Source organism: Phyllostomus discolor, chromosome 2, assembly GCF_004126475.2.
Source record: "Phyllostomus discolor isolate MPI-MPIP mPhyDis1 chromosome 2, mPhyDis1.pri.v3, whole genome shotgun sequence".
Taxonomy (NCBI): Eukaryota; Metazoa; Chordata; class Mammalia; order Chiroptera; family Phyllostomidae; genus Phyllostomus; species Phyllostomus discolor.
The window spans coordinates 111813495-111881936 of NC_040904.2; the positions used below are offsets into that span (position 1 = coordinate 111813495).

At 42.0% G+C, this 68442-nt stretch overlaps 1 protein-coding gene across 1 annotated transcript; it reads left to right on the top strand.

Moving 5' to 3' along the window:
- Positions 1-50400: 50400 nt before the first annotated feature.
- On the top strand, positions 50401-54884 carry PDX1 (pancreatic and duodenal homeobox 1). The gene is made up of 2 exons (XM_028505306.2): positions 50401-50852; positions 54439-54884. The coding sequence occupies exons 1-2, from the start codon at positions 50450-50452 to the stop codon at positions 54882-54884; spliced, it is 849 nt and encodes a 282-aa protein (XP_028361107.1). The 5' UTR covers positions 50401-50449.
- Positions 54885-68442: the final 13558 nt, after the last annotated feature.

Below are 68442 nucleotides of genomic sequence, written 5' to 3' on the forward strand. Positions count from 1 at the left end.
GCATGTACCCTGACTGGGAATCGAACCTGCGACACTTTGGTTTGCAGCCCGCGCTCAATCCACTGAGCTACACCAGCCAGAGCTGATTTCTCTTTTTTTTTTTAAGAAGGGAAGGAAAGAGGGAGAGAAACATGCATGTGAGAGAGCATCATCCATTGGTTGTCTTTTGTACACACCCAAGTTAGGAACCGAACCTGTAATCCAGGCATGTGCTCTGACTGGGAATAGAACCTGCAATCTTTCAGTTTGCAGGATGATGCCCAACCAACTGAGCCACACTATCCAGGGTTCTTTTGAATTTCTTCTGATAAATACCCAGAAGTGGAATCACTGGGTCATATGGTAGTTCTGTCTTTAATTTTTTGAGGAACTTTCATACTGTTTTCCACAGTGGCTGCAACAATTTACAATCCTATCAACAGAACATGAGGGTCCCCTTTTCTCCACATGTTCATCAACTCTTGTTGTTTGTTGATTTCTTAATGACAGCCATTCCATCAGGTATGAGGTAGCTATTCCATTGTTGATAGAATCTTGGATAGTTTCCATTTTGTGGCTGTCACAAATGGTATAGCTTGTTCATCTTTGCTGAAGGAGGCACATGTATCCATTATTATGTGCCCCAGACTGGGATCGCTGAGTTACAGAGCAGGCATGTGTTTGCTTTAGTGGATACTGCCAATGCATTTTTCAAACTGGTTCTATGATTTATATCTCCATCTCACAACACTGGGTACTATTTGTCTTCCTCTATCATCCCAATGGATAATAGGTGTGTAGTGGTCTTCATTTGTGTTTCTCTGAAGATAATTATGTTGAACATCTTCTCATAACTCTAACAGTTATTTGGGCTTTTCTGAACTTTTTAAATTGAATTTATTGGGGTGACACTGGTTAATAAAGTGATATAGATTTCAGGTACACAATTCTATAATACATATTCTTTATATTGTACTGTGTGTTCACCACCCCAAGTCAAGTCTCCTCTCACTACCATTTACCCTCGCTTTACCCTCTTGTACCCAACCCCAGGCCCCTTCCCCTCTTATAATCACTATATTGCTGTCTGTGTCTATGAAGGTTTTTTTCTTTGCTTAATCCCTTCACAGTTTTCACCCACACTCCAACCCCCAATGGCCATTTAAATATCCTCTCTTATTCAGAGTTTTGCATAATTTCCTTCTTTAAAGTATATGTTATTGATTATGCTATTACAGTTGTCCCATTTTTTCTCCCCTTTACCCCTTTCCACCCTGCAACACCTCCCACCAGCATTCCCCACACTTAGTTCATGTCCATAGATTGTACATATAAGTTCCTTGGCCTCTCCATTTCCTATACTATTCTTAACCTCTCCCAGTATATTTTGTACCTACCATTTATGCTTCTTACTCCCTGTACCTTTTCCCCCATTCTCCCTCCTCTCCCTCCCCATTGACAACCCTCCATGTGATCTCCATTTCTGTCGTTCTGTTCCTATTCTGGTTGCTTGCTTAGTTTGTTTTTGTTTTTTTAGGTTCAGTTATTGACAGTTGTTTGTTGTCATTTTACCATTCATAGTTTTGAACTTCTTATTTTTCTTAGATAAACCCCTTTAATATTTCATATAATAAGATCCTGGTGATGATGAACTCCTTTAACTTGACCTTATCTGGGAAGCACTTTATCTGCCCTTCAATTCTAGATGATAGCTTTGCTGGATAGAGTAATCTTGGATGTAGGTCCTTGACTTTCATGACTTGGAACATTCCAGTCCCTTCTTGCCTGCAAGGTTTCTTTTGAGAAATCAGCTGATAGTCTTGTGGGAACTCCTTGGTAGATAACTGTCTCCTTTTCTCTTGCTGCTTTTAGGATTCTCTCCTTACCTTTAATCTTGAGTAATGTAATCATGGTGTGCCTTGGTGTGTTCCTCTGTGGGTCCAACTTCTTTAGGACTCTCTGGGCTTCCTGGACTTCTTGGAAGTCTATTTCCTTTGCCAGAGTGGGGAAGTTCTCCTTCATTATTTTTTCAAAGCAAGTTTTCCATTTCTTGCTCTCCTTCTTCTCCTCCTGGCACCCCTATGATTCAAATGCTGGAATGGCTAAAGTTGTCCCAGAGGTTAAGCCTCTCTTCACATTTTTGAATTCTTGTTTCTTCTTTCTGTTCTGTTTGAATGTTTATTTCTTCCTTCTGTTCCAAATAGTTGATTTGAGTCCCAGTTTCCTTCCCTTCACTGTTGGTTCCCTGTGTATATTTCTTTATTTCACTTTTCATAGCCTTCACTTCTTCCTCTATTTTGCATCTGTACTCAATCAGTTCTGTGATCATTCTGATAGCCAGTGTTTTGAACTCTGCATCTCATAGTTTGGCCTAACTCCTTGTCACTTAGTTGTTTTTCTGGGGTTTTGATCCATTCTTTCATTTGGGTGATATTTCTTTGTCTTGGCACACCTGTTACACTGTAAGGAGTGGAATCTTAGGTATTCACCAGGGTGGGGCAACCCATGTCCCTGAATTGTGGTTCTGTCTGTGGGGGAAGGGTCAGACAGAGAACAATGCTGTTTACTCAGCTATCCCCCTGCTTTTAGCTACTTCCTCCACTACCCACAAGCAAATTGGGCCCTTCTGGTGCTGACTCCTGGGTAAATGGGTTTGTGTACATTATAGGACCCTGATGAACTCTCCAACAAACTCTCCTGTGAAGCTGGGAGTTTCTCCTGCCACCACAACCCCTACAGATTTTTACAGCCAGAGGTTTTGAGGCTTTTGTTTTCCCATGCTGGGAATGTGGGTTGAACAATCTGTCTCACTCCCCAGTTGTTCCTCCTTGCTCAGTCGGCCAGCTGTTACCTCTCCCGCCTCATCTGTAGCCTTGCTACATGTCCTCTCTGTCCCCGCTACTCTTCTCTGTCCCCCCTACCAGTCTGGATGAATATTTCTTCTTTAACTCCTTGGTTGTCAGATGTCCATACAGTTTGATTTTCTGCAGTTCTGTTTTTTTGTTGTTATTGTTTTTAAATTTGTTCTTATCCTTTTGGTTGTGTGACAAAGGGAATTGTACCTACCTATGCCTTCATCTTAGCCAGAAGTTCTTTTCCCTAATTTTTTGATTCTGGAAGAACTTTCCTTTATTATTTATTTGCTCCATTTTTTTGTCATCATGAGTGAAAATTAGTGTTTATTTAATATATATCTGGCTCATATTCACATTCATGGTCAACTGTCAGAGAAAATAATAACTATACATATAACTATAAGAGATAGTATTTTTAAAAAAAAATTTATTTTAATCATTGTTCAAATACAGTTTTCTCCTTTTTACTCCCAATCCAGCCCCCCACCCCTCCCCACAAGAGATAGTATTTTTGAATGCTTACTGTGTTTTATCTCATTTCATCTTCACAAAGACCCTAAGATACAAGATGCTATCATCCCCTATTTACAGAAGAGTAAACTGAGGCACAGAGAGGTTAAGTAATTTACACAATATCACACAGCTAAGTATCTGCATGCATTGGGATTTAAAACCAAGTGATCAGTCTCACTATGGGGTTTTCAGGCACCGACACCCACAACATACTTTACACATACAAGAAAGTTTGTGTATCTCTATCACCTGGCTAGATGGAACTCTGAGGCTGGTGACTCCTTCCATTTTGCCACCTTTTTCCCCCTGTGCCATATATGTCCCTCTGTTTCCTGTGCTAATTCACAGCTCCTTTATGGGTAAGGGGCTCTTGGTTATACATTTTGATATCACTCTTATTAAAGGAATGGAGGGAAGGAAATTAATTGTCTCATAAAGAGTTTAATTACTACCAAAATAAAAACCATTTACCACTAAGGTATTTCATAATTGCCATCAAGAGTCAGCATCTACAACAGGAGGAAAACTGACTGAAAATGTTGGAAAATGCTGGCCCCACTCTGGTCCTTAATCCCCTACTTTTAGTCTAAAACTGTGATTAAAATAATAATAATAATAACAACAATAATAAGTGTAGAATATCTCTTGCCCTGGCTGGTGTGGCTCAGTGGTTGAGCATCAGCCTGCAAATCAAAGGGTCACCGGTTTGATTCCCAGTCTAGGGCACATGTCTGGGTTGCCAGCCAGGTCCTCAGTGGGAGGTGCATGAGAGGCAACCACACATTGATGTTTCCCTCCCTCTCCTTCCCTCTCCCTTCCCCTCTCTAAAAAAAGTAAAATAAAATCTTAAAAAAAAATAGGGTGTCTCTGATAAGCTCATAATCAGCCACCATTTCAGTAAACAAAGAGGCTTTGTATCTTGGTCCAAAGACCAATGAACTTGAACTCTACTGAAAGAAAAGGAAAAAACTACAGCCAAGGGCTAACCAATGTTAGCATATACTCCTCCTGTGACTCTAATCACCCCCTACCTCTGTAGAGCAGGGTGTAGGGCTTTATCAAAGGTGGCCCTTAGGGGATGGGCTTCTTGTCACACCCTTTAGGACACTAAAGGTGTCTAGCCCTTCACATACAATGGAAAACTAAGTGTTTCCAACTTGACTTTGCCTTCTCTGCTACTTCTTCCCCACTTCAGGCCCCTGAACCATTACAGTAGCTTCACCTCCATCTGGTCACTTCTTTTTTTCTTTTCTTTTTAAATATATTTTATTGATTATGCTGTTATTGTTGTCCCATTTTCCCCCTTCACTCCCCTCCACCCTGCACTCCCCCTCCCACCCACATTCCCCCCTTTTAGTTCATGTCCATGTGTCATACATATAAGTTCTTTAGCTTCTACATTTCCCATACAATTCTTGCCCTCCCCCTGTCTATTTTCTACCTACCATCTATGCTACTTATTCTCTGTACCTTTTCCCCCCTCTCCCCCTCCTATTCCCTTGTTGATAACCCATGTGATCTACATTTCTGTGGTTCCTTTCCTGTTCTAGTTGTTTGCTTAGTTTGTTTTTGTTTTTGTTTTAGGTGTGGTTGTTAATAACTGTGAGTTTGCTGTCATTTTACTATACATGTTTTTTTATCTTCTTTTTCTTAGATAAGTCCCTTTAACATTTCATAAAATAAGGGCTTGGTGATGATGAACTCCTTTAACTTGATCTTATCTGAGAAGCACTTTGTCTGCCCTTCCATTGTAAATGAAAGCTTTGCTGGATAGAGCAATCTTGGATGTAGGTCTTTGCCTTTCATGACTTGGAATATTTCTTTCCAGCCCCTTCTTCCCTGTAAGGTTTCTTTTAAGAAATCAGCTGATAGTCTTATGAGAACTCCTTTGTAGATAAATGCCTCCTTATCTCTTACTGCTTCTAGGATTCTCTCCTTAATTTTAATCTTGGGTAATATGATTATGATGTGCCTTGATGTGTTCCTTCTTGGGTCCAACTTCTTTGGGACTCTGAGTTTCCTGGACTTCCTGGAAGTCCATTTCCTTTGTCAGAATGGGGAAGTTCTCCTTTATTATTTGTTCAAATAACTCTTCCTCTTCTCCTTCTGGTACCCCTATAATTTGGATGTTGGAATGTTTAAAGATGTCCTGAAGGTTCCTAAGCCTTTCCTCATTTTTTTTTGAATTCTTATTTCTTCATTCTTTTCTGATCGGATGTTTCTTTCTTCCTTCTGTTCCAAATAGTTGATTTGAGTTCCAGTTTCCTTCCCATCACTATTGGTTCCCTGTATATTTTTCTTTATTTCACTTAGCATAGCCTTCATTTTTTCAGCTAATTTGTGACCAAATTCAACTAATTCTGTGAGTATCCTGATCGCCAGTGCTTTGAACTGTGAATCTGATAGGTTGGCTACCTCTTTGTCACTTAGTTGTATTTTTTCTGGAGCTTTGATCTGTTCTTTCATTTGGGCCATTTTTTTTCTGTCTTGACACACCTGTTACATAGGAGGGGCAGAGCCTTAGGTGTTCACCAGGGCAGGGCAACCCACGTTGATGGGTTGTGACATGGTCTAGATGAATGTGTCTTCTTTAACTCCTTGGTTGTCGGACTTCCATACAGTTCAATTTTTTTCTGTTTGTTTTTTGTTTTTAAATTGTTGTTGTCCTTCTTTTAGTTATGTGAGGAGGCACAGTGTGTCTACCTATGCCTCCATCTTGGCCAGTCCATCTGGTCACTTCTGTCCTTCCTGCTGCATCCCTAAGCCTCTGCTTCTCCCACTGCTACCAGAGGATAAAATCTAAGGCAAACCTGACCATGGCACTTTTTGGCTGCCTGTCAGCAACAAGTGGCACCAAAAAGTGTTGGCTTCTATGCCAACTCCAGCTCCTTGGCCATGTGCAGCTCACAGAACACCCCATTCGGTTGCACACCTCTGTGTCTGGTCCCTCCAGCTCCCCTTTCTCCCTATATTTGCCTCACCAACTCATAGACTGTCTTCTTGGCTCTGATGGAAGCTTCCTGGTGCTGTGCCAGGGTGGGCAGAGCCACCCCTGGTTTCCCATCCTTCTACTCTTATCTACATGGAGCACACTTGATAGTATGAGAAACCATCTCCCACTGTGGTGTAGATGCCCCAAGAGCCCACACTGTGGCCTGTTACTCACCTGCAACTCCGCGGCACCCAACCCAGTGTTTGGCTTATGATAGGTGCCCAGGAAGCTAAACTTCACTGTTAGAAGCTTCCTCCCCATTAGGGCCCCTGAGAGCCTCACTCCTATAGCCAGCTCTAAGGAATCAGGCCCGAAAATAAACCCAACCACTCCTTATGGCTATGGTGCACCAGGGTTCTTATGCATGTAAGAAAGAATGTCACTAATATGGTGCTTTCCTGACTAACCTGATGAGATGAATGACAGAGCACAGCTGCTTCTTTTCCATCTGGCTGAGTGATTTTTATAACAAAGACTCAGCCAACTTTCATGCTACACCTCCTTCTTTCCCAGACCCAGTGGGAAAGAGAAACACTGTTAACCCAACCACACAGCAGAAAGAGGAGTAGTGACTTCTTGCAGAGATCCACACTGCCAGTTGTGGACAAGGAACGAGTATAAGCTGGTTAGACAGAGGTCTATTCTGGCCAGGTGAGAGGAGGAGCAGCCCCTGCTGGCACAAGTGGCCACCTCCACACAGTTGAGCACACCTGGCACTCAGGCCTTTTGTGTGGAAAGGCCACTGACCCTCCCCACTTGGGTGAAGACTCAGCTGGTGTGGGCTGCCCATTAACAGAAAACTTGGGAAAGGGCTTGGCAGCTTAAACACAGAGGGGATGACCAGGCATTCAGGGACTGAATCCTTGAAAACACATTGCTTAAAGGCAGCCACCCACTTACACACATTTCAGACATAGTACTGTGGCCTCAATTCAAATGTCAGCATTTCAAGCAGGTGGCCAGCATTGTATGAAGCCAACAGGTCTCATTGCTTCAGAAGACATCCTGGGGTCCAAGAGGAATCTCATTACCAAATGATTTTTCCCTGCAAAGGTTCAGGCTTTGTTTAGAATGGGTTTTCTCTCACTCTAGGACCCTGGCTCTTTGTACCTCATTCACTATTGGCCCCTCAGCATTCTTTTGGAGTGCTGGCAATGGCCCTGGATTGAACACCTGGATTCTAGCCTGATGCTTGCATTACCCTGAGTCAGCCTCAGCACAACCCAGCCCACCAGGGTAAAATCCAGAGGACTTGCCCACTGTTTGGGCATTCATTAGTGAGTGTAAGTACATCCACAGCATGGAACACTACACAGTTGTTAAAAAGCATGAATACAGAATCATCTCCAAAATACATGAAGAAAGCAAGATTACAGAATAATGTGATTTATATAGTACTATTAATGTGAAAAGAAGAAAAAGAATATCTGTATGTATTTTCATATTATCTCTGAAAGACTTTACAAGAAACTGATAATATTGGCTGTCTCTTAGGTAGGGATCTAGATGGACAGAAACAGAGCAGGAAGAAACATTTTTTCAATCTTTACTCTTCCAAATTTCAACTATGTGAATATATTAGCTACTCATTAAAAAGTTTAAAATTAAAAATGTCAGATAACACCAAAAAAATTTAGTGATTGACAGGATGCAGGTAGGCAGGAGGAAAAGGAAAGGCAGAGGTCAAAGATAATTCTAAGACCTCTAGTCTGACTGAATTAGTTATAACATGGACTTGAGGGAGAAAAGGAAGGTTGGAGGGAAGGAAAACAAATTCAAACTTAGAATTCTTAAAAAGAGTTTATTTATTTATTTTTAGAGAGAGGGGAAGGGAAGGAGAAAGAGAGGGAGAGAAACATCAGTGTGTGGTTGCCTCTCGTGTGCCCCTACTGGGGACCTGGCTTGCATCCTAGGCATGTGCCCTGACCAGGAATCTGAACCGGCAACCCTTTGGTTCACAGGTCAGCACTCAATTCACTGAGCCACACTAGCCAGGACCAAACTTAGAATGTTGAGGTGGGAATGCAAGAAATACCCAAATAGAGATGGTTAGCAGGAAACTGAAACATGTCAAGACAGCTTAGGATCAAGGTAGCATTTAAAATGTGGACTTAATACCTGATTAGATAAAGAAGATGTGGTACATATATACAATGAATTACTACTTAGCCATAAGAAAAGATGAAATACTGCCACTTGCTACAACATGGATGGACCTTCAGAATACTGTGCTAAGTGAAAGAAGTTGGACAGAAAAAGTTAAGAGACATAATTTCACTCACATGTGGGATATAAAACTGAAAACAACAAATGAACAACAAACAAAAACAAAAACTGATAGACACAGACAACAGTAGGGTGGTTACTGGAGGGAAGAGGGCTGAGGGGTGGGTAATAAAGGATAAAGGGGGTCAAATATAATATAACAGAAGAAGATTTGACTTTTGGGGGGTGGGCACATAGCACAATATAGTGATGATGTATCATAGAATTGTACACTTGAAACCTACATAGTTTTATTAACCAGTGCCACTCCAATACATTTAATTAAAAAATAAAATGCAGATTTGGAGTCATCATTTCAGGACTGTTTAAAGCATTGGGAATGCGTGACTGGTCAGTCTTCCAGTTAAAAGGGCAGAAACCTAACTTAACCTGCTTTAAAAATAAAAGGGAAACTTATTAGAATAAATTACTATGAAACCCAAGGAGTGGCACAGATACAGCTGAATCAAAGAATTCTGTTTCTTTCTCAAACCTACAGAATAGGAACTTTTTTCCTTCAAACCCTGATGATGTTTTCTGAGGCAAATTGAGAGATTCAGCATGTGAGGAAAGAACAATATGAGGTAGTGGGCAAGCAGGCATAAGGGGAAGTTTCTGCCTATGATGGGAGACCTGAACCAATGGGAATAAAGAGAATGAGGATGGAAGAGCCAGCTGAGCTTAGAGAAACTGGCATTATGAGCTCAGGTGTACAGAACCCTGGGTGGAAGCAGAGATTTCTGCCCTGATACTAGAGGGAAGGAGGGACAGATGTTTGGCTGTGAAGAGGACAGAAGATTGCCACAGAAGTCAGTATATTACTTACTCAAAAAAAAAAGAAAGAAAGAAAATCAAACTATCATGTCAAGATGGACAATAGTATCATGCTTAAAACAATCAAACAAAAATAACCAACTCTCTGCTCCAACAATATCACAATATATAAGAAGAAAAAGAAAACAAACCCTGGCTAGGTATTTCAGTTGGTTAGAGTGTCATCTCCATATGCTAAAGTTACAGCTTTTGATCCCTGGTCAGGGCACATACAAGAAGCAGACAATGAATGCATAAATGAGTAGAACAACAAATCAATGTTTCCCTCTCTTTCTCTTCTCCTCTCTAAAATCAATTTTTTAAAAAGAGTGCTAATTCTAAAAAATAAAATAAAAAGTAAACAAGTCACAGCTGGGTTCAAAATCAAGACAAACATTTTTTTTTCAATAGAATCTCTGAGTACCATGTGGAAATGGCAGTGGAAGTGGGGGAGAAGTGAAAATAAAGATAATTGAGACTTTCCGGCCAAGATGGAGGCATAGGTAGATATACTGTGCCTCTCACACGACCAAAAGAGGGACAACAGAGTTAAGAACAAAACAACAACCAGAACTGACAGAAAATCAAACTGTATGGAAGTCTGATTATCAAGGAGTTGAAGAAACATTCATCCAGACTGGTAGGAGGGGTGGAGATGGGGAGCTAGGGTGGAGAGGATGTACAGCAAGGTAGCAGTTGGAGGACCAAGTGAGCAAGGCAGCAGCTGGCAGTCCCACATTTGCATGCGGATAAACTGGGATGAACAACTGAGGAGAGAGACATCATGGAACCCAGGATTCCAGAATAGGAAAAGAAAACCTCAAAACCTCTGGCTATAAAATCTATGGGGATTGTGGCAGCTGAAGAAACTCCCAGCCTCATAGGAGAGTTTGTTGAAGAGACCCACAGAGTCCCAGATTGTACACAAAATAACCCACCCAGGAATCAGCACCAGAAAGGCCCAATTTGCTTGTGGGTAGCAGGGGAAGTGACTGACAACCAGCCAAGAGCTAAGCAAGCAGCATTATTCCCTCTCTGACCCCTCCACCACAGATAGAGCCACAACACAGTGGCATGGGTTGCCGTGCCCTGGTGAATACCTAAGACTCCACCTGTTACAATACAACCGGTACACCAAGACAAAGAAATATCACCCAAATGAAAGAACAGATCAAAACCCCAGAAAAACAACTAAGTGACAAGGAGTTAGGCCAAACTATGAGATGCAGAGTTCAAAACACTGGCTATCAGGATGATCACAGAACTGATTGAGTACAGATGCAAAATAGAGGAAGAAGTGAAGGCTATGAAAAGTGAAATAAAGAAATATACACAGGGAACCAACAGTGAAGGGAAGGAAACTGGGACTCAAATCAACTATTTGGAACAGAAGGAAGAAATAAACATTCAAACAGAACAGAAAGAAGAAACAAGAATTCAAAAATGTGAAGAGAGGCTTAACCTCTGGGACAACTTTAGCCATTCCAGCATTTGAATCATAGGGGTGCCAGGAGGAGAAGAAGGAGAGCAAGAAATGGAAAACTTGCTTTGAAAAAATAATGAAGGAGAACTTCCCCACTCTGGCAAAGGAAATAGACTTCCAAGAAGTCCAGGAAGCCCAGAGAGTCCTAAAGAAGTTGGACCCACAGAGGAACACACCAAGGCACACCATGATTACATTACTCAAGATTAAAGGTAAGGAGAGAATCCTAAAAGCAGCAAGAGAAAAGGAGACAGTTATCTACCAAGGAGTTCCCACAAGACTATCAGCTGATTTCTCAAAAGAAACCTTGCAGGCAAGAAGGGACTGGAATGTTCCAAGTCATGAAAGTCAAGGACCTACATCCAAGATTACTCTATCCAGCAAAGCTATCATCTAGAATTGAAGGGCAGATAAAGTGCTTCCCAGATAAGGTCAAGTTAAAGGAGTTCATCATCACCAGGATCTTATTATATGAAATATTAAAGGGGTTTATCTAAGAAAAATAAGAAGCTCAAAACTATGAATGGTAAAATGACAACAAACAACTGTCAATTACTGAACCTAAAAAAACAAAAACAAACTAAGCAAGCAACCAGAATAGGAACAGAATCACAGAAATGGAGATCACATGGAGGGTTGTCAATGGGGAGGGAGAGGAGGGAGAATGGGGGAAAAGGTACAGGGAGTAAGAAGCATAAATGGTAGGTACAAAATATACTGGGAGAGGTTAAGAATAGTATAGGAAATGGAGAGGCCAAAGAACTTATATGTACTACCCATGGACATGAGCTAAGGTAGGAGAATTCTGGTGGGAGGCAGGGTACAGGGTAGAGGGGAATAAAGGGGAGAAAAAATGAGACAACTGTAATAGCATAATCAATAAAATATATGTTTAAAGAAAAGATAGTTGTGCCCTCGTGGTGTGGTTAAGTGGATTGAGTGCTGGCCTGCCAACCAAAGCATTGCTGGTTTGATTCCCAGTCAGGGCATATGCCTAGGTTTTGGGCCAGGTCCCCAGTAGGGCATGCTCAAGAGGCAACCACACACTGATGTTATTCTTTCTCCCTCCCTTCCCCTCTTCAAAAATAAATAAATAAAATCTTAATAAAAAGGTGTAACTTAAAAAAAAATTTGAAGAGACAATTGAAACTGTTTAAGAAGAATCTGGTGCCCCCAGATTCACTCCTCCTGGCCTTGACTTCAAAAACAGTGAAGGAGGCTGAAGCTACTGGGTTCTAGGCATGGAAGCAAGAAGAGACAGCACTTGGCAGTTCCAAGCCTGCAGAATAATATGAACTTAAAATGTTACACATCAGACAGAGGACAGAAGCTAGTACCATCATGTGGGATAGGTCCCACTCTGCTATCCAGTGCTACCTGAGATGCTCCAGTTCACAAAGAACTGCAGGCTTTGAACAGGAGGCCTACATACCCAGCCTGGTAGCCAAAAACTGAACCAAACAGCTCACTGGATCTACACAAAGAATGTTATGTAGGGTGCCTCTGGGTTGAGGGCTAGATGATCAGGGAGTGGCAGTCACAAAACTTCTGGGCACCAGGTTTGAGGTTTCCAGTCAGTTAGTGCTCTGTAACAATCTACCTTAAACTGCAGTGGCTTTAAACAATACCAATAAATATTTTTTCTTCATAAATCTGTAACTAAGCATGCTTCATTGAGGACTTCTGATAGTGTCAGCAGGGGTGGCTCAACTGGGGCAAAGGGACTCACTTCCAAGAAGGGTCGTTACAAGGACAGTAAATGTCCTTTGCTTTGGGTTCTTTTCTGTGTAGTCTCTTGATGGACTGGTTTCCTTGCAGCATAGTGGTTGAGTTCTGAAAACAACTATCTTAAGAAATCAGAGTAAAAGAGAAACAAAAACTTTTATTCCAAATGAGTCTGAAAAATACCAATCAGAATGCATGGAGAAAAAGAATGCTGTATTTTAAAAAATGCATGAAGAAATTGAAGACAAAGAAATAGCCAAGAGTTTAAGGTTCGGAGTTAAAATGGAGGGTGGAATGTAACAGCAGCTTCTCTCCTTCCAAACATCATTAAAATAATATGTTTTTATATTACATTTTTAATTGAATTTATTGGGATGACATTGGTTTGCAAAACCATACAGGCTTCAAGTGTACAACTCAATAAAACATCATCGGCACACTATAACGTGTACCCATCGCCCCAGGCCAAGCAGTCTCTTTCTATCTCCATTCTCCCCCAGTTTTGCCCGCCTCCACCTGCACCTCAGCCCCCCTGGCCATCACCACACTGTTGTCTGTGTCTACATGTTATGTAAATGTGATTTTTAGCTAATCCCTTCACCTTCTTTCATCTAGTCACCTCACCCCCCTAAAATAATATTTTAAGAACCAATAAATCTAAAATAATGAAGAGAATAGAATAAACAAAGATCAAAATTTCAGTATTTTTAAACTAGAGAGATGAATGATAGACTTTAAAAAAACTAAGTCCTGAGCCGATACTGGGAAAACCCCCAAACCAACATGATTTACACTACATATATTTTTTAAATATCATGTAATGACTATATCAGTGACTAGTGAAAGCAGGAGTGGGCATGGGGGAGTACTTTAAATACAGTGGATTTGTTGAAAGTCTGTTAAAAGAGAAGCAGTCATCAAAATCCTCTTTCTCTCCCTACAGAACTATTAGACTGCCGTTCCCACATCCCACTCAAAACTAGAGGTTTATTCTCTGGAAAAGATAAAACAGACTGTCTTGGACTGAAAAGCACTAGGCAGAATTGAGGGTGGGGAGAATGTATTGAAAAGAGGTAGATTAGTGCATATTAGATGCTGAGACCATAGATTATTCTCCTTGCATTGGGTGCAAGGAGAATATAGATATCTATATAGATGTATATAGATATATAGATATAGATATCCATAGAGTATATAAAACAAAAATTCATCTCTTCCCCTTTTTTTACCCAGCCCTTCAACTCAAATCTACAGATACTGACATTAAATATTCCACAAATAAATCACCCGGGCAGATCACCCAATGGTGAACAATGGTGAACACACTGCACTGAAGTGCTTGAAGTTTCCCATTGTTACTAGTTCTTCACTATTCAATATGAGTAGACAACCAAGATTGCCAGTCACCTGAGGAAATTTTCTAACCTGAAATATAGAGGCCAAAACAAATAAACAGAAAAAAGCCAACTTGAAGGAAACAGAATTTGTGCAGGAGCAGAAGCTTTTAAAAGCTATCATGAATACCCTTAGAAAAATGAGAAAGGCTTTTATATCCAGGAACCAAGAACAGAATGCTATTTCTAAAGGAAAATTCAGAGAACAATGTGAACTACTAGAAATTATTAAAAATATGACAGAAGAAATAGATATAAAACTGAGGAAATCTCCCTTAAAAATTGACCAAAAAAATCAAAGATATAAAAATAAAAGGATTTTTTAAAAATTAGAGCACCAGTTCAGGAGGTAGCATGTCTCACTAATAGGTTTTGGTAGAGGAGGGGTGGGAACGAAGAGGAAATACTCAGCAACGAAGTAAACCAACAAAAAAAAACCTTCCCAAAGCTAAAGAATATGCGTTTCTTGATTGAACATGCTTGCTGACTGCCTGGCACAATAGCAGAAAATAGGTCCATACCAGGTCACATCAACTGTAAAATTTCAGAGCAGTAGGGACAATAGGCAGATTTCCTAAGAAAAATAAATATGTCAAATGTAAAGTATCAGAAATCAGAATGGCTTTGGATTTCTCAAATACTGATAAAAAGCAAGGAAACAATGCTTTCAAATTCTGAAATGTACCCCCAAATGAGACTAATTATCAATAAAGGATCAGGGTAGAATGAAATCATTTTAGAATCTTATCTCAGCCAGTTTTGCTGCATAGTGAAAACCACAAGTTCTCAAAGGCAGACACAATATGCAATTTATTCTCTTGTTCACATGTCTGTGGACCAGCAGAGATGTCCCTCCATCAGGTTCTGAAGGCTGCAGGCCCCTGGGGAGGTTCTGATCCCTGTGTAAATACTGACTATTGAATCTAAGCAAAATTGCAATATACTGTGACTATAATCTGAAGAAGGAGGGGATGGAAGGGGTGGATATGTGTGGTAGGGCAGGAAAGGAAACAAAGCTAAATCCTTAAACTCTGGAAACAGAATAGCAAAGTAGGTAAGAGTATATGCTTAGAGCTAAATGACTTGGGTTTGAATAGCAAGTGAGTCACTTATGAGATGTATGACCTTGGACAAGTTACTGACTATCTCTGTCCCTCAGTTTCCTCATCTGGAAGGTGCTATTAATAATAATACCCACTTTTATAGCTGTTACAACCATTAAATAAGTTAATAGAGGGAATTACCCAGGGAAGTGCCTTGCACATGCTAAGTGCTATATAAATGATTGCTTTTATTATTTATCATGGTGGAAAACCAGTAGAAAAAGCCTAAACTGAAAAAGTCAAGAAATAACCACTCAATTTTATTATTTATAAGCATGGATATAAATACCAATAATTAATTAGGTAAGAGGAAAAGGAAGAAAGGAAAGGAATGGTGGCTGCTGTTTTTCACCAAAATTATAGAAGCAATTGATTCTTCTGTGCACTATAACTTTGAGAAAAATAAAAACTAAGAATAAAAAAAGATGAAAAGTGGGAAAATGCCAAGCCGTGGATGAAGAAAACAACCATTATATTTCTTTGATGGTGGAAGACCAAAGCGGTTATAAGATGTTAGAAATGGAAGGTAGGAATCAAATTAGTGAACTCCGGAAGCACACGGAAAGAAAAGCTTGCCAATTTTCACCTAACACAAGAGACAATAATGTATTTGTAATTAGTGAAAACATCTGGACTCAGTAATGTTCTAACTGCTGCATTACAATAGCACTATTATTGGATACATTGCTCTAGTCCTCTCTCCCTTCTTCTATTCATTTGTGGTACATTAGGTAATCTGTGAGTACTCATAGGCACAATGTACTTTTCTGTTGTTTTTTCCAAGTTAAACCATTAGGTATTAAAATCAAATAAGTTTCAGGGCTTAAAGCAAATTTATTCTATTAAAATTTTCTCTTTATTCAATAGCACTCTTCTCCTACAACTTTTATTTTCTGGGTAGTTTTGTTCTCACCTATTAAAATAAACAAATAAACAAATGACCAATCCAACCATCCTTGAAAACTTCTCTTAAACAAAAAGAAAATAAGTCAACAAAATCAGAATATGAAATCACTCCATATAAAATTAATGTTATAGAATACTCTGACAAACACACACAAATAAATATATTCAGAATTTTTATAGAGGGAAATGAAGGAATAACTTCAACTGAAAATGAAGAAGAAAACTGCAAAGGCAAAACCAAGTAGAAATAAAAGCAAGATAGGTCAATTTTTAAAGAAAACCACTGGAAATCTTAAAAATGAAAAATACAGCCATTGAAATAAAAATGCAATAGATGGGATTAAACTCTGGACATGACATAGCAAAGATAAATCAGAGCACTAAAAAAGAGTAGTGAGAAATTAACTCAGGATGCAGTACAGAAGGACAATCAAAAAATCAGTGTGAACTAAAGAGACTTAGAGATGAGACTGAGAGGTTCCATGTAGTATCTAACAGGAGTGCCAAAATAAGATACTGAAGGACATGACAGAGAAGAAGAAACATTTTAAAAAGAAGTGCAGATAATTTTTCAGAACTACAGAAAAACATACTTTCATGTACATTAGATACTAAGTAGGAAATTTTTAAAAATAAATTCCCCACACAGATGCAGTACAGGGAAATTTGAGAAGACTAAGAATAAAGGAACAATCCTAAAAGCCCTGATAGAAAAAAAGATGTGTTATCTACCAAGGAATTTCAGCAGATTTCATATCGGAACAGCAAATGCCAGAGGGTAATGAGGTCATCTCTTCTAGAGTGCTGAGGGAAATGTCTGTGCAGGTCCTAGTAACGTCTGCGGAGGAACAAACTAAGAGGCCGGTGGGTTCAGTAGTTTGGAGACTCCACAGGTGGGATTCCAACCCAGCCAGTTTTAGCTCCACCACCCAGATTCTTAGGTAGGAACTTGTCCTGCATTGATAAGAATTATAAAACACATTATGACTAAGCACCACATGCCCCAGACAATGTCTGCGTTCTTAGCTGGACTGAAAATTTGGTCTTGGCAGGGACTGCCTTATTTCTCTTCAGAGCTCTAATGTTTATGCCTGACTATATTGGAGATCAAAGAGTGTTTGCTAAATTTAAAACAAACAAGAAAACCTCAGACTTGGTCATAATGTAATACTAGAGAATGCTAGTAGGTGGCGCCCTGTTTTCTTTTTGAGCTGAGGGAAAAATATCTGGGTATTTGGGAAAAGACACCTAACAGCACAGAGGTTTTTAGACCAAGAAAGCAACCTTACTGATACACTCCCCTGGGTACCTGGGGAAAGATACACTTGTACACCTGTTAATAAAAATTCCCTTTCTGAGAGTTTTTAGGGCCCAAACTTTAATTTATGCCATTGTGTGGGGTTAGTAACTCTTGCTATGGTTAATTTAAAAAAAGTAAACTTGCCCTTTATAAAAATCTGTCTCTAAATTGCCACCTAGTGCAATTACAGTTAAACTATGCACAGACCTGAAATAATCTGAGTATGAAAATTCCTTACAGTTTAATGCAAGAAAAACGTAATTTTCTAAATTAAAGAACCTAAGTAGAAGTGCTTTGGAAATATACCCAAATATATGAAAGTTTTAAAATTTGATATTGGTGCCAAGAAGACTTCTACCTACACTGATATCTAAATTCTCTATTTCCTGGAAAATCTAAAGCCTGGATAATTAATGAATTACTCAACTCATATGTACCCAGGGATTAAGTGTTAAGTGGACCAGTTTTTAAATCCCTTCCTGAAAGAGAGAATTCTAAATGTTTAAAAAAAATGTGGATGGACTTAGTAGCCAGGCAACAATTCAATGTAACAAACATTTATTGAATGCCCCCTCTAGACCAAGCACAGGATTAGTTATTAAGCAGCCTCTATTAAAATATAATATTTTATTTTTTTAGCTATAATAGCCCTCTTTCAGCTCTTGGAAAATTAAGTAAAGAGAATAGGGCACTTATAATACAATCACTACTATTAACACTGTGGTATATTCCAATCTAAATTTCTTCCCTAAAACTTTTTAAAGCCTAAATTTATAAATTTCATTATATCCAACTTTTTTCCACCCAGAATTTTAACAAAATTATTTCACATATTACTAAAAAAACACTTCCTAAACAAAATTTAATCTCGTGTATGAATGTACAGATTGTCAAACTGATCTATAGAAAGAGGGCACAAATAAAATATTTAAAATGCCCACTTTTACACATCTTTATTACTGGATATAAAGATTCCTTTCAATATTTGCCAAAAATGTCATGCCAGGCTTATTATCTTGAGTTTTTCTCTACTTTCTATCTTACATCACATCACAAGTTAGAGTTAACGTTTTTTCATGTGCTTAATGACCATCTGCATGACTCCTTTTATGAATATCCTATTTGTTTTTTACACTAAGTTTTCTATTAAGATGAAAATTCAGTATAAAAAAGAATTTGTCCCTTTTCTTGATTTTTTAGAACTCTGTATTTTGAGAATGTTAATTCTTATCTCATGTTTTGAGATTTTTTATTTTTTTCAGTGTATAAAAATTTGATTTTTACATAGTTGATCATTTTATTTATTGTTTCTATTTGTGGTGTGATGCTTAGAAAAGAATTCTCAACTTCAATAATATATTTTATTCTAATTTAATGTTACGTCTTTTAAAATCTTTAATACTTCTGGAATTTATTTGGTACAAGAAATGCAGGAGTATCTTTTATTTTCTTAAATTCTTACCTACCTACACAATACCTTTTATTAAATAGAAATCCTCCATAAAAATAATAATTAAAGTGCCACCTTCATCATATAATAAATTCTAATACATACTTTAATATATATCTGAAATCTTTTTTATCCCACTTACTGGTTTATGTACTTTAGCCCCAGAATCATACTGTTTGATTATAACTATATAGATTTAACACATATTAGAGCAAATTTCTCCTGATTACATTCTTTTTCATTCAAAAATTTTAAAAGTAGTCTCATATTTATTCATCTAGATAAATTTTAGAAACATTCAGCCATGTTCCCAAGAAAGCATCCCACCGAAATTTTTTTTTAATACAGAGAGGAAAGGAGGAAGGAAGAGAGCGAAGGAGACATCAATGTGAGGGAGAAACAATCGATTGACTGCCTCTCACATGTGCTCCAACTGGGGATGGGGATAACCCACAACCCACAACCCAGGCATATTCCCTGACTGGGAATCAAATTGGCAATCTTTTTCTTTGTGAGTCAATGCCCAACCAACTGAGCCTCACCTGTCAGGGCCCCACTAATATTTTAATTGAGCGTCATTATGTGTACATATTAACTTGGAAAAAATTGGCAGCTTTACAATATTGAGTCTTCTCAACCAGAAATTTTATTCACACCTGCTTTTTAAGTCTTTCAACATCCAGGAGTTTTGTCATTTTCTTCATATGGGTCCTGAATATTTCTTGTAAAATTTATCCCTTGATTTTTTGTAATAATCTATTGAATCATTTTAAATTATATTTCTAATCATTTATTGTTGGTAATGACACTTTGTGCATAAGTTTCTTTTTCTGTATTTGCAAATTGTCTCTATAGGATAAACCCCAAGAAATAGGATAACTTGGTACAAGACTATTGATACATTGAAAGTTTCTTTTTTAAAATTTTTGTTGAATTTATTGGGGTGACATTGGTTAACAAAATTAATAGGCTTCAGTTGTACAATTCTATGACACATCATCTATATATTGTATTGTGTGTTCACCACCCAAAGTCAAGTCTCCTTCCATCACCACTTGTTCTTTTTTTATCCTCTTCTACCTCCCTCCACCCCCTCCCCCCTCTGGTAATCACCATACTCCATACTGTTGTCTGTGTCCATGAGGTTTGTTTTTTGTTTTGTTCAATCCCTTCACCCAGCCCCCAAACTCCCTCACCTCTCACACCTGTCAGTCTGTTCTCTGTATCTATGAGTCTGTTTCAATTTTATTTGTTAGTTTATTTTGTTCATTGGTTTCCACATATAAATGAAATCATATAGTATTTGTCTTTCTCTGACTGGCTTATTTCACTTAGTATACTACTCTCAAGGTCTATCCATGCTGTCACAAAATGTAGGATTTTCTTGTTTTGGTGGCCAAGTACTATTCCTCTGTGTAAATGTACCACAGCTTCTTTATCCATTTTACATTGAAGGACTCTTGCCAAAATGCTTTAATTTTTCACACCACAATTAAAATATTCAAGAGCACTTGTTTCATACCACCCTGAGTTATTCAATGTTATTTTTTAAAGTATTTTATTTATTTATTTTTTAGAGAGGGGGGAGGGAAGGAAAAAGAGAGGGAGAGAAACATGGATGTGAGAGAGAAACATTGATCACTTGCCTCTAGTACACATCCTGAGTGGGGCCAGGGACCTGACTAGCAACCCAGGCATGTGCCCTGACCAGGAATGATCTAGAGACCTTTTGCTTTGTGGAACGACACCCAACCAACTGAGACACATTGTTGGTCGGGGCTATTCAATGTTATTTTTGTAAATCAATAATTAATTTCAGAGAAATGCTATATCCTTGATTTCTAATGTTCATTTTTTACTATTTATGGAGATAAATTTTTCCCATTAAGTTTCAGCTATTTTTCAGTCTGCATAAAAACATAGACATGGGTTTCACTAAGATGGAAGCATAGGTAGAAACCCTTCCCTTCCTCGCACAACCTAAAAGAGGATAACATCCAATCTAAAATCAATAAACAACCAAAAGTTCCAGAAAATCAAACTGCATGGAACTCCAACAACTACAGAATTAAAGAAAGAGTCAAACATAACAACGAGATGGGTAAGGAGGCAGAGAGAACCCTGGGCGAGGCAGCAGGCTGTGTGGGTGGTACTGACATAAGGAGAAACTGAGACTCAGAGCTGGCTGTGGACCTTGGTGGTTACCGAGGTGGGAGAAACTCCCAGTTTCACAAAAGAGTTCATTGGAAAGTGGGCTAGGGAGGAGCAGGTGAGCTGCATTGTTCCCTCTCTGGCCCCTCCCCGACAAGCAGTGCTGCAGCACAGCAAGGAGGGTTGCCCTGCCCTGGTGAATACCTAAGGCCCCACCCCCTTGCAACTTAACAGCTGCCACAACAAAGAAATAGGGCCAAAATGAAAGAACAGAGCAAAACTTCAAAAAGAGAGCTAAGAGATGAGGAGATAGCCAATCTATCTGATGGACAGTTTAAAGCCCTGGTAATCAAAATGCTCACAGAACTGATTAAGCTTGGTCAAAAAATGAAAAAAACAAATGAAACGTGTCCAAAATGAAATAAAGCAAAATATTCAGGGAACCAATAGTGACAGGAAGGGAACCAGGACTCAAAGCAAAAATTTGGAACAAAAGGAAGAACTAAAATTCCAACAGGAATGGAATGAAGAAATTAGAATTCCAAAAAATGAAGAGAGGCATTGGAACCTCTGGGACAACCTGAAATGTTCCAATACCCAAATCATAGGGGTGCCAGAAGGAGAAGAACAACAGCAAGAAATTGAAAACTTATTTGAACAAATAATGAAGGTAATCTTCCCCAATCTGTCAAAAGAAACAGATTTCCAGGAAGTCCAGGAAGCCCAGAGAGTCCCAAAGAAATTGGACCCAAAGAGGAATACACCAAGGTACATCATAATTAAGTTACCTGTGATAAAGATAAAGAGAGAATCTTAAAAGCAGCAAGAGAAAAGGAAATAGTTACCTATAAAGGAGTTCCCATCAGACTGTCAGCTGATTTCTCAAAAGAAACCTTGCAGGCAAGAAGGGGCTGGAAAGAAGTATTCCAAGTCATGAAAGTCAAGGACCTACATCCAAGCTTATTCTGTCCAGCAAAGCTTTCATTTAGAATGGAAGGGCAGATAAAGTGCTTCCCAGATAAGGTCAAGTTAAAGGAGTTCATCTTCACCAAGCCCTTATTATATGAAATGTTAAAGACTCTTTACTGAGAAAAAGAAGATAAAAAATATGAACAGTAAAATGACAACAAAGCCACAACTATCAACAACCAAACCTAAAAGAGAAACAAACTAAGCAAGCAACTAGAACAGGAACAGAATCACAGAAATGGAGATCACATGGAGAGTTATCATCAGAGAAAGGGGAGGGAGAGAATGGGGGAAAAGGTATAGGAAATAAGAAGCATAAGTTGTAGGTACAAAATAGACAGGGGGAGGTTAAGAATAGTATAGGAACTGTAGAAGCCAAAGAACTTACATGTACAACCCATGGACATGAACTAAAGGGGGCAGGGGATGCAGGTGGGAGGGGGTTTGCAGGGCAGAGGGGAATATAGGGGGGAAATGGGACAACTGTAACAGCATAATCAATAAATATATTAAAATTTAAAAAACAAAAGAAAGTGATGGATGCGTGTCATAAAAAACAAATTAAAGGGGCTCCTACTGGCCAATGAATATGGCACAATTTTTTAGCACCAAACAATAAGTTTAGTAATTAATTATAAGCCATTCAAAAATAGGACTGCCTAAGTCTATAATAATAATAAATAGATAAATGAATGAGAAAATGCAAAGACTCTTTATAGCAGAGTACTAAGGGCTAACTGATAAATGTGGAGGGAGTTCCAGAGTTGCAAAATTGTCATTTTGAAACCATAAGGGTAGAGATTGGATCAGTCAAGAATCATCAATGGATGAATGGATAAAGAAATGTGGTATATACATATAATGGACACTTAATCAGCTTTAAAATGGGAGGAAATTCTGACACATATTACAACATGGATGAATCTTGAAGACAATGTGTTAAGCAAAATAAGAGTCACTGTATGACAAATATTTTAAGATTCTGCTTATATGAGGCGAATAAAGTAGTCAAATTCATAGTAACAGAAAGTAGAATGGTGGTTGCCAGGACCTGGGGAGGAGGGGGAAATGGGGATTTATTGTTTAATGTGCATAGAGTTTCAGTTTTACAATATGAAAAGAGTTCTGTGGGTGGGTAATGGTGATGCTTGCACAGCAGTGGGAATGTACTTAATGCCACTGAACTGTACACTTAAAATGGGTAAGACATAAACTTTATGTGATATATGTGATTTTTCAAAAGCATCATCACTGTATGCCAACCTCAGAGGGAAATTTTGATGAGGAGCAGGATTTTGCATTGTTCTAAAATGTGTCCCCATAGACTGACTGGCTGCAGTGAATAAACCTGGCTACAACTTGATTAGGGGATCCAAGTTACCACTGCCAATAAGAGATAACTGGCCATCACATGTCTTCAGGTGTGACGCCCTGAGAGGAACACAAGAAACATAAGACAGGAAACAAAATGAAGAGTGTTATATTAGGAAAATAAGATGGAGAAAGACTGTATTCTTTAAAACATCACATTGTAAAAGACAAATAAGTCAGGTTAAAGGAGCCTAAAGAAACATGCAATGCCTAACCCTAAATTGGGTCTGTACTGGAGAGGAGAAATGCCATCAAGAGCATTGTTAGTTCAACTGAAAAAATTAGAATATTAGCAGTAGACTAAAGTGTTATATCAATTTTTTTAAAATGATAACAGTACTGTGGTTATGTAAGAGCCTATTCTTATTCTTAAGAAATAAAAACTGGACTTCCGGCCAAGGTGAAGGTGTAGGTAGACACACTGTGCCTTCTTGCACAAACAAAAGAAGGACATCAACAATTTAAAAACAAAAAAACAACCAGAACTGACAGAAAATTGAACTCTATGGAAGTCCAACAACCAAGGAGTTAAAGAAGACATATTCATCCAGACCAGGAGAAGGGGCAGAGACAGGCAGACAGGTGGAGAGGACTCAGTGAGGATGGATTGCAGACTGGGTAATCCCACATTCTCTCGCAGATAAACCAGGAGAAACAACTGGGGAGTGGGACTGACTGTGCAACCCAGGGCCCCAGCACAGGGAAATAAAGACTCAAATCTCTGATTGAAAACACCTGTGGGAGTTGAGGCAGCAGCAAGAGAAACTCCCAGCCTCATAGGAGAGTTCGATGGAGAGACCCACAGGGTCTAGAATGTACACAAACCCACCCACCTGGGAATCAGCACCAGAAGAGGCCAATTTGCTTGTGGGAAGCGGGGGAAGTGACTGAAATCTGGCAGAGAGCAGAGCAAGCACCATTGTTCCCTCTCAGACCCCTTCCCCATATACAGTGTCACAACCCAGCGATAAAGTGCTTCTCAGATAAGGTCAAGATAAAGGAGTTCATCATCGCCAAACCTTTATTATATGAAATGTTAAAGAGATTTATCTAAGAAAAATAAAATTTAAAAATATGAACAGTAAAATGACAGCAAACTCACAAATATTAACAACCGCACCTAAAACAAAAACAAAAGCAAACTAAGCAAACAACTAGAACAAGAACACAACCACAGAAATGGAGATCATATGGAGGGTTATCAACAGGGGAGCGGAAGGAGGAGAGAGGGGCAAAGGTACAGAAATTAAGTAGCATAGATAGTAAGTAGAAAATAGACAAGGGGAGTTTAAGGATAGTATAGGAAATTTAGAAACCAAAGAACTTATATGTATGACACATGGACATCATCATGTCCCAATTTTCCCCCTTTTGCTTCCATCCATCTTGTACCCCCCTTTCCCCTAGCAATTCTCCCCCACATTAGTTCATGTCTATGGGTCATGCATGTAAGTTCTTTGGCTTCTCCATTTTCTATGCTATTCTTAACTTCCCCCTGTCTATTTTTTTCTACCAATTATGTTTCTTAATCCCTGCACCATTTCTCCATTCTCCCCCTTCCCCCTCTCAGCTGATAAGCCTCCAAATGACCTCCATATCTATGATTCTGTTCCTGTTCTGGTTGTTTGCTTAATTTTTTTGTTTGTTTGTTTTTTGTTTTTAGATTCAGTTCATAGTTGTGAAATTGTTGCCTTTTTAATGTTCATGGTTTTTATCTTCTTCTTTTCCTTAAATAGGCCCCTCTAACATTTCCTGTAATAATGGCTTGGTGATAATGAACTCCTCTAGCTATATGTTGTCTGGGAGGCACTTTATCTGCCCTTCCATTCTAAAAGATAGTTTTGCTGGATAGAGTAATCTAGGTTATAGGTCCTTGCTTTTCATCACTTTGAATACTCTCACCAGTCCCTTCTTGCCTGCAAAGTTTCTTTTGAGATATCATCTGATAGTCTTATGGGAATTCCTTTGTAGGTAACTCTCTGCTTTTCTCTTGCTGCTTTTAAGATTCTCTTTTTATCTTTAACCTTTGGCATTTTTATTATGATGTGTCTTGGTGTGTTTCTCTTTGGGTCCAACTTGTTTGGGACTCTCTGTGCTTTCTGTACTTGTGTGTCTATTTCCCACACCAAATCAGGGAAGTTTTCTTTCTTTATTTTTTCAAATAAGTTTTCAATTTCTTGCTCTTCCTCTTCTCCTTCTGGCACCCCTATGATTCAGATGTTGGCATGTTTGGAGATGTCCTAGATGTTCCTAAGCCTATCTTCATTTTTTTTATTCTTGTTTCTTCTTTTCATTCTTGTTGAATGTTTATCTCTTCCTTATCTTCCAAATTGTTGGTTTGAATCCCAGCTTCCTTCCCTTTTCTGTTGGTTTCCTGTGGATTATTCTTTAGTTCACTTAATGTAACCTTCATTTCTTCCTTTATTTTTTGCCATACTTAAGGAGTTCTCTGAGCATTCTGATAACCAGTGTTTTGAACTCTGCATCTGATAAGTTCACTATCTCTGTTTCATTTAGTTATTTTTCTGGGTTTTTTTCCCTGTTCTTTCATTTGGGCCATATTTCTTTGTCTCCTCAATTTAGCAGCCTTCCTGTGTTTCTTTCTGTGTATTAGGCAGAGCTGATTTTACTCTCTGTCTTTGTTGAAAGGCACTTATATATTGTGTAGGGTGGAATCTTAGGTAATTGCCAGGTTGAGGCACCTGCTTCACCACTTTGTGGCTATGTGGGGAGGGCTTGGAGAGGGGGAAGCTTGCCACATGGCTTCCGGTAGTTCTGAAGTTTCCAGTCACTTCACCCCTTCCTGTGAGCAACTGGCACCCTTCCAGCTGCTGCCCTGGTGGTGAATCCTGGAGTGAGTGGGTTTCCATATGTTCTAAGGCTGTGCTGGCCGTTTAAGCAGTAAAAATTTGGCAGTTTCTTTCACCACACTAACCCCCACTAGTTTTTACAACTAGAGGTAATGGGAGTCTATCTTCCTGGTGCTGGAACCCTGGGCTGTGCAGCCTGGGGCTGGGATCACTTGCTCTGAATGTATCCTCCCATCAGTTTCATCACCACTGCTGCTGCCACCTTTCCATACCACCCCAGCTGTCCACCTGTGTCCGTGACTCCCCCACTCCTACCCCTCTGGATAGTGTGTCCTCTTTAAATCCTTGGTTGTTGGACTTCCATACAGGTCAATTTTCTGACAGTTCTGGGTATTACTAGTTTTGAGATCTGGTTGTAATTCTTTCTATGGTGGTGCGAGGAGGCGAAGCATGTCTACCTATGCCTCCATCTGCTTCATGTATTTTGAGGGTCTGTTGTGTGCTCAGTAGATGTTTAGGATTGTTATGACTTCCTTGTGGATTGAGGTTTTATCACTATATTATATCTGTCTTTATCTCTAATAATTGTCTTTACTATGAAATCTAACTTATCCGATATTGATAGAGCCACTCTTTTGTATTAATGTGCACATAGTCAATGTTCTTCCATCCTTTGCTTTTGACCTACCTAGGTTGATAAATTTGCAGTGAGTTTCTCATGAATATGTACTTTTTCTTTTTAGAGAGAGGAGAAGGGAAGGATAAAGAGAGAGAGAAATATCAATGTGCGGTTGCCTCTCCTAACCCCTTACTGAAGACCTGACCTGCAACCCAGGCATGTGTCCTTACTGGGAATCAAACTGGCAGCCCTTTGGTTCACAGGCCCATGCCCAATCCACTGAGCTACATTAGCCAGGGCCAATCTGTACCTTTTAATTGTTGTATTTTGATAATTTACATTTAAGGTAATTATTAGTGTAGGTTTGCCATTTTATTCTTTTCTGTTTGTTTTCCCTGCTCTTCTTTTCTTGAGTTAGTTCCCTTGGGTTACTAGTATTTTTCAGGATTCTATCTTGGCTTATTTATAGTGTTTCTGAGTGTTTCTCCTTGACTATAGTTACCTTAGCAGCTTCTCTGAAAATTATAATATACATAGGAGGTAGGACCAAAAAACACTAGAATTTATTTATTAAAAAATGTATATTTCTTCTTACATGTTTAAATTTCAGTCACCTTGAAAGTACTCTCTGTTTAATATAACACACCTATGGAGATGTGTTTTCCACTGCTCAAAACAGTTTTTGAACTCATTGATTTTGATGCCTTTTAGTGCTTCTGCCATTTTTTGTTTTACTTATTCCACATCAGCAAAATGTTTCACTTTGAGGACTTTTTTCATTTGTGGAAACAGAAAAAGGAGCTTGGGGCAAGATCAGATTAATAGGGAGGATGGGGCATGGGGGTCATGCCATTTTTGGTCAAAAACTGCTGAACACTCAGTGCAGTATGGACAGGTGCACTTGTAAATCACCCATCATGAAATGGACAAACACTCTGAAAAAGTCTTCAGAAAAATTCACTGAAGCTGACCACAGCCTCTCACAATAATGCCAGCTGGTACACTGATACATATGGGTTCCTAGAACACTCAATACCAGGAGAAACCTGTACTACAAAGTACCCATCCTCCAGAAGATAATTCCATTTGAGGGGGGGGTCCCCCTTCGTATATGGTTTATCATCATCTACTGCCACCAATGTTTTACCATTTTGTGCAAGGTGAGGAAACCACTCTTCCATTTAAAACCCTTTATCTCCCCACTTTTAAATATCTTCATTTCCACATATTGTTAGTTTGTTTCAATCACCAAATATGATTTCTAAACCTCATAAGATTAGTCCATTGTATGTACCCATGTTCTGCTCTTTTTGCTGCCCTTCCTTCCTAATGATTCAAGATTCCTTCTTTTATCATTTTGTTTCTGGTTAAAGAACTTCCTTTAGTTATTCCTTTAGAGTTAGCCTGCTAGCAGTAAAGTGGGGTTTTGTTTTGTTTTGTTCTGTTTTGTTTTCCTTTTAGTTTTCCTTCATCAGCATATTTCCCCTTCATTCCTGCAGGGTAGTCCCACAAGATATAGTATTCATAATTAACAGTTCTTGGCTTTCAGCACTTGAAAAATGTTGTGCCAATTCCTTCTGGCCTCCATAATTTCAGATAAGAACTCTGTTGTCATTCAAGTCAGCATTTTCCTATAGTCGACATGTCTTTTCTCTCTGGCTGCTTTCAAGATATTTGTCTTCAGAAGTGTGATTATATGTTTTGGCATGAACTTCCTTAGGTTTGTTCTATTTGGGATTCACTTAACTTTTTAAATGTGTGGGTTTGTATCTTTCACCAAATTTGGGACATTTCCAGTCACTATTTCTTTAAATACTTTCTCAATCCCACTTTTTTTCTCCTTTCCTTCTAGGATTCTGATGATACAAATGTTGGATCTTGTATTATTGTCCCACAGGTCTCTGAGGCCCTTTTTTTTCAGTCTATTCTGTTTTTTTTTTTCAGATTGTGTAAATTCTACTGACCTCTCCTCAACTTCACTGATTCCATCTTCTGTCATTAACACTCTACTATTACACCAAGCTAGTAAGATTTTATTTTAATTATTTTGTTTTTTAGTTTTTAATTTTCATTTGCTTCTTTTTTATTACTTCTTACTGAGATTTTTGTTTCTATTTTTTTCAAGATATTCTGTAATTACTTGTTGAGTATTGTTATGATGGCTGCTTTAAAAAAAAATGCCAGACTGAATGAAAAAAGGTAACCACAGTGTGGTGATGGCCAGAAGGAAGGAGGAGTTGGGTGGAGGTGGGCAAAAAGATAGGGACATCTGTAATAGTGTCAACAATAAAAATAAAGTAAAAAAACTTGTTGGATAATTCGAACATCTGATTCATCATGTTGTTGGTCCCAATTGATTGCTGGTTGTCTTTTCTTGTTCAAGTTGTGATTTTCCTGGTTCTTGGTATTATAGGTTATCTTTTATTATAGGCTTGACATTGGTTAATATGCTAGAAGTCTCTGAGTCCTATTTAAATATTTTATTTTAGCAAGTGGTCGCTCTGTTTAGATTTAGCACACAGATTTTGCCTAATTGTGTGGGCTATGGTTCCCATGACAAATTAACTTTCAGAGCCTTGAAGTGTATTTTTTGTTTGCTTGGTTTATCTTGTGCAACTGGAGCTTCTACTTGTCCCTGAATGTGCTGCCTAATGGGGCAGAAGAAGCTTTTGTAGTTCAGGCCACCTGGCACCTCTGGTGGGGGGAGGGAGGCTCAGGTCCATCAGAAATATAAGCCTTTCCAAGCTGTTCGTGTTTTGTGGTAGGAGCCCCCTGGCCAGTGCCATCCTGCCTGCTGGTATCTCTCAGTGGGGGAGTGGCTCTCTGGCCTGACAGGGAAGGAGAGCATTATCCCTTAGTCACTTATTATCAGTGGGTTTTCTGATTTATCCCACTTACTGATGCTACTCGGTTCACCTGGTATTATTGGTAAATCTTCTGTTTAATCCAGAGGAGAGGAATGAGTCTCCCTCACTACCTTCTGTTGCTAGACTTTTAGTCAGGAAACACCAGGCCTGGGTCATGATTTTCTATTGTTTGGGTGGTTGTAAGATGCCCTAGAACTATATTGTCCTCCTCTGTCCTGGAGTCCTCAACCAGTCCACCTTCTTTCCACCTTTCAGAACCATCCTTTGGTATCTCTTGTGTTATTTCCAGAGTTCAGAGTTGTACTCAAGAGGGCAAAAAAAACAAAGAGAAATGAGCTTACACTATCTCATCTAGACTATAAGTCTGATTTCATTTTAGTGATTCTAATTGACTCAACCCCACTGACAGTGAGAGAGTAAAAGAGTATGTCGACGCAATTCATACAGTCATCCTTCCTGGACACAGGGAAGACTGGAGAAGGGTGAAAAGTAACCTGGAGAGGCAAACAAAAATTACCAAATACAACCACCAATTTTTGTGAAGAAAAAATTTTTAAAAATGTAAAGATTTTATTTATTTATTTTTAGAGAGAAGGGAAGGGAAGGAGGAAGAGAGGGAGAGAAACATCAATGTGTGGTTGCCTCTTGAGCACCCCCTACTGGGGATCTGGATCACAACCCAGGCATGTGCCCTGACTGGGAATCAAACCCGTGACCCTTTGGTTCGCAAGCCACCACTCAATCCACTAAGCCACACCAGCCAGGGCTTATTTTATTTTTTAAACCTCACCCAAGGATATGTTTATTAATTTTAGAGACAGGAGAAAGAGAGAGAGAGAGAGAGACAGAGAGATGAGTTACTTCCTATACATGTCCTGACCAAGAATTGAAAGAATTGAACTCACAACCTTTCTTTTGGTATACAGGACAACACTCCAACCAACTGAACCACCTAGCCAGGAAAAAATATTTTTAAATATACGAAGACAAAGATTATTTACCTACTTCATACCATAATTTTAAAAATATCATCTGGGCCCTGGCCAGATAACTCAGTTGGTTAGAGCATTGTCCCAATATACCAAGGTTGCAAGGTTTGATCCCCAGTCAGGGCACATACAAGAATCAACCAATGAATGCATAAATAAGTGGAACAACAAATCAGCATTTCTCTCTCTCTCTCTAGTCAATAAATAAAAAATAATTTAAAAAATAATATTATCTGAAAAAGAAAAATAACTTCAGAGGAAAGGGCAGAGACTCAAGAAAGTGAGTCTGGCCCTGGTTGGTGTGGTTCAGTGGATTGAGTGCCGGCATCAAAACAAAAGGGTCGCAGGTTCTATTCCCAGCCAAGGAACATGCCTGGATTGTTGGCCAGGTCCCTAGTGAGGGGTGCATGAGAGGCAACCACACATTGATGTTTCTCTCCCTTTCTTTCTCCCACCCTTCCTCTCTCTCTAAAAATAAATTTTAAAAATATTTTTAAAAAGGGGAAAAAAAAGAAAGTGAGTCTGGAAATGAATATATTCAGTTAATATATGCTGATATATTACTATATTACTATATACTGATATATTATTATATAATAATAATACTGATTTATTCAATTAAACATTTATCAACTACCAACAAACCTAAATCTGGGATTTTAAAAAGATGATACTAAATCCTTAGATAAAAATAATACAGGATACAATGGGTGGTTTAATAAGTAGTTAAAATGTAATACCATCCCTGTCTGATCAGAGGAAGACAGTAATCTTAGATAACTTTAGACTCTGTTGGAAAATTTGCAATCGTAATGGGTGTTTAAAATGTTAAGGGAATTACTAAAACAATAGCTGTTAAACTGTATTTTCCTATCATATGTGTGAGGGCAATGGGAAATATAGCACCTTTTAAAAACTTTTTTAAAAGGCAGGGGGGAAAAGAGAGGGAAAAAAACAAGGCTAAAAATGTGGTAAAGGAAAAACACAAAATAGATTGCTTGCACTATTCTCAGGTACACAGAGTGTGCAGAAGTCATGAACAAACCATTCCATTCAGCAAAAGGCATATTTTGTATAGCCTGCTTTGGGCTCAAGGGCTCTGAAAAGAGTAAGGCAGCTTTGCTTTCTCATGGAAATTGATAATTAACCAGCTCTGTGAATGATGTATTGATGTGGGTTGGGGGGGATTAAAAAATCAATCCCTGGAAAAACTGTTTCCTGCTTCTCTTTCCTGTTTCCCCAGCCAGCCTCCCCACCCATCTGCAACCTGGACCTTCAAATTCCAACCCATTCCTTCACTTGCTTTGCCTTCCTCTCAGGACTCTGAGGCTAGCCCCTGTTCTACTTCAGAAAAAAATGAAACATATGTGGGAAAGTAACAATCAGCAAGCAAATCTGTTTTACAAGAATTTTCCAAAACAATGAAACAACCAATAGCAGTCACTGTGTCTAATTCATCTTTAAATCCCTAGTACTCTACCCAAAGGCAACTGACACACCGAAGTTATGAATATAAGAAGGAAGGAAGAAAAGGAGGAGAGTGGACAGGTGCTAGGGAGGCAGAGAGGGAGAATCAAACATTTACTGGGCACTTGCTGTGTGCTAAACATTGAGAAATAGAATTGCAAAGACATGGGATCCATTTCTGACGGTGCTTAGATTCCTGCCTCGGCTCCCTTTGCAGGAATCTAAGGTTTCATGGATAAAAGCACTGAGTCATTGTAAGTCATGTGTTCCTCCTGTTTGTCTTCACTACTCTTTCCCCAGCCCCACCTCCCCACAGTGAGTGCTGTGGGCTGATTGCCTCATCCCGTGTCTTAGTCCATTCAGACTGCTCTCACAGAATACCACAGACTGGGTGGATCATAAACAACAGAAATCTACTTCTCACAGTTCTGGAGGCTGGAAAATCAAAGATCTAAGAACAGGCAGATTCCACGTCTAGTGAGAGCCTGCTCTCTGGTTCACAGACAGCTATCTTGTTGCTATGACCTCACATGGTAGAAGAGTCAAGGAAGCTCTCTGAGGACTCTTTCATAAAGGCACTGGTCCCATCATCAGGGCTCCACCCTGTGGCCTAAGCACTTCCCAAAGGTCCTACCTTCAAATACCCTCATATTAGTGGTTAGGATTTCAACATGCAAATGTTGAGGGAACACCGACATTCAGTCTCTAGCATCTTGCACTTGGCCCTCCCTCTTCCCACTAAGGCAGAGCAAATTAGGTTTCCCGTGAGGTTAAAGTCATGTGACTGAATAACGTTGGTAGAATTCTTTAATTGCTCTTTACTCCTCGTCCCTGCAGGGTGCGAGATAGTTTATATGTGGAACTTGCTTGTGTGTGGCCTGTGTTATCCCTGCTGAGTCTAAGCAACCACATCTGACCATGTGTTGGTCCTTCTAAAACCTGAGCTGATGACGTGCCCATCGTTGCCCAATGATCAGTGTCCAACCATAGCTGCACATATTTTCATGAAATGAGCAGGAGGGTCCAGTCATAAACCAAGGAATGCTTGTTAATATCTGACACCAAATCATATCAAAGACCTAAAATCCTTGGCAATTTCAAAACTACAAAATAAACTTTAGGAAAAAGAAGAATTTAAAAATCTATGTAATATTAAATATGACATGTACATTCAGAACACCAAAAGATAATCTCTTGAGATAGTTCTATAGCCCTAGAAAACCCATAAAAATTTTCTGGGTGTCATTTTTCAGCATTTACAGGTTTAAAAACTAAGATTCTTTGAATGTCCCTTCCAAGTGTGAGAAACGGCTCCCTAGTATATCGAAGGACACACCTGCATCACAGGAATGGGGCCACTGTGCTGTGAAAACGAGTATTGGACTGTGAATAACACCTGGGCAGCCACTTTATGCAACTATCACAGGGATTTATTCATACACCTTGAGGTGGACTAGAATTTTTCAGCTTATAGAGCTTCGAAAACACCTCACTCGTGGTCCAAAACTCACCCAACTACCTCTGCCTTGGCAGCGTTTTTTCCTCATCTTTGAAGCTAATGGTGAAGTACAGAAGACTGCTGAGACAAGTCAACTGATTTTGAAAACAAAATTTACTCAAAAGTGAACCAAAAAATGGAGAGACAGTATGGAAATTATATCAAGGTGCCTCCATAAACAGTTTCTTTTTTAATCCTCACAACAACTCCATGCAGTATTATTATCATTGTCATTTCATGGGTAAGAAAAATAAGATTTGTCTCTCTTCATTTCCTAGGCTGTCTCTACAAGTCACCACAGACTGGATAGCTTAAAACAATAGAAATTTATTCTCCCACAGTTTAAGAGTGTCAGCAAGGGGTCAGCAGAGTTGGCTTCTTCTGGAGGCTCTGATGGAGAAACCGTGTTATGCTTCTCCTGGCTTCTGGTGGTTGTCTGAACAAAATCCGTTATGTTCAGACAACTTGACCAAAAGTTGGAAACATAGCTTCAGTCCATATGAGCTTTTTTTTTTTAAAGCAAATCTGCTTCAGCAACGTGTCCATGGGCCTTAACTAACTCTTCATGAAGTTCACAAGATTCTTGAGTTTCAAACAGTACTTTCTTCAGTTGTTGGGAGAGCCTTTCACATGGTGTCTTGCTCACAGCTGACCCTGCAGGTGCCACAGTGGAAACTCCTGCTAGATTCTATGGCCCGGACACTTGCACCCACTTTCACCTTTAAATCACTGTCTGTTTAGATCCCAGCCACCAAGTATTAGGGACAAATCTGAAATGCAAATCTTCTGGCTCTAAGTGCAAGCCCCATTTCAGCTTTTCTCTTCTCTCAAGTTTTTCAAGTTCAGCTCCAGTGGCATAGCATGTGTGCTGGTCATCCATGGTACCCATCTTGGGCTCTGGGAAACAGTCAAGTATGAAATCTCTCTGTTCACCATCCAGGCCTTCAGGACTTATTCTAAGGGTCAGAGAATAATGAGGGCACCCACCATGCAAACAAAGCCTGAGACCAGGATGAGGAAGACAACTACTTATGACAATACGTTATTTTTCTCAGGTGAGGGGACAGTGGAAACAAAAGGAAAACCTCTTTTGCAGATATCAACATCCCAGCAGTGAATACAACCTGAGGAATCTAACAAGAAAGTAGAAAAATATTGTGGATCTGCCCTGGCTGGTGTAGCTCAGTGGATTGAGTGCAGGTCTGCGAACCAAAGGGTCTCCAGTTTAATTCCCTTTCAGGGCACATGTCTGGGTTGTGGGTCAGGTCTCCAGCAGGGAGCACAAGAAAGGTGATCACACATTGATATTTCTCTCCCTCTCTTTCTCCTTCCCTTCCCCTCTCTCTAAAAATAAATAAGTAAAATATTTTTTTAAAAAATCTCATTATCTTTAAAAAATATACAGTGGATCTTGATATGTATTTCTCTTACAGTAATCATACTAGCATGGGTCACAGGTGCCTTCTGCCATGGTTTTTAATTTTAATTTATACTATTTTCTGCTTCATCCTAGTATACTTCTTGTGATCCTTTCCATTTTGTTGGCCTTCCAAGGATAAACAGAAGTTTGACAGGAATAAGCATGGAAGAATGCTAATCCAGGCAGTAGCTGTGGGGCTATGAAGCAGGATGCCAGCAGACGCTAGGCCACTTGACTGAAGTATTGGGTGTTTTGTTAAAAAGACAGCTTGAAGACAGGGTTGGTGCCAAATTGAAGGACTCACTGGGTTTCATTAAGGAGTTTGTCTTTATAAGCAATAGAGAAAATAGATTTTTAGACTGAGAAAATTATAAACTTCACAGAACAAGGAAAATAATTCTAGTGGTAAAGTACACATCTAGTGAAGAAACAGGCAACTGGGAGCCTCAGTGGACACCTGTCACAACAGCCCAGATGGACTCAATCTTCGTTAGGGCACTGGCCAAGGATACTAAAGAAAGACCAATTCAAGAGCTACTTAAGAGGAAGACTGGGCAGAAAATGGGAACCTAGTGGACATGGATATACAGCAGAAGTCAAGGACGTTAGCCAAATCATGGCACTTACACTGAGATTAGGTAGGGCGCTATTCTCTATTCTACACAGAATGACACTTCTGAGTTGTAACTGACAGCCTGGAACCCACTGTCTTGTCTCACTTTTCCATACTGAAGCATAAATACTGTTCTTCTACCAAATTACAGTCCTGTGAACTTTCCTTTACTGACTTTGTTGATCCCCTTTCTCTTTTCTGCCCCTGTTCTCTTTCCCTTTTGCACTAGATCTTTCAGTAAACCATCAGAACTGAGGTCTCTAGCTATCCACATCTCCAAATGTCAGTAAGCCCCTTGAATTTAGGTTCCCCACCTTCATTCCAAATTCAGCATATTCAAATAGGACTAATCATTACTATTTCCTAAAAACTTTTCCTGAAAACTGGCCCCTCTGTCAATACCCTCTTTTCAATTTTTTCAGTCTCCCAAACTATGAGCCTTGAAGTCATCTTAATAAGAAGAAAGCTAGGTTTTGTAGTCAGATTCTGAGTGAATGACTCAACCAACTGCTAGTCACATGACTTTGGGCAAGCTAATCAGCCTTTCTGAAACTCTGCTTCTTCTTACAAGAAAATGAAGGTAATAGAACTTAAGTCAGAGGAATGTCATAAAATGTAAATGAGATCCTATGGGCAAAGGGCCCAGCCCAGGACCTGGCACAAAGCCAGCTCTCAACAAATATTGGTTTCCACCTCCTACACCTTTACCTTTACTTCTTATACAGCAGGTCACAAGTCCTAGAGTCACATCATGTGAAATTCTGGATTTTTCCCTTTTTCCCCATTTCCTACACTACATGTTCTCATTTCTCAGCTACTCTTTAACAGCCTCTGAATGGTCTAACTACTTTAGTCTCTTGTATTCTTCTTCATACTCCATGTTGTAAGATTTGCATTCTTAAAACATTGATTTCATCCTGTTAGACATACCTGGTATGCGCAAGCTGGGTATTCAAATAAGTATGTCTAAGACATGTGTACATGGGTGTATTTCCTCACAAGCTTGTTTTCTTGTAATTTATATGAAACAGATCTTGTCTGTTGCCTTCCACTCCCTTCATACCTTCCAACAGAGGCGAGCTCAGAAATCAGCAAACAGTGGGCACTCAGTCAACTACCATCAGCCCAGTACTTAACAAGCCTGTTCCTAGATCATTGCTCAATTTATAGCAATTCGTTTTTCAGAAGACACAAAGTTCGTGAGTTCATAGAATTCCAGAAAGCAATAGAAAGGGAAAAGGCAAAATGATTTTAAAGAAAAGTCTCAAACCAGGTAGAATCCATGAGGAAAGATGATATTTCATTGACATTAACTATGACAAAATGTTGGAAAATTAACATGATGAAGAACATGCATGAAAGTTATAAAACCTTGTGAGGTAGTTGCCAGGGGCTAGGGAGAGGGTGCAGTAAGGGATTGTTTAATCTCTATAGAGCTTCAGTTTTGCAACTGTACACTTAGAAAGGGTTACAACAGTAAATTTTATGTTGCTTTTTTAACATAATTAAGTCTTTTAATTTCTAAAAAAACTCATCTATGACAAAAATCCTCAAGTTGTTAAAAGTGTGTGCCTTAGCTAGGGGATTAATAAAGCAAGAAGGAAAGCACCCCTAGATTGGGGAAATGTGCCTACATTTTGGACTATCACAGATATTATCTCACTGCATTTAAATTTCCTCTCTAGTTGCCTGACTCCCTTACTAGACTAGAGAGTCTTTTAAAGCAGAGATTACCTCTTACCATGGAATCCCTTATACTTAGTATAGTGTGGGGCACAGAGTACACACTCCATAGATATTTGTTGAATATGAATGAGTGAATGAATGAAATACCTAGGCACTCTATATGTGTGTTATTTTTGGAGTGCTTTTCACATATTTGACTCATAGGGCATAACTCTATGTGGTGTAATCATCATCCCCTTTTTACAGAAAAGGGAACTGAGAGGTACAGAGAGGTTAAAGAATGTACTCATGGTTACCCAACTCTTAAGCAGTGATGCTGGGATTTGATAAGGAGAGTCTAGCTCCAGAGTCTATGCTTTAATAATTCAAAGAGCCGCCATTTGGTACATTAGACATTTCAAACACTGGTCACCTAAAAGTCCAAAGTCAAACTACTAGTAAGTGATGAGGCCAGACCAGACCCTATCTACTTTCATGAAATGACTGAAAACTGAGCCTCAAGGAAAAGTCAGATGATCTCAGTATGAGCAATGTGTTCACCAGCTTCCATGAGAAGATGTAAGAGCCACACCTTCAGGACATCTGGAGTTCTATGCTGTGGCTGTGCTTATATGCCTGCTTTCTTCTCACTTCTAGAATATAAGACCTCCAGGGTAAAGATCACATCTTATTCCATTATAGTCCCAAAGCCTGCCATGGTGCCTGGCACAGAATAGATAATTGGACAAAAATTTATTGAAAGGAGGAAGAAAAGAACAATTTTAAGCCAAACTACCATTGTGACAATAGATCAGTGCCTTGGTTCAATGTACCTGTAAGTCTATGAATTTCTAATAAATCTTAGAATTATAATTTCACCTCTTCCAAACTCACCATTTGATCTCACTATGCTTATTATCCTGGCAGAGTAAGTGCCTAGAATCAGAAATTTGAGTAATAATTACCCAATGTACAAGTCCTCTGTAAACATGAGTATTCAATCAAATAAACAAACAATGATCCTTGTGAATATTTACAAGGAAGCAACTTTTGTAAATTTCCAGGGAGTGCAAAGTACCATTAACCAAAGCTACAGAAGTAGAGATGCAAAGCACAAGTTGAACATAGATTGGATCCAGGGAAACTTGGCTGTGTGAGGAATGCCATGGGTGGACTGGAGAGCCAGAGGACTATGAATTTCCTGAAATCTCATGTAGAACTTTGTGTGCTGACACACAGATGTGTGTTTCTATGGAGATGATTCATAACATTGATGACAATCTCAAAGAGCTATTTGACTAAAACCACAAAGTCAAAACTATGGCTTTAGTATCACTGCTTACCTATTGTAGTACAATGTTTTCTTCCCAGGCATCAGATAAGGAAAAACTATAAGGACTCCTGGTATAAAGTAAAGCCCTGTGGTTCAGGGCCCCTGAGGGATGGAGAAGGTGAGAGAAAGGAGGTGAAATTTGTGAAACATCCATGTAACATCATAGACACAAGGATTGTGTGCAAAATTTGGTGTTGAGTTGCTAGTTGCTTCTATTGCCCCAATTGGTGGTTTTTTAAAAAATTGAACAAAATTGTGTCTTTTCAAGTATATTTTTGAGAAAAGGGAGTTTGAATTTAATGAGGAATGAGGAAATGGCCAGGCCTTTTTTAAAAAAGGTTTTGTTTTATTTAGTTTTAGACAGAGGGGAAGGGAGGGAAAGAAACATCAAAGTGTGGTTGCCTCTCATGTGCCCCCAACTGGGGGACCTGGCCTGCAACCCAGGCATGTGCCCTAATTGGGAATTGAACCAGTAACCATTTGGTTCGCAGACCGGTGCTCAATTCACTGAGCCACACCAGCCAGGACTGGCCAGGCCTTTTCTTTAAGACAATACCACCATCATTTACCCAACATACTGGGGAAAGAAAGAAAGAAAGAAAAACCTTCATTGAGACACCACTCAACTTTGTTCAATTATTTTTTCAGCTGAAATATACATGAACCATCTCCAGTTCTTTTCTGTCCTTATAGCAAGCAGTAATCAGAACCAAATTCTTAGAGTATTATAAATAGTGATTGGAATAAAATCAGTATTCTCTTAAAAAAATGAGCCCTAGCTGGCGTAGCTCAGTAGCCCTGGCTGGCGTAGCTCTGTGGATTGAGTGCAGGCTACGAACCAAAGTGTCGCAGGTTCAATTCCCAGTCAGGGCACATGCCTGGGTTGCAGGCCATGACCCTCAGCAACTGCACATTGATGTTTCTCTCTCTCTCTCTTTCTCCCCTCCTTCCCTCTCTAAAAATAAATAAATAGAATCTTTTTAAAAATGGCCTGAGGGCTTGCAGGAAGCCATTCATAAGAAATTGTGGCAGGAGAAAGGGGGAAAATTTGAATGTTTCCTAGTAAGTAGCTTTCCTCAATGAATATCTCTAATTATTATATTCAAGTTTTGCTACTGGTCATTTAAATACAAAAAGGTAAATAGTGTCACTCCACTCTCTTGAGAAAACTCCAAATTCTGTGTAATTACAAGGCAGGAGACAGATAACACCAGGGTAGGGGTTAGAGGCTTTTGTTTGCCTTTTTGTTATCACCTGTCACAATTTGCTGGGAAGGTAAGAAAACACTGCTGTTTATCTGGATTCATAACAATCTCTAACTACAACTTTTAGAAACTTCAAGGCTTAACTGTGACTATGTTGGCAGAGTCTAATAAATTGCTTTGTAAATGAAGCAGACAACGCTGATTGATTATGTTTTACTATACAGCATTAGTAAAAAGAGAAAAGATTTTTCCCCTAAATTGAATTTTAGGTTGATATGTACCTCTTTCCCAAGAAAAACCAATGGAAATCAGTTTAGTTTATATATATAGGCTAGCCATAAAGTCTGGGATGTATAGGTAATATTATTTTATTTTATACACATAGAATATAAAATATTATCTATAGTCATCTATGTTCAGACTTTAAGGACACACTGTGTAAGGTGTTAGAGTGACAATAAAATGTGAAATGATTGAGTCTGTACTGGAAGCTCAGCATACAAATGATGAACTTGGGTGTAAACTGGAGCAGTAAGACAGACTAACTTGAGTTTTTAAGTTCCTCCATTTCTACTTTCCCTTCAACTATCTAAATGAATCAGGTCAGGCAAGACAATCTCTGTGGTGTGTGTATTATCTAGTTAGTTGCTATTATGAAGACCTGCGCTGTGGGAGCGATAGCTCCCTTTCATGGCTCTTGAACTAAGTCATCAATCCTTACAAGCAAAGAAATAAACACGACTATCCCAATCAAACCAGGCTCACTTCCTGTTGTTTTTTAGATAGATTGTTCGGTAGAGAGAGCATTTCTTTTTATTAAAGATTTTATTTATTTATTTTTAGAGATTGGAGAAAGAGAGGGAAACATCAATGCGTGGTTGCTTCTTGAACGCCCCACACTGGAGACCTGGCCCACAACACAGGCGTGTGCCATGACTGGAAATCAAACCAGAGACTCTTTGGTTGGTGCTCTCAATCCACCAAGCCACACCAGTTAGGGCTAGAGAGGACATTTCTTGACTCTGAAGACTCAGATGTGTCTTATAACAGCTCTTAGAAGAACAGAGTGTGGAGCAAGTACTGATGTAGACAAATACTGATAGAGGAACAAAAAACAAGTGGACCAGATGACTCAGATATTTAAATGAGAATTTCCCATTTGAGGTTTTCAACACTCAAATAATTGTGCAACAGTTGATATTCTCTTAAGTAAAGAGAAGAAATATTATGTATTAGATAAAAAGACCCATTCTTTTCCTTGTTTTAATATATTATGTATAAGTGATTAGAATTTAGCACAGTTCCTACCTTAGGCACTTTCTCTAGAAACTTAATCCAATTAGAAACATTTTGTGAAAAACAGTTTACTATCCAGAAAGTTTTCCTGTTTCCAAGATAAGAAATCCTGTTCTGCCATCTCAGCAGGCAAGGGTTGTTTAAGTTACTAGATAACAAAGTTGTTATTGATTTTATTATTTTTACTCTTGCTGATTTTCTACAGTGTAAAGGGTGTTGGTCAGGACAAGAATGATTTTATAAAAAAAAGTAGCTGTCATTATTGTAACTGGCCTCATTGTGACAGATGGATCCTAGTGTTTTCTCACTGCCCTTTACTCAGGAGTGGGGAGGACAAAAAGCAAATAACCAAGAAACCAACATACTCATAATAATCTGGATTTCTCAGCGCTGAGCCAGAGCACTTGGAAATCAAATATTGGCCTCCTCCTGAATGCCCCTTTTAGCCTGTTGTTGTTAACCAGTTTAACATTCCCTTATCACATGCTCATGTGGGCAGAATTAAATGGAATTAGCTGCAAATTATATAAAATTCATTTACCTTTAAAGGAAGCTATTTGGTCATGTTCAGTGTAGAGAAAGTATGGCATTAAGACACAAGTTAATGGTACTGCCTGGAGATGAATCAATTTGCTTTGGTTTTATTGCCTCCCTTTATTTGCCCTTATGTGTTAGCTACTGTGGCTGGAAATGCTCCACTCAACTTCTCTGAACCCGCCTTGGAGCCACATTAACATCCCATGGAGAGTCCTGCTCTTTCTAAAGAGCTCAGTGGGAGTAAGCACAATAATAAAATAAGATCCTGATGATCCTTTCTAAATCCTTAGTCACATAAAGAATGGATGTATAAGTTAGGAAAGAAAATCTGTAAAAATGTTCAGGATTTATAACCTACTATAAAAATGTTCAGGATTTATGTTTTTCCCCATATAGAGATTTAAATAACATGTTTTCTAGACTCCAATAAAAAACTATTAAGATTAATGAATGGATTAAGTACAATCAATGTACAGAATCAATATACAGAAATGTATTTTCTCTATACCCATAATAATCCATCAAAAGTAGAAGTTAATAAAACAATCCCATTTACAATTGCATCAAGGCACATAAAGTGCCTAGGAAAAAAATTAGCCAAAGAAAGGAAAGATCTGTACTCCAAAAACTATAAGACATTGATGAAAGAAACTGAAGAGGATACAAATAAATGGAAGGATATATCATGTTCACAGATTAGAAGGATTAATATCATTAAAACGTCCTTACTACCTAAAGCATGCTACGAAGTCAATGCAATCCCTGTTAAAATACCAATGGTATTCTTCTCAGAACTAGAACAACTAATTATAAAATTTACATGGAACCAAAAAAGACCCCAAATAACCAAAGAAATCTTGAAAAAGAACAAAATGGGAGGTATCACACCCCCTGATTTCAATCTACTACAAAGCTACAATAATCAAAACATATGGTATCGGCATAAAAACAGATCTATAGATCAGTGGAATAGAATGGAGTCCAAAAAATAAATCATTGCTTGTATGGTCAGACTTTGGCAAAGGAGGCTAGAACAAGGGAGTCTTTACAATGGAGTAAAGACAGTATCTTCAAAAGTGGTGTTAGGAAAACTGGATAGATACATGCAAAAAAAATTAAACTGGGCCACTTTTCTATACCATATACAAAAATAATCTCAAAATGGATTGAAGACGTAAGTGTAAGACCTAAAGACATAAAGCTCCTAGAAGAAAACACAGGCAATAAACTTTTTGACATTGGTCTTAGCGGTTTTTGGATGTCTACTTAGACAAGGATAGCAAAAGCAAAATAGCAAAAACTAAAAAGTTTTTGTACAGTGAAATCATCAAGAAAATCATCAAGAAAATCATCAAGAAAATCATCAAGAAAATGAAAGGACAACCTACTGAATGGTATAAGATATTCTCAAATAATAATTTTGATAAGAGGTTAATATTAAAAAATACATAAGGAAATCATACAACTAAACACACACAAAAAAACAACAATCCTCTTACATAACGGACAAAGAGCCTGAATAGATATTTCTCCAGAGAATGTAGAGATGACCAACAAACATATAAGAAGGTGTGCTCAACATCCCAAATCATCAGGAAAATATATATATATTAAAATAACAGTAAGATAAAACCTCACACCTGTCAGAATTACTGTCATACACACACACAAAATAAATAGCAAATGCTGGCAAGGATGTGGAGAAAAGGAAACCCTTGTGCACTATTGTTGGAACTGTAAAATGGTGCAGCTGCTATGGGAAACAGTATGGAGATTCCCCAAAAAATAAAAATAGAGCTGCTATATGACCCAGCAATTCCATGTAGCGGTGTTTATCCAATGGAAAAAAAAACACATTAATTTGAGCACTGGTTGGATAGCTCTGTTGGTTGAAACATTTTCCCATACACCAAAAAGGTTGTGGGTTCCATCTTGATCAGGTCACATACCTAGGTTTTGGGTTCAGTTCTCAGTTGGGATGTTGGGATGTATAAGGGAGGCAACAAATTGATGTTTCTCTCACATCAATGTCTATTTCTCTCTCTCTCTCTCTCTCTCTCTCTCTCTCAATCAATCAATAAATATATCCTCAGGTGAGGATATTTTTTAAAAAAACACTAATTTGAAAAGATATATGCATCCCTGTTTATTGAAGCGTTGTCTACAACAGCCAAGATATGGAAGCAACCTAGATGTCTATCAATAGATAAATGGATAAAGAAAATGTGGTACATATATACCAATGGAATATTACTCAACAATAAAAAGAACAAAATCTTATCATTTACAAAAACATGGATGGACCTAGAGAATATTATGCTAAGTGAATTAAGTCAGACAGAGAAAGACTAATACCATATGATTTCACTTGTATGTGGAATCTAAAAAACACACACACACAAAACAAAACAGAAACAGACCTTTATGTACAGAAAGCAAGTTGATGATTGCCCAATGGGAGGGGGTGGGAGATTGGTAAAAAGAGAAAAAATTAACACATTTTCTGTGCTGACTTAAGCATTTTTCTATTGATTTCCTCATCTAAACCTCGCAAAAACCTTATGACATAGAAATATACTTTTATTTGAATGCCTATGCTTCATGTTTGTTCTTAAAGAGTATTTATGAGTCTCCATATGCCAAATAAATTATAGTTTAAATGTTTATATTTTTGTTGTTGTTGTTATTGTCAATTTGTAGTGTGTGTAAGAATGATCTCGGGCCCTGGCTGGTGTAGCTTAGTGGGTTGGGCATCATCCTGCAAAGCAAAAGGTCACTGGTTTGATTCCTGGTCAGGATGTATGTCTGGGTTGCACATCCTTGGTCAGGGGCATGTGATGAGAGGCAATGGATCAATGTTTCCCTTGTACATCAATGTTTTTCTCCCTGTTTTCCCCTCCCTTCCTCTCTCTCTCAAAAGAAATAAATCTTTTTTAATAAAGAATGACCTTGGGTTTTTTGAAAATGCATATTCCCAGGTCCCATCACACCTTAAACATGGTTATTTAGTAGGTGTGGGATTAGGCTTAGGAATTTGCATTTTATAAGCACACCAGTGATTTTTTTTTTCCTGTGGTAAAATTGGTGTACAAGATTATATATATGTCAGATATACAACATTATAATTCCATGTCTGTATATATATATATAATGTTCAACACATGCATCCCAGTGATTCCAATACATATGGTTCAACAATCACGCTGCCAGAAAGTAACTACTCCGGGTTACTTCGTCAGTTAGTCGGAGTTTGTACCTGTGTGAAATTTGCTTATAAATATAAATATGTTGTAATGTGTAGCTGGAAAAAATGCACAAAATAAATGTACTCAAATTCAGTTTCTCTCAGCACAGCAGTATGCTGATAAGAGATCTCTGCCATAGGAAGCATTATGAATAGGAAAATTCAGTGACATTGACACCACAACCAAATAATGAGCCTTTACTTAATTCTCTGCAAAAAAGGGAACGGATCTACACTAAGAACCCCAACGAGAGGGCCTTCATTTCTGCCATTCTGAGTTCACAGCTGATTTTCCCACTTTAATTCCCACAGATTTTTAATTTTAACACTTTTGTGTGGGTCTTAGATTTGGTGACACACAGAGGTATCACTTTGATGAAGGTGTTTCTATATCTTCACAAGGAAAGCCAGGGTTGCACATGACCACCTTCTCGACCTAGAGAAAGCAGGAATGGAAAGGATTCCAGCCCTGCTCCAACCCAGACACTAGAATCACTCCCTTCTCTCCTGAGCTGTTTGAGGGCTTCCTCTGAGTTTATGACGATACCTTCATCTTCAGCCTAGGGAATGGAAGAACCATAGACAATGCAGTGGAAGTGGCCTTTGGCTATTAAGACAGGGCTCAGATGCTGGATTCCACATCTAGTGGGATGCTCATCCCAGTAGGGATGTGATTAGTTCACCCTTCAATCCTTATTATCAGACTTTCCTGGATGTAGAAAGGAGAAATCCCTGCACCTGTTTCTCTGTTGGGTGTGGAGGGCTGGCTTGAGAGAGTGCTATCCAGCTCTCCCCACTCCCACCTCTCCTCTTAGCACTTTGGGGAATATTCCCCTAAAACATAGGAATATAGCCACACAGTGCTTTCTCCCAGTGTTTCTGAACACACCTTTCAGGTCTACCTGTTTGGGAATATCCTTAGACATGAGCTTTTGTGAACAGCTCTGCCATTCTTTTGGATGCTTGTAGATGCATAAAAAGCAATGCTAGGGAAGAAAGGAAGCGATGACCATTTATTTATTGACTGCCTACAGAGTGCCAGGAACATTAAACATTTTGTCTCAGTGACTTCTCACAAAACAATTAAAAAAATATGTCTTCACTACCTACTACATAGGCAAAATAGTATAGTGTCATATCCAACAGAAAAACCTCTTCTGGGATCTAGGCTTTGCTGCTTAGTAGCTGTGTGATCCTGGGCAAGTTACACCTCTATGCCTCAGTTTCCCCACAGCAAAGTGAGAATAAGAGCATCTACCTAATGGCATTTTAATGAGTATTAACAGAGGTAAAATGCTTGAAACAAAGCCTGGCTCCATGCATGTGCTCTTATCACAGTGTGCAGTGAATCTACCGTATGGGCAGTGTATTGTGTCCACTTTACAAACAAGGACAGGGAGACTTAGTGGGCTTATGTAACTTGCTAGGGGACACACAGCTTCTGCAAGGCAGAGGGAGCTTTGGAAGAGAGGTGCATGCAGCTCCCAAGAGCTTCCCATCACCCACCAAAGCCAAAACATATTTTTACTCCTGGGTTTCTGTCCCTCAAAGAGATTGCAAGCAGACACACAGGAAGGGCTGAATAGGTGTTTCATCAAAAATATTACTGAAATTATTTGTCCTTCCAATTAAAACCATGTGAAAAGCAGGATGGTTTAGAAAGGTGGCTGGAGTGACAGGGATGTGTGGGTCATCTTTGGGCTTGAACAGGGACCTGAAAAGTAAGGAGAACAAAGGATTAGTCACAGGAACTGGTGATGAAGGAGGGTGGAATGCCAAGAAGGGAATGTGGGTGGAAGCTAGGAGGTGGTTACCCAGGACTAAGACCAGAAGAGAAATGACAAGGGCTGGGATTTCTGGGTGGTGGAGTCTGGGTGAGAGCAGGTGGGAGGAACGGGTCCAGAACTGCAAGGGTAGGCGAGAGTTAGACTAGAGGTGGGACAAGCACAGAGCCTTAGGAGTCTCTACTTCCTTTCACACTTTCCTTTCAGCTGCAAAGCAAACTGAGAGCCATAGGAGAATTAAGCAAAAAAAAAAAAAAAAAGACAAAAGGGCTGCTGGGCTAAGGGCCCCACTTCTGGGAAGCAGCACTAAGAGTGGACCAAGTGCACAGCGCAGCACTGAGACGGACAAGGGAGCCGCCCCTGCCCTGCCCTGCCCTGCGCTGCTCTGCTCGTTTGCTGGAGAAAGCCAGAGAGACAGAGAACAAGTCAAGTGTCCACCTAAATGAGTTTTTAGTCTGCGTTTATGCACACGATTCGGTAGGGGGAGGGCAGAATTTTCTGGAAAATAATTTCCACTTTCCACTCATTTTTGCTGGATTGTTTTTCCCTGCTAGTCGATGGAGAGCCTTTAATTCAAAGTCTGAGGTCCTTTTTCCTAAATGAGAGAGATTTTCCTTGGTGCTTCTCAGACCTGCGTACCAGGCTCTGAGGAAATCCCAGGGTGGTAGGAAGGAAGGATGGCCCACCCTGAGCAATAAAACCGGCCTGCGTAAGTGCTCGCTGAAAGGAAGGAAAGGCCAGCGTGCCAAAATTCGAAGTAAAGGGTCGCGGTACTCGCACTCCATACATCATAGCGTTCGCTTCAGCGTTTCAGCTCAAGATGTAATTTAATTTGTATTTTTAAGAGTAAGTTAGTTATAAAAACAAATGTGCTCTAATAAATTAAATTCCTTAAAAACATATCATTTGAGTTTGATGTGGTTCATCTATTTTTTTTTCCTTTACGATGGGATACAACGGCTTAAACATTCTTACTACCAAGCCCAAGTTAGCCCTTGGAATGCTTGTGGAAAAGCAAGAACAAGGTGCCCGGTGCTCTCCAGGGCACGGACTGCATCCCGGGAAGGGAAGAAGGGAGAAAGGGGGCAGATGAGGACCCGCAGTATCAGCGAGGGCTATCAGGACGTCCTGCTAATAAACGACTTTTTCACTGTCCACACTATAATTGGTTTACAGCCTTTCTTGTTTATTTATCCATAAGAGCTGCTGTTAAATGGCTCGGGAAGGCGCTCGCCTAATGGCTCAGTAACGCTCTGGGCCTGTGGGAGGCGAAAGGGGCGCGGGCGTCAGCGGGGATGCGAAGCGGAAACCCATTTCGCCTGTAATGGACTCGGCGGTTTTATGATACCAGGAGCTACATCCACAGAAGAAATACAACACACGAGTTTTCTCAGTGGAGGGTTCTACCGGGTGAGGTCATATATATTATATATTATGTATCATATATTACACATTACATTATATTATATATGTCATATGTCATATATCATTCGCCAATCCGAAAACCTCGTTAGCTTTGTCCCACTAAATAATTCTAAATTGCTGTTTGACCTTAGTTTCCTGGATCACGTCTTTAGGTAGTGAGCAGCGGCTAATGCTACTTGTGAAAGTGAGAGCGTGCACCTTCAGCACCCTGTCCCCTCCCCCACGTGCTTCTGCAACCTGGCTTCCCGGGTTTTTTGCCCTCGAGCGCGGTGAGCGGGTTTGCTTTCTGCTGAGCGCCTGTTTTCTTTCTGCAGGGCCGAGCAAAAATATTAAATGGGAGCAAATGAAGCATCGAAATGGAGACCAATTTACAGAAATGTGCAATTAGCGAGAAGTGCAAAGTAAACACTCTAGGTCGAGGATGGCAGGCGAGGCCAACAGCGGGGGCGGGGGGTGGGTTGGGGCCAGGCTGCCCACCAAATCTAGAGCAGGGTGTTGGCGCGGGGAGGAGGTGGGAGGAGGAGGAGGAGAAGGAAGAAGAGGAACGGAAAGGTGGTCGATCTTTGTCCCAAGCAGAATTCGCCACAGGCTCATAACCCCGTCGCCTAGTCAACCCGCCGAGACTTGGCAGATTATCTCCGAGGGTCAACACGCCGCGGCCAGGCAACCCCTACAGTCCTGCGCTCCTGATCGATGTGGTCACTCGCGGCCTGGGTGATAGCGTCGGGTTCCCCGCGACCGCCGCGAACAATAGACTCATTGACTCGGGAGTGCAGAGATTAGGTGCGCGGGTCCCACGGCCTTTCAACCCCTGGCCGCCCCCCACCGCAGGACCGCAGGTCCGCAGGTGGCCCTTTTCCCTGAAGAAACCGCTGAAACCTTCACCCGCCGGGCTTCCTGGTAGTAGCTGCGCGCGTTCCCAGGCTCGCGCGGACCTGTCCGTGCCCAGCACACCCCTACTCGCCTATTCTGAGACGGCACAAGCGTCTAACAGAATTCTGCGGAGAGGTCAAATCCCACCGAGGCTTTTTGCTCAGTGCACTCAATCTGTACGCATGGAAACGCAAATATTTCCACTAGGAGGAAAAATATTAAAATCTACCTGTGAAAGAACTGGATCCCACCTCCTCTCAGCTTTCCTAGGAGGAAAGGCTTGTACTTTAGGAAAGTCAAATTGTAGTGATTTTTCTCTTGTTGGTTCCTTGGGCTTCATGCTCCCTCTTGTTTAAGCTTCTCGGCAAAAGTATCTAGCTTTTCTAACGTCCCACCTTGCGGTTTAGGGAATATGTTCACTTCGACAGGAGCCGGTCCGAGGCCGCTCAGGACGCCCAGGGCAGAATGGTCGGCGGCGTTGGTCCAGCCCAGGCCGAGGGCGGTAGCCACTGCCACCCGGAGATAGCCTGTCCGCACCGTGGAGTCGGGAAAAGTAGCTCTATTTAAGTCAGGACCCCAGAGTGCCAGGACGTTACCCAACCGGTGGAAGCCAAAGGCTGACGTTGTCATAAGAACACAGTACTTTTATTTCTTTTGTAAACACTGCCTACCTCTCCCCGTCCTGCGTCCTGCCTTCTTTCAATCGAACGAGGGAGTAGCCTCCAGCTGGCGGACTCCGCCGGGCTTGGATCAGCGGACAGCCAACTTCTTTCCCCCCTTGCCACCCGAGGAAACCATTCGAGTCCCAATTTATCAAAATCAAAATTAGTAATGCCTAATAATTTTGTCAAAATAAAAAGACACTGAATGCTTCAGAAGTTACAGGTTACTCTCCAGAAGTTCCGCGGCACAGCCACAGATAAAAACATTCAGCAAAAGCTGGATCTTTGTGCGTGAGCTCATCGGTGTCCTTGGTGCCAGTGTACAAACCGCACACATGAAACAGAACCAACTGTTTCCGACTTGTAGAGCTACGTCTGCAAGCTTTTTGGACCGTATTCCCTGACAGTTAAAAAAAAGTTTAAATATACAACCTCAATATGCACATGTATAAATTACTTATCAAACATGCAATAGGTCGTTTAAAATCTCATGAAACTGTTTCTATAAATGAATAGAAGTTCTAAGATTTTCATGCGCGCCCAACTTTGGAGAGCCCTGCCAAAGGCGAATACATGTTTGTGCAGTGAGCTCAGCTGAAAGAGAAAATCGAAACAAATGCGGGCGCTCGCGGGCTCCGGGGCCTGGCTTCTTAAGGCAGTCAGTAAGACCAATAAGGGCCCGGGGCTGAGTCACGTGGGTCACAGCCCAGCCTATGGCGGGGCGGCCGGACCGCGAGGCCCCGCCTGCCGCGGGCTCCCTCCGCGAGCAGAGCGAGCTGTCAAAGCGACCCGGCGTGGCGCCGGCAGTGGGAGAGCAGCACGGCCTCGAGTTACCTGGCTCTCAGCTCCGGGTCCCCGAGCCCCGGCGGCAGCATGAACGGCGAGGAGCAGTACTACGCGGCCACGCAGCTTTACAAGAACCCGTGCGCGTTCCAGCGGGGCCCCGCGCCGGAGTTCAGCGCCAGCCCCCCTGCTTGCCTGTACATGGGCCGCCAGCCCCCGCTGCCGCCGCCTCCATTCCCCAGCACCCTGAGCGCGCTGGAGCAAGGCAGCCCGCCGGACATCTCCCCGTACGAGGTGCCCCCGCTTGCCGAGGACCCCCCCGTGGCACACCTCCACCACCACCTACCTGCTCAACTCGCGCTACCCCACCCGCCCGCTGGCCCTTTCCCGGATGGAGCCGACCCAGGCGCCCTGGAGGAGCCCAGCCGCGTCCAGCTGCCTTTCCCGTGGATGAAGTCTACCAAGGCTCACGCGTGGAAAGGCCAGTGGGCAGGTAAGCCTGGATCCCTGCCCCTCTCTCCTTATCCTCTCTCAGCTGGCTGCCCCTACCTCGGATCACTCCTAAGGACCTCTCCCCAGTTCGCGTTCCTGGACCCTACGGATAACCCGGGGTCGAACTGACGTACACGGGGATCCAACGAGGCCATCCCACACTGACGCATTTGGAGCGCCTTTGCCTCTCAACTCTCCTCCTGGGCGCTTAAACCCCTATCCCCCCCCGTATGCTGAACTCCGGGAGCCACTCGCTCCCAGCGCCCCTCCCAGAGGACCAAGGTCTGGCCGAGCTCAAGGCTTCGGAGCCTCAGATCCTCCTCCAGCTGGGGATCCCCCTGCCCCGGAGTCCCGGGAGTTCCGGTGGAAGAGACGGAGCAGGGTTCGGGGTACCTGTGAGCTGCAGGAGCCCGCCTTCGGAACCCGGGTCACCCGGCGCCCTGTGTCCGGCGGCTTCGCTGCAGCACGGTGGCAGTCGTGGGCACCCAGTACGTGCCGGAAAGTAGGGGTGTCCGGCGGCCAGGGGGCACCAGACAGGAGCTGAGGCAAGGCGAGGGGCGGGGGGAGCTCACCGCAAAGCCGGGGACAGCCGCTCATCTAAAAGCCTGGCAGCTGGGCCAGGCGTCTGCGATGCTAACTTGACTTTAGACCAAACAGAAGTGTGTGAAGGGGTCTCCCCGCGCTGCTTGCAGGAAGTCGGGGCTGCTTGAGGAAGGAGATGATGCTTTCTGCGCAGCCGGCCCAGGGAAGCGGGAGCCCTGGGTCTGTTTGGCCTCGGGCGGAGACGGGTAACAGAAGGTCTCCCCGGAGCTGGAGGCGGAGAGCAGAGACCCCGGTCTGACCCTCCTGCCGCCCTTTCTCCGCCCTGAGCTGGCTGCGATTTCCCATGCGGCCTATGACGCCCCCGCCACACAGTGTTATCGCTTCCGTGCCGAAGCCACTTCTGGTCACACCTGCACTGCAAATAGTTGACTTTTCTTTCCTTCCAACTCACAATCGGGAGTGCGGGGACAGGCTGGAGCTGGCGCCCCTGGCGCTCCTCACGGTCTGGCCCGCCCTGCCTGGCCCTGCCCGGACACAGCCCAGCAGGGCTTTGGGGGGTCCCCGCTCGCTCAGAGTCCCAGGGCTCGCCTTTCCTAGTTCACTTCCTGCTGAAACTGAGTGTGAGGACCCAGCCGGTCCTGAGGCGGGACAGGGCAGCAACAAACTCAGCCACAGTCTTCCTTCCCCACATCCGGCGAAACCCCGGCCCCAGGCGGTTCCAGATGCTCGGGCTGCTTCTGCGTACTTACCAGCCTGCCTGGCCCGGGCCTAAGAACCCGGAGTCTCGCAGGAGGCAGGAGGACAGCGTCCTTCAGTCGGGGTGGAGGACCTCCAGCCCGTAGTTTCCCGCGGGAGCTGCGGCCCCTCTCTAGGACTCCCTTCTGCAGGGCGCTGGGGACACGCGTTTCCGGCCTCCCGGGCCCTGCTGGCGGCTTCTTCAGGAAAAGGGCTGGGAGGCCCTGAGGTGGCCTAAATTTCCTACCCTTCTCCCGCAAGGGTGTTATGCCAGCTCTGGTGGAGCTTGGCCTCCATCGGATCCACAAAGCCAGAAAGTAAAACCCGAATGAAAATCGGCAACCTTGCCAGAGGCATGGAGGGACTCTGGAAGGGTGACATCCCCAGCCTGGAGCATCGGGGCTGGAGGGGCCTCTGCCAGCACCCTCTGGCTCATTGCAGGCTCAGGCAGCCAGTAAGGGGCCCAAACCCTCTTTCCTGAAGCTGCTTGGAGTGGGGAGGGTCCTCCCCTGGAAAACATTCCAAGGAGCAGAACTTCAAGGGTCTGTGAATCTGAATAGTGGATTTTCACGTCCCTGAGAACAAAAAGGTGACCAAAGGGCTTTTATTCGTAGTACAGATGTGAATACTAACAACAACAGGGACTTCTGAAAGACTCTGCCTAGGAAGTGAACTGTCCCAGACTCACCGCCAGAATCTCCTCGCCCAGCACCTTGCCAGCTTCCCAATAACACCAGCACCCCCTGCTCCTCAACCTCCACCCCCATCTCCTGCCAACTCTCAGAGCTTAGGTCTGTTAGGGTAGTGTGCCCACACAGCATCCTGTCACAGCACTTCTGTGAGGCCCACAGAAGAGGACCAGAGCCCCAGAGAGGTTGTGGGTTGAATTATAGAATTTGGGGGGCCTTGTTAAGTGTTCCTGCATGCTTCTTTCCTAGGCCAGGGAAGGCCTGGGAGTGGAAGATGCAGAGATGCCTTGCAGCAAGCAGACCTCCTTCCTGACTCAGGCCTGAGCCTGCATCTTCTAGGAGCCAACTTTTAGCCTGGTGGTGGTGGTGGTGGGGGACCGGGCAGGTTCCATTGTGTACTTAACCCTCTTCCCCTAACTTGAACACCAGCTTTTCAACTCCCTGAGGCCTAGCCAGCAGACACAGGAGAAATGTTTCATACCTCTGCCCTAACATGAACAGATGTAGTCCTTGTCCCAGAGTTTTTGTAAAACTTATCCCAACAGAGTCTGCCGCCCATGCAGTCAGTATCTTGAATAGAAAGGAAAAGCTTGGGGCCTCAAGGAGCCAGGTGGCAAACACAGGTTGTGCAGCGCTAACCTACAGGATCCGGCGGCTCTTGCTTCCCCAAGTCTGGGCTCAGAGCTGGGAGCCCTTGACCTCCCCCCACCACCACCACCAGCAGCCTCCAATCCTCAGAGGGATTCAGGCCTCTTAGCCTCCCCTCAGCCAGGATTTAGGCCCTAGGACAGAGAGGCTGAGGCTGATAGTGACCTTCTTAGAGGCCCAGAATAGTTCCCCTTCTTTTTCAGGGCAGGGGCCCAGCAGAAGTTAAAATGAGAACAATTATACAAAATGTACTGGCTCTTGAGTTGGGGCCAATTACAATAAAACTAAAGAGAGAGGATATATGGTCAGACATAACTATATGTATTATACATATACACATGTATATAGTTATATTAGCTCAAGGTTTTTCAGCGTTTTTATTAGCTCAAGGTTTTTTAAACTAAGTTTGCACCTATTACTTGTAGTGAAATCAATTTACTGGGTTGAGACCTTTTCTAAAAAATGAAATAGTAAACCAGAGGGAAAAATTAAATAGCATCATATATGGTAGTGGTTGACTTTGTGTCGTGAAATTTTTGTGTCGGTTATACGTCTGTGTGAACTGGGTAGTGATCTGTAATGTATTTCTTACTGTGGATCATCCGCAGAACGTGGGGTTTTTAAATATATATATTAAAAACATTTTATTGCCTTTGTAGAATAAAGTAGGTTTAGATATCTATACTGTGCGTTTTAATCAGCATCAACACGAACACCAGTTAAGGGAACCCATTCAAGAACTACTCGTTCATAGAGCCCACGCAGGGTCCACGACAGCCCGGACCTCCCAGAAAAGGCGACCGCCGGCTGTGTGGGCCCACACTGGGGTAGGCCCTGGGGTTCGGTGGCCGAGTGGCAGAAGGGGTGGTTTCGTAGGATCGGGACTGACTGACGGTTGGGTTGCGTGAGAGACGGCAGGGCAAAAGGAGCCAGGGGTCGGGGGACCACACTCAGGCCCTATGTCTCCCGCAGGCAACGCCTACTCCGCAGAACCCGAGGAGAACAAGCGGACGCGCACCGCCTACACCCGCGCGCAGCTTCTGGAACTGGAGAAGGAGTTCCTATTCAACAAATACATCTCTCGACCCCGCCGGGTCGAGCTGGCTGTCATGCTGAACTTGACGGAGAGGCACATCAAGATCTGGTTCCAAAATCGCCGCATGAAGTGGAAAAAAGAGGAGGACAAGAAGCGCGGCTGTGGAACCGCAGCCGGGGGTGGCGGGGACGGGGAGCCCGAGCAGGACTGCGCGGTGACCTCCGGCGAGGAGCTGCTGGCGCTGCCGCCGCCGCCGCCCCCCGGGGGAGCTGTGCCACCCGCTGTCCCTGTTACAGCTCGGGAAGGCCGACTGCCGCCAGGCCTTAGTGCATCACCGCAGCCCTCCAGTGTCGCGCCCCTACGGTCCCAGGAACCCCGGTGAGAGGTGGGGGCTCCTCCCTGCCAGAGGCTTTGACCACTCACAGAGGAGGGGGGAGCAGGCCTAGGACCCCACGTGTGGACCCCAGCCCTGGCTGTTTGATGGGGCAGGTGCTTCGGCTCCCGCCCCAGGTGGAAGGGGAGCGGCTGCGCTCTCAGGTGCCTGTGCCAACTGGGGCGGGTGGGGAAACACCGGTAGACCTTCCAGAAGAAGGGACCCTTTCTGTAGATCTGAGTCTTCTTCGGGTGATATTGTTGGGTCGACCTCCTCTGCCACTTGTTGGGCAGGCCCCGGCACTCCAGAACCAGGGTCGCGTTTAGAGAAACCAACTCTTTAAAAGACAACAACAACTGTACTAATTGGAACATTCTCCCAAACACCACAAGCCAGCTAAATGGTGTTGCCTGTATGTGCTCAGAAACAGAGACATTTTGATTCAGGCTTCTGCCTTAACATTTAGAAATAATTATAAGGAAATGTCAGAGGTTTCCAAGACCCAATGAAATTGATGCCCTTGGACTTGAATAATTTCTTCCCCCCTCCTTTCTTTTAAAATCCATTTAGCACAGCAACATACTTCCCCAGAACACACCCCAACTTCACCCTGCTCGTCTTCCCTCTGAAGAAGAGATATTACAAGGGAAGCTGGGCCACAGCAGGGCTGGGGCACAGGAGCAGGGCGAGAGTCCCTGTGTACCCCTCGGTCAAACGTTTCCAGAGAGAGTGGGAGAGATGGGTCTGGGCCAAGGGGTTTGAGGACGAAAGATGAACCTCTGAGTGAACTTTCTAATAAGGGTGTGGATTTAGTTCCTGGTCTCAGGGCAGAGAGGCTGTGTGGAAGGCAAGCAGGGTTGCCCAACCCACTTTGGAATCGAATCACAGAGCCAGTGTGATTCCCACATCTTTAGAAATGATAAAAACTCCTGTGTTTGAGGAGATGGGAAACTGGTTATTTTAATTTAAAGTTGTGAATTTACCTAACAGTTCTTTACAAACAGGTCTGTGGTTTCCAGGTCAATTTTGGTTTGAATGCAGGTGATATTTGTGGGAAATGTTTAATAAATACAGATAACATGGAAAGAGATGAAAACTGATTCCTTTGTTTTATACACAACCAGTTCATTTTACAAATCAAAATAGCATTTCTCTTTTCCATACTAATTAGGGAAGAGCCCATAGTTAAGAAACATACATTTGGGTTTGGGGTTGGGGTAATGTATTAGTATGTGGATTCTCGGTTTTGTTTTGTTTCGTTTTTACCTTGAGCCACTTCTCAAGATGGATTTTGTCAGTAAGAGAGCCCTGAGGCATGGGGGTGGGATTGCAGCTGAGCAGGTCTGGACTAGCCAGAGAGGCTCAGGGAACCTCGAAGTTGGCCAGGGCCATGGCTGGCTCTCCTTTTTCTTCCCCAAGAGGTGGTCTGGAAGAGGCTTTTTTCTTTGGCTCACCCAAAGGAGTGTTGCTTTGGATGAGTCCATGCCCCTGGGTCCCTAGGTCCATAGTGTCCTGTGCTAGGGACCAACAGGCCCAGACTCAGAGAGCGTCCAGTCCCTGGAGCTCCCTCTTCCTCCTGGCACCTGTCAGCCTCTTCGCCCAGATGCGTGCTGGACTACACCTCCACTGCGCTCCCACCCTGGGGGACTGTCAGCTGGCTCCCAGGAGTGGCCGCTAGCATTCTGGGTTGCTAAGAGACACAGGACTTGTTTTTGTTTAGTTGTTGGTTTTCACCTTTTGCTGTTTGTTTTTGTTTTTGAGAGAAATAGAATCACTCACCCCTCGGAGGAAAAGAAATTAGGTGGATCAGAAAAGGGAACCTTCTCATCAGTGAAATGGGTCACAGAGAGCAGACCTCACCCTGCAGTCTCCTCACGCCCCACCCGACCTGGGCTCTGGAGTGTAGGGTATGGGCCTTACCGCCGGAGGTCCCTCTAGTACTGGCCCACGACCCCGATAGGATTATTCAATGTCCCTATGCCTCAGTTTCCTACCTGTAAAGTGGAGGTGAATTATATGGCATGGAGATTTAAACAAAATATCGTGCTCGATTCAGCATCTAGAAAGTAGTTATCCCTCCACAACATCATTACTGCTGACGGACCATCGTTATTTTTCAAAGTGCGGGGCAGCTGCGCCTGCGGAGATTGGGGAGGGGTGCCTTCCGACACCTGAACAGCCCTCTCGTTTGACGAATCCCCACGCTGTCGCTATTGAGATGACTCTAGTCCTTGTAACCACTGATCTTTACTGCGCACTTCCTCCTAAAGAACCTCCTTAGATTTCCCACAGCGACCTTCCGCTGGTAAAAAACTGTCTGCCTCTTACAGAAGGGAAGCGGCTGCTGAGCAGCGTGCAGGACCGCTGGGGCTCCGTGGCCATCCGCAGAGGAGATGTGATTTGTTCTGGGGAGGGGTGGGGGCCAGAGAGGCTTCAGGGGCTCTCCACCAAGGCCTCTCCCCTCTCCGGGGCTCCGGTCCCTGCATCCCTCAGATCTCTGGCCCAGAGAGGGTAGCGTGCCTGCTGCCTCTCCCTGCGTATTCCAGGGTTCCCTGCTCTATGGAGAAGATGCGGTCTGTCGCCCCGGAGCTGGGAGGGCGCGATGGGGAGGAGCGGGTGTTGACTAGGACCAGGCGCCCGGCCTCAACTGCGCAGGGCCGGGCCCCGCTGCTATGATGCACTGAAGACGCACTCGGCTGCTCTCTGGGCTGCTGGTGCTTTCCCAAAGAAGAAAGCCAGGCCTGCCCCCTTAGACTTGAACGTCAGGCCTGTTTGCCTACATGTGGCTCTTAATTCCCTCCTTTTCTCTTCCACAAAATGGGCTCATGATGAGGATGAAATGAGATGATGTCTTTGAAGCGTTTATTACGCGGCTCGGCATAGTGGGCAGGGGAGGGCTGGTGGAGGGGACCTGGTGCTGCCAATGGAGGCCGGTCTTCCGGGGAGACCGCGGGCGGCAGCGCAGAGCAAGCCCTGCTGGCCAGAGGGGCCTTCCTCCACGAGAGGAAGAAAGAGGAAGGAGGAGCTGTGGCTGGGAGCGCCACCCAAGAACCAGAGGACTTTATCCCGACCCCTCAGGCCACAGCTCCTAGGGCGACTCACACGGGGCTCGACCTGGGACTCCCTAGCTCTGCGCAGCCACCCTCGCCGAGCTGGAGCGGGACACGCTCTGTGGGCCGCGGGGGCCGAGCGCTTGCAGTTCTAAGCCCAAAACCCTCGCAGAGTCCAGTCTCCTGGGGGAGGGAGGAGGCCGGAAACCAACAAGCAAGGTCTTGGGAAGAGCCCCTTTCTGCCAATCTCGTGATTTTCCCCAGGTCCCAGAACTGCAGAGGTGACATACCGCCTCCCCTCTTCAAGCTGACCACACTCCTCTCAAGTAGGAAACAGTCGCACCCGAGGCCCTCCAGGGCGTGGAGGAAAAACAGAGTTCCCGCAAAGCCGCGCGCAGTTCCCCCGCGCAAAGTACGCGCTGGGCCTGTGCAGACCGGGATCCCGGACCCGTGGGCTTGCTGAAGGAGCGAAGAAGTCCAGGGGCGCGCCCGCCTACACTTCCACTCCCGGAAATTCGCGGAGCGAAGCCACAAGCCCCACTATTCCTTCCCAAATCTTTGGCAGGGGGTGTACATTCATGGAGCACCACTGGGTGCTGTGAAAGATGGGGCACTGATTGTGCTTCAAGGCGAGCCCCTGCGCTCCCCGCACTTGTGGAAGCTGCTGGTCCCGGGATTGGATTCGGAGTATCTTGCAAGGGTTCCCCAGCCCTGTGTCACGAAAGCCAGTGAGAGTGAGACCTAGAATCGAAGACCCAGGCGAGCGTGGCGCTATGCGGGCAGGACCAGGGCATGAAACTCCTTGGAGGTAAGGTCTCATCGCACAGCGCCAGAAATCGTGTACAGCAAACAAAATCTCCTTTTCTTCTGTGATGTATTTCTTTTTGCAGTTGGCTAAAGAATGTCTCACCTTAAAAGGTAATCCATGCGTTGTAATAGCATCTGAGAGGTGCTCATGATTTCAAGTTCTGCCTATCCGTGTGTGTGTGTGTGTGTGTGTGTGTTAGTCAGGTTTGATACCTGTGATTCTCTTGCACCTTTCTGACTGGAGCCTGAATGGATTCGGCTGCGTGCACTGGACTCCTACTTTGTGCCGGCACCGCTGGAAGTCATGCAGTGCTTGCTGGGGAAGCACTTATAATTTGTAAAAGCCGGGTCACCGAGATTGGACAGACTCTCAGTGAATTTACCAGAGTAAATAGTTCTCAGGTTGCCCAGATTTCTCCTTGTGTACAACAAAGGCTGTTTTGATTTCCCAAAATAATTTTGACCCCCTTGTCTAGCACTGTGACCCTCCCCATATCCTCTCTTTCAACTAATTCAGTCCAATGCACTTAAGTTTTAATGAAATCTGTCTGGCACGGTCCTTTCGAGTTGGTGAAATCAGCCTGTTCTCATTATATTCCCTCATTTATCCTCCCTCTGTCCTTAGATCTGTGTGTCTATAGGTATGGTGTGTGTCTCAGGGGTCTGAGGGTGAGTGTCTCTCTGTGTTCTCGTGTCTGACTAAGCCCGCAGGGCTTGTGTGTGTTTGTGTGTGTGGTGTGAGGTGTGTCTTCTGTGGGCTGCAATGGTGACAATGATCAGTGAGTATCTACCGGTAGGGGACAGGTTCCTATATACTCTTTTTCCGTACAAGAATGGCCATCTAATGCCACTGCTGCTGATGCCAACTGTCTACTCAGGCCTCAATTCTTTGTGTTGACACAATGTTTGCAGGCAGGAAATGCTGTATTAAGAAAATGGGAGTGAGAACTTTGGTAGAAGCTGACGGACTGCTAAAGTATTGCATGATTGTGTAAGGAATTTCATTTTTTTCTTTCTAAGAAAAAAGTTTGAAACTAAGTTCTTTAATGTCAAAAGCATCACCTAGAAACCCTCCTGAAGAAGGGTCTGAAGAAGAAAGTTCTGAGTTGACACTGAACCAAATTTTACTCAAACCCAACTCTGACAAGCTAGATGTGGGAGCTGTGCACCTGATGGGGAACTGAGGCAGAGCAACAGGAAGCCTCCCTGTAAAGGACACAGGAGTGATGCGGACTCCTGGCTGGCGCCCAGCCTTGAGGAAGTTGCTTCCTGTCGACAGCAGGAGCCCCCATGGGAACGGACTGCACAGGTAACTCTGGGGAGGAAAGGGAGGTCAAGCTCTGTAAATAGCAGCTACCAATAGCTGTTTCGCAGTGAAAGTGACTGGCTGATGTGGATCTTTTGAGCAACTGAGTGAGAAGCCATCAGTGCCAGGTTCCCAAATTAAAGTGTGCTGCACTTATAATCGTGAGCTAGAATGGGCATCATTCTGTGATAGAGCATCATAACATGCTCTTGCTGTTTGCTTCATTAAAATTGGTTTTCTCTATAAACAAAATATGGCTTTTGAAAGCACAGATAGCTTTAGCCCATTATAATTTTATAAAACATTTTGTAATTCAACTTCAAGTTGAACTGCTTCAAGTCACTCCACACAAAGTATATGGACATCTTAAATATATGCCACATCATCAGCATGGATCAAGATTCCTGTCTGCATTACAGAACACACTGAACTCTCACTCATAGTGATAATCACACAACAAAAATTATAACAATATTTCTGTTATAATTTCTATCATTTGAATAAGTTATATTATTTTCCTGAATTTTAAATTAGTCTAAATTCCAAAGGAAAAAGAGTTTGAAAAATCATTTCTCATGCTCTAAAAAAATTCAGAAGTTTCACAATTCTAGATCTGTCTGGAAATACTGCCAATTTGAAGTTGATATATTACCTGGAACGATTCCCACTTCAACAGCTCTAGAAATCCACTAAAAATACAAAATATTATTCAAGAGCTTTTTAATATTGAAAATAGTACATAATTGAATGTATTGCAAGAAATAAGCTCATGATTAATTTTTATTTCATGTTGAAAACCTGATTTTCTAGAGCAGAAGTTTCTAGAGCTGATTATTTCTTCTCCAGACAAACAGAGACACAAACAAACAGATTTTGGTAAAACACAAGCCAACATTCATCCTGCCCTTTGTCCTCCAATCCAATGGATGAGAGAGAGAAGGATCTGTGGCCAAGTGTAGAAGTTAGTATGGAAGTCAGACAATGAGTACTACACAACTCATGGTCTGCCTTATCTATTAGAAAGCTCAAGACTAAAATCCCTGTTTAATTAGAGCTAAACTGTGTCTCTGAAACTGACATACCCTCTTGAGGAGAGCTGAGATTTTCAATCAAGAAAGATTACTTCCAGCTCTGTGTTCACCATTCGTTCCCCTTCTGAACTATGTGGCAAACTACTTGGCATCTTGCCAGTCTCTTTTCTCATTAGTAAGTCAGGGGAGATACGTGCCTCACAGGAGCATTGTCAGGGCTAAATAAAATAATGTATGTGAAAGGTACTTTCCAACAGGGAGACAGACCCCAAATGTTATATGTGATTATAAAACACTGGAACTCCCCTTTCTATAAATCAGTGTTTTCCAAACAGTAGATTGCAACTTATTAGAAACTGATGAAGTCAGCTTAGTGGGTTGGTATTAGGCTTTTTAAAAATTAAATAAAATGAAAAATATCATAGTACATCAGGCATAGTGAGGATAAGGATTGCTTCATGAACCTTTTTTGGTTGTAGATGTCTATGTCTAAGAAGTCATAATATAAAACATATTCTACTCTGGTTGCCATACAAAGTTTTGAAAACACTGCTCTGAATGGTGTGTAATCTTCATCTATTTTAAACCTTTTCAGTTTAGATATCTTATTCAGTATGTATCTTTACTGGAAACCAACTCAAGTCCTGTTTGGAGGAAGAAAGTTGAGCTAGAAAGGAAAGAGAAAGGGTTGGGGGGGTACGGTTCCTGTCGAATATTTCACATCCAGATATGATTGTTAAGCCCTTATTTCTGAGCCTCAGCCCCACCCTTCCGAGCTCTCCTTTGTGATTCCAGACCTGAGCCAAAACTGAAAACAAGTATGTTTCTCCTTTGGCAAGTGGCTACCAGTTTGTATTTGCCAACTATTAGGAGGCACTAGAAGGAGGCTTGAAGGCCGGAAGGCCAGAAGAAGAACTGGTTCCTCTCTTTCAGCTTCCTGTTCACTTCAGTGAGAGTGGGGCAGTGCTTCTTCTAATGGTGGCAGTTTATTCCATTAATAGCACAAAGTTCATGTTTTGTTTTACGTCAGAAACTTTAGGAACGTTCCATTTCTTATGCTGTATTTATTTTTAAATCATGTATACATACATACACATAATCATATGTGTTATTTTATAATAAATCTAGGGAGGGAGATGCAGCATATTAAGATCAATATCCTCATATGTATTCAAACCTTCATGGCCACACCACAAATCACAGAATACTGGGTCTGTTCATTCTGCCTTTCAGGACTCTCTCACTGTGCCCCCCTCTGCTTCCTCACTGCCACACTTTTCCCAAACACTCTCTTGCACCCTTACCAGGCCCACTGCAACAGCCTAACTGGCCTCACTATCTCTAGTACCATCTTTCCCAGACTACCCCAATACTTCACTTAGGCCAGAGAGATCTTTCCAGTATGTGAATGTGATCAATGCCTCTGCATCTCCTAAAACTGTTTAGTAGCTTCCATAATCTGAAGGGCCAAGTCCAAATTCCCTAGCCTGGACTCTTAGGCCTTTCTATTCTTGAGCCCATAGGTATACATGCAGGTCCTGAAAACCACCGTACTGCCCCAAACACTGTTCTTCTGCTTCTGGTTGGAAGGGCCCACTAACTTACACTTTCTGTGTTTGCCTGCCTTCCTTCTTTTCTTCCATTATTCTTTATGTTAATGTTTATTGAGTAATAGCTATGCTAGGATCTGAACCAGACCCTGGGGCTTCTGATCAAGTCTGTTAGTTCATCAACCATTGGATGCTCTCCAAGGAAACATCCCAACTTCCACAGAGTGTCCCTCTGTAGTAGCTAGTTTCCAAGATGACCCCCAATGAATCATGCCTCTTATTGTCCACATCTTTGTGTAGTCTCTACCCACATGGAATCTGAGCTGGGCCTGTTACTCACTTTAGCCAGGGAACTGAAGCAAAACTGATGCTGTGCCAGTTCTGGGCCACTTAGGAAAACCTGGTGTCTTCCATGTGTGGGCTTGGGGGAGCCCCGACTACCATGTCAAAGACCAGCCACCTCACTGGAAAGACTGCACAAAGTGCCCACATGAAGAGGCCGCATGGAGAAGGAGAGGTGCTAAGAAAACATGGAGAAGGAGAAAGGCCCACCATGCCAGTGTCTCAGTTGAGCAGAAAACTCCAGCCCCAGTCACCACCTGATTGCAGGAACATGAGACCAACAGGAAAACTGCCCAGCTAAGCCCAATCGATCCACAGAACTGCAAGTAAAATGAGCCTGGTGATTTGCTCTGCAGCATAGATAACTGAACTGCCCCCTCACCACGCTGTGCTCTCACTCTTGACCCGCATCGTGCCTTCTCCACCCGGACCTTTGTTAGGTCCTTCCTCCAGTTGTATTGTCCATCTCCCCTAACAGTAAGTTTCATAAAGGCAGCTATTGCATTCTATTTATTTCTTTTGCCTGAAAAAAAAATCAGTACAGAAAATAGAAACCACTTGAGGCACTTCAAGTAAAAGGTGATTGGGTGTTTACAAAGTCATTGAAAAGCATGCCATCTCTAGACTTTTGTCACCATGGTTGTAGTGCAGAGGCCTGAAAACTGCTGGTAGTACCACAGCCACTCCGTATCCAAAAACATGATGGTAAAAATATTGCCAAAAAGCAAAATCCAAGGGTAGAGCTGAGTTGTGGCAAGTGTGAATTCTGTAAGGTTCTCACAATTGTTTGTGAAGTCCATATCTTCCGCATTCTCATGAAAGTCAATAGGCAAATACAGAATTCATTTCAGACCTTCACCTTTTCAACCTGTTTTGCAAAGGTAACCAATTTCTCTAGAAGTAAGGAGGCTGCTTTTTCAAGGTCAGGCCTGTAGCTGATTCTGGAAAGTATGCATAGTGTATATTTAAAGAAAATAAATTGGCCACAAAGTCTATATTCTTGAAAACAGTGACAACAAAAGCTAAATCGACAGGTAAATTCTATGACGTCATCTTGAACGTTGTTTAATCTTGGAGATTAAATAAAATCACTCACACATTCTTTATTTATCCAAGCTATCACTTACAGCACCACATGGCTGTCAATTCCTCAGTGATGAGAAGTGGAACAGAAACCAAAAATAGGAACTCAAGACTCCAGGTTTCTTTACTTAATGCAGCCATTTGCTATTAGACACGTTAAGATCTTTTCACCTTTGTTATGCTCATCACTTATAAAATGCAGGTATTGTATGGGCAACCACACAATGCTGATAAAGTATCGGGAGAGTTCTCATCCACCCCATTATCCCTGCCCACTGTCTGCTGAATCTCTGAGAGGGTGCTGTGCCCACAGGACTCATGAGCAAGTGTGTCCCTCACCCGATTCATTCAGCTGCTCATAAAAACAAGACTGGGATTTTTAAGAGAAATTAATTTTAGTAGGTGAATTTGGGGGGATTATTTTGTAGAATTTGTTATTTGTTTCCACTGTTTTTGTTGAGATGTTGTATGTTTTTACGAGTTGTTTTAAAGTAGTTTTTTTTAAGGCTAGACAAAACTGTAACCAAACATTCATGGTACTTAACTCTGGGGCGTAAAATTAGACATTCATCTATGTTTTACTTTACATTCTTCAGAACTGTTTATATTTTTAACAATGGGAGTGTACTAGTTTCAAGATTAACAATAAACTTTCTAAAATGTTATCAATGATTAACTCTGGGTCAAGGAATTACAGATGGTTTCTAAATTTGTTTGAATTTTATATTGAGAAAAATCGGCATGTTTTAAAAGAACATTGATTGAATTGTTACCACTTTTCCTAAGAAAGTGCAGCAATTATGTGAAGTTACAACTCAGTGTGCTCTTAGAACCTTGTAAAACCTTCTTCACATCATTAATCATTGGTGGAGCTGTAGAACCCCAGCAACCGGAAATAATGGTGCGGGGTCACAGTGCAGAGTACTTGGGGAGGCTGTCTGACTTAGGATGCCATCAGACCACATAGTTCAAGGTCAGAATGGAAAGGGAATGGGAAGTCTTCCTGAGACACTTCTCCGCCCTTTCGTGGCCATCAGAACATGGTCAGAGAAGGCAAGGAACTGCTGAGCAGGTTGCTTTTGTCTTGGGAACTTCACACAGTGTGATTCCTTATTGTGTTTGTTTGTTTGTTTTATTCCATAAACTTGAATGGAACTACTTACTATTTACCAGACCTTGTGCTGATTACTGGGGTTAGAAAGAGGCAAAATATTGTTTCCCTACCCAGAAGAAGTTCATCGTCAAAAGGAAAACTCAGACAAGTAGCAGGGTACATTGTAACATGGGAACATAAGTGATGCACACTGATTTATACGAAGTGCTCAAGAATATATAGGAAAGAGAAAACAAGTCAAGGGGATTCTGGAAAATCATAGCAGAGTTTGAAGTAGGCAAGCTGAGGAGAGGGGCCTGCAAGGGGAGTAGGTGCCAAGAAAACAGAAAGGCGAAGACCTGGAAGTGAGAAAGAACAATTCCTGCATTTGCCAGATTACTGCCATCAAATTACCACACACTTAGTGGTTTAAAACAACACAAATTCAGTTCTCTTGTATTGCTGGTGGTCAGAGGTCTAAAATCCAGGGGTCAGCAGGGCTACATCCCTTCTGGAGACTTCAAGGGTGAATTGGTTCCCTTGCTTTCCCAGCTCCTGGAGGCTGCCTGCACTCCTTGGCTCCTGCCCTCTCTCCCGCCACTCCTACCTCCTTCATAGTCATTACACCTTCTGAGGTCAGATTCCTCACTGCCTCTCTCCTGTGAGGACCCTTGGCCCATTCGGGTAACCTAGGATAAAGTCCCCATCTAAAGATCCCTAATCTAATCACATCTGTCAAGTCCCTTTTGCCCTATAAGGCAACATCTGCAGGTTCCAGGGATTAGGACCTAGAGATAATTGGGGCCACTATTTAGCCTGCCACTGTCCCCTGAGACTTTGACACACTAATTCATCTGCATGGGCAGCTCTTCTTCCTCAGGTCTGCTTAAGCGGCTCCTTCACAGTTACTGTGTAAACTTGGGCAATTTACTAAATGTCTTACACTTTAGTCTCCTCATCTGGAAAACGGGGATAATAATAGACACAGCCTATTAGGTTTTAGTGAAGATAAAATGAGTTAATGTGTGGAAAGCAGCACCTGGAGTATAGTAAGCTCCAAAGTAATCAACCTGTCATTGTCATCATTATTACTTTTGTTACCTGGGTCTCTATTCCAATGTCACCTCTGCAAAAATACCTTTCCTAGCTACCCTATCTAAAGTAGTCTCTCTAGTAATTCTCTACGTATCTGTTACCTTTTATTTTTTCATAATCATGGTCACAATCTTAACTATTATCTTGTGTGTGGTATGTTGTTGTTTTTCCTCTGCCTCCTCCCCTAGAACATAAGCTCCATATCTCACTTATCACTGATTCCCCAGTACCCAGTATGGTGCTTGGTACTTGGTGGTCCTGCAGTAAGCATCTGTTAAATGAACAAATCAAACTCTCTAGCCCCATGTCACCCAGTAGAATAGCCACACTAGCCACACATGGCTTCTGAGCACTTAAAATGTAGTGATTCCAAAATGAGATGTTTCTGAAAGTACATAATACATGTCAAAAGTTGAGAAGACTCAGCATGAGGCTCTGGCAGGTAGCTCAGTTGGTTTAAGCAGCATCCTGATACACCAAGGCTGCAGGTTTGATCCCTGGTCAGGGCACATACAGGGAGCACCCAACAAATGCATAAATGGGTAGAACAACAACTCTTTCTCTCTTCAATAAATAAGATATTGAAATATCTTATTTTTAAAAAGATATTTTTAAAAAGAACAAATAATATTCAATACCTCATTGGTAATTTTCATATTGTTTACATTTTTAAATAATAATAATTTGGATCTATTCAGTGCAATGAAATGCATTAACCTCAAATTACACATGTGCTTCAGATTATATTTCTTTCAGTTAGCACTGCCATAGGAAGCCCTGACAGCAGGTGCTCTAGAAGCTGGACTGTGGGTTGGAACCCTTGCTCACCCTTGGTAGCTGTGTGACCCTAGGCAAATTATTTTTTCAATAAAAGCTATAATTAACTAAGTTCCAAAGGAAAAAATTTCTTTTTTGTCAGAGAAGTTCAGAGCTTTATAAATGTTTACAAGTAAAAAAAAAACCAGAATACAATGAATCTTGAAACTTTAGAACACAATAGTGGTCAGCAAGGTTTTCACTCTTAATAATTTCTATTCCTGATGATTTATATTTTTCACAATGACTGTGCCACAGTTGGAAGAAAAATATAAATATATTTAAAAATAAGTTAATAGAGGTTGCAAAAATTTCTTGAAGTTGTTTATTGTAAATGCCTGTTTTCAAGATCTGAAACTGGAGACTCTGCCCAGAGGGTCGGCAAGTCATGGACCTCACAGCTGTCACATCAACTCTGACAAAGGTCCACTTGTAAATGCCGGGACCACCATCCATGAAAGCCTACTGCACTGCACTTTCTCCACTCCATCCTGGCCTCCAATTCTGATACATGCTAAGCCAAACAAATGTCCAGGGAACTGTATAAATAATTTTCATACTTCTTTTCCAAATATTTCTTTTTTCCATTATAGTACTTTTATCAACATTATAATATGCAGTGTAGAGTCTCATGCTTGGCAGGTGCTCAGTAAACAGGGAATGACTCATTAAAGGAATGAACACATACATGAATTCAATATAACTAACTAACATCTCTATTCTTCCCATTCTGTTGTTTATGCTTCTCACTGTTTTCATTATTAGTTTATAATTTTTTTTCAACATGCTGGCTTCGTTCTTTCTTTTACCTCCCTGATGTCAATATCCATGGATTTCTTTATGATTTTCATTTATTCTTAAGATGTTATTTATTTACTTTTAGAGAGAGAGGAAGGGAAGGAGAAAGGAAGAGAGAAACATCAGTTTGTGAGAGATATATTGATCAGTTGCCTCTCACACACCCCTGACTGAGGACCTGGCCCACAACCCAGGTCTGTGCCCTGACTGGGAATTGAACTGATGACCTTTCGGTTCGCAGGCTGGTGCTCCATCCACTGAACCACACTAGCCAGGGCTATGCTTTTCATTTTATCGACCACTTTTTCCTTCTGATTCTTTTTAATATAGTTCTTGGCTAAATTTTAGGAGACTGCAATTCTGACTAAGAGTTACAATCATGCTTTCAAAATAACATATTATGCATTTTTGCATGCATAATATACTCATTTATCTCAGAAAGAGGATATATGTGTGTGTGTATGCATATATATACATATACATGCCATGATGATGCACTCAGCAGACCAGGATATAGACTACCCCATGGGACAGATAAACTTATTTTCTTGAACAAATACATTGTAAGATTAAAAATAAACAAAGAGATTGAGGGT

Coding starts and splice junctions, on each gene's coding strand:
- PDX1 (XM_028505306.2), top strand. CDS start 50,450: ATGAACGGCGAGGAGCAGTACTACGCGGCCACGCAGCTTTACAAGAAC. Junction 50,853..54,438: donor GTGGAAAGGCCAGTGGGCAG/GTAAGCCTGGAT, acceptor TGTCTCCCGCAG/GCAACGCCTACTCCGCAGAA.